We start from the raw sequence: 72,089 nt of genomic DNA on the forward strand, positions 1-72,089 counted from the left end.
GTCGAGACTCAGCTCCTGGCCCCGCCTCTTCACTGATCGCTACTGGATCCTCTCTCTCTCTGCTTCTTGAGCTTTGTCATACCTCTTCTTAAAACTATGTATGGTTCCTGCCTCCACTACTTCACTTGCTAGGCTATTCCACTTGCTGACAACTCTATGACTGAAGAAATACTTCCTAACGTCCCTGTGACTCGTCTGAGTCTTCAGCTTCCAGTTGTGACCCCTTGTCCCTTTGTCCCCTCTCTGGAACATCCTATCTCTGTCCACCTTGTCTATTCCCCGCAGTATCTTGTATGTCGTTATCATGTCTCCCCTGACCCTTCTGTCCTCCAGTGTCGTCAGTCCGATTTCCCTTAACCTTTCCTCGTACGACATTCCCTTGAGCTCTGGGACTAGCCTTGTTGCAAACCTTTGTACTTTCTCTAACTTCTTAACGTGCTTGACCAGGTGTGGGTTCCAGACTGGTGCTGCATACTCCAGTATGGGCCTAACATACACAGTGTACAGTGTCTTGAACGATTCCTTATTAAGGTATCGGAACGCTATTCTCAGGTTTGCCAGGCGCCCGTATGCTGCAGCGGTTATTTGGTTGATGTGTGCCTCCGGTGATGTGCTCGGTGTTATGGTCACCCCAAGGTCTTTCTCCCTGAGTGAGGTCTGTAGTCTTTGTCCACCTAGCCTATACTCTGTCTGCGGTCTTCTTTGCCCCTCCCCAATCTTCATGACTTTGCATTTGGCTGGATTGAATTCGAGAAGCCAGTTGCTGGACCACATGTCCAGCCTGTCCAGGTCTCTTTGCAGTCCTGCCTCATCCTCATCCGATTTAATTCTTCTCATCAACTTCACGTCATCTGCGAACAGGGACACTTCAGAGTCTATTCCTTCCATCATGTCGTTCACATATATCAAAAATAGCACTGGTCCTAGAACTGACCCCTGTGGGACCCCGCTCGTAACAGGCGCCCACTGTGATAACTCTTCACGTACCATGACTCATTGCTGTCTCCCTGTCAGGTATTCCCTTATCCATTGCAGTGCCCTCCCTTTTATGTGCGCCTGATCCTCCAGCTTCTGCACTAATCTCTTGTGGGGAACTGTGTCAAAGGCCTTCCTGCAGTCTAGGAAAACGCAATCTACCCACCCCTCTCTCTCGTGTCTTACTTCTGTTACCTTGTCATAAAACTCCAGGAGGTTTGTGATACAAGATTTGCCTTCCATGAACCCATGCTGGTTTTCATTTATAATCTTGTACCTTTCCAGGTGTTCGACCACTCTCCTCCTGATAATCTTCTCCATGACTTTGCACACAATACATGTCAGAGACACAGGTCTGTAGTTTAGTGCCTCGTTTCTGTGTGTGTGTGTGTGTGTGTGTGTGTGTGTGTGTGTGTGTGTGTGTGTGTGTGTGTGTGTGTCTGTGTGTGTGTGTGTGTGTGTGTGTACATGAAGGAGAACAGGCCCAGAGTTATGTAAACAAACCAGGCGAACATAAGTTTTGTAAACAAAGTGTACACGTCCGGTTTGTGTACAAGTTACATTGTGTACAAGTTGTCTCTACATTGAAACGGTAGAATAAATAAAGAATAACACTCCCATTCTCATGTAACACCATTTTTAGAAGAAATGACGCTCTGAGTGAAGGCAATGGAAGTAAGTCAGACTTTTTTGGGTTATCCTAGGTTCTCTGCAGATATGCTGTTATGTTTGATAATCGATGTAACTATTTGTGTATACCTGAATAAACTTTCTTACATACGAAAGGAATAATTTTCTAGTTACCCCCAGTAACACATTTTCGTATGTTAGACTAGAGAAAGTGTTATTTTTGCCGTCACTTGTACAAGTTATATGGCTACCACATCTCATTTATGTTTATTCTATTGTGGGGTGTATTTATCATTTGTGTTATGCATCGTGTATTATATAATTTTGAAAAAAAAAATATCATGGATGGATTAATGAAAATGTGTATATTAACTTAATATACAACATTTAATGAGACATTATTATTTCTAATATGGCGTCTTTGTGCAAGTCGTCTGCTACCACATCTCATTTATTCTACTGTGGGGTGTATTTATCATTATATGTTACGCATCGTGTTTATTATATAATTGAAAAAATATCATAGATGGATTAACGAAAATATGTATATTAACGTATAATACATTTAATGAGACTCGATAATTATCATTACTAATGTGACGTCTTGAGACATAAGGCACTGTTACTGATTTTAATGTGTACCTGCGCGCTATCACGGTAAGTTTATTTAGGTACAGGTATACACAAGTATAATTATCAGAGCATATATAAAATATGAAATAACTTATAAACATCCTACAATTTAAACTTTGTTCAAAGATAAAGGATGTGGAATCATACTAAATTTTATGAAAAGATATTTATTCACTTTCTAATATATGTGAACAAAAATCAGACTTACAGAAAAGAATCACAGAACATTTGCATACCTTACAAAAATAATAACTTGCTCGAAATATATACCAAAAAGTAAAAATGGTAAAGGGTCATGATGATAATCTGAAATAAAGAGATGAAAATAAAGAAAATTGTCAGCGTGCCTCGTTGTGCTCCGTGTTTTCACGGTCGCTCTTACGTGCTAGAACTTTAATTTGTGCCACCAATCCTATACGATACATCCCTCTAGCGCCTGGAACCAATCTTGGGCGGAAAACATTATATACCGAGTCAAAAAAGGAGTATTAGTGTGCACTACCTAGCAGTTTACTGTCAGAGGGGAATCATAGGCCTAGTGTGCCGTGTGCAAAATAATAATAATAGAACTTTTCTTTGTCAGAGGAAAGAAAGTCTCCCTGATAACATTGTGTATAGTGTATACTACAGTGGCTCCCTAGTATATAGATAAGAAATTCTCAAGTGTCATTTGAAAACAGGTGAATTTGTAAATGAAGTGATAAGCCTATAGAGGCAGGTGCCAAAAGTCGCCAGAAACTTGCCACACAGGTCAGCTGTTTTAATAATCTTCCTGGCCTGCTAGTGTACTCGCATATAATCTAGTGATACCAGTGAATAGCAGAATAGTGTTATAGTAGCAACTAACCAGTATTATAATGGTAGTGGAGTGGAGTGACTTTCATTAGTTTCTTTTTTCTTGAAATACCAGACGTATACTGTGAATTTCATATAGCCTGTAGTTACCAGCTCTGTATAGTCCTTGTGGCTTATTGCTTCTTTTTGATTATAATAATAATGTAGTTACCAGCGGTCGCAATAAACACAACGAGAAGCAAATATTACTACAGAAGAAGCGTCTTTCCTCCAAAATTTCCACCAGCCAACTATAGTAATAATATAATATTATTATTATTATTATAATCAAGTGGAAGCACTAAACCCTGAGGATTATACAGCGCCTGGGGGGGGATGTGGAAGGCATTCAGGCTTAATTCGGGGAACTGGAGCACAGATCCAATTCCCTAAATCAAGAGCCCCTCACCAACATCAAGGAACCTTCCTTGAGGGGTGTGATAATATAGCGTTTATTGTGGTGGAGACTGAAAAAACCTAGACAAGCAAGATACAGTGATCGATAAACAAGGGTTGAGGCTCGACTGTTCGTCACTGTAGGAGCTGCCAGCAATCATCGGTTCTTCAGCACGAAAGTTATACTTTTGTATCAATCAAATCACATATTACTCGGGTAGATAATTTCCAGTAGATCCTTCATGTGTTAGCCCAGTATGTTTTAAGTAAGTGACCCACTGATCAGATCAGACTGGTTCCGAACCCTCAACTGGTCGAACCCTCGATTGGTCCGAACCCTCGAGCGGTTTCAAACGGATTTGTTGGACAATAAAGCAGACTGTAAACGGATGGAGTTGTAGGCGCCCTTGTCAAACACAAACAATAAATATATATCAGGAACGTACACGGTAAGCTGTCCAATATACAAGTACAGTTAGAAATAGAAATACAAATAGCTAGAGCTTCACTTTAAGGAGGTTATTAATAAAGTATTCAAGAGGTTGCTAGTAGAATTACAGTAAATCAACCATTCAAATCATTATGAAGCTCTGTGTAGTCTGCAATCAAACAAGCGGGCTTCCACATGGATAAATTGTCATTTTTTTGTGGAAATTGGTGTCACGCCCCTTGTGCAGATATCCAAGAACTAGCTACAAGCAGTATTAAAACAGGGAAGTGTTTTTGGGTATGCCCAAATGAGATAAATCTGTGGACTAAAATCACATTGGTATTAAAAGAGGATAACATCAAAGCTGCTTTCATAAACAACCTGGAAGCTTTCTACAACAGATGGGAACATAAAAAGTCTGGGCTGGATGGTACTGCCCTTGATACTGGCCATGTAGTCAGAAACTGTAAGGCTGGAGGTGATGTCCTGGTAGTCAGTAAATGTGGGGCTGATAGTGCTGTCCTGGTAGACAGTAATGGTGAAGCTGGAGGTGCTGGCCTGGGAGACAGAAATGGTGAAGCTGGAGATTTTGTCCAGGTAGTCGGGAATTATACGTAGGAAGGAATGCATATAAATGACCTCATGGGAGACAGGAGCCGTAGTGGGGAAACAAGTGTAGTCAAAGATAAGATAAAACCAATATTGCAAACTAGAAATACCACAGGAAATAGCAAAAATGAGGACTCCACTAGCAATAGTGAGGATATATTACCAAAAACAACTGGTGGGAGCTCCATTGTTGGTGCTAGTGAGGATAGGAATAAGACAGGTAAACATGCACCAACAGGGAATACAGTCACAGAAACCCAAGGCAAACGGAAACCAAGCCTGTGCACATACTATGCGCTTGGTATCTGCAGGCATGGGAAATCTGGAAAAACAGATGGGACGTGCAACTATGACCACCCTAGAAAATGCCATGCCCATATGACAACAGGAAAATGCAAACTCCCTTCCTGTAAGCTTTTTCACCCTGAAATGTGTACCTCTTCAGTACAGGAAAGACTGCTATAACTTAAATTGCCAGGCACACAATCTAAAGGGGACAAAAAGATACAAAACATCCAGGCCATGGGAATTATTATTATTATTATAATCAAGGGGGAAGCGCTAAACCCGGAGGATTATACAGCGCCTGGGGGTTGGATGTGGAAGGCATTCAGGCTTAATTCGGGGAACTGGAGCACAGATCCAATTCTCTAAATCAAGAGGCCCTCACCAACATCAAGGAACCTTCCTTGAGGGAGGCCATGGGAAAACCTGGGTAGCCACAGCCACTCAAGAGGGAGAGGTTTTTTAGTGCCAGGAAGGAAAAAAAACTGGCAGGAAATGGCAGAAATCGTACACCAAATCCAAAAATTCCTGGAGTGAAACCACAGTCGATGGCCTCCACTCCAAACCAACAGATACAGATACTAATGCTGGAAAAAAAATCCCCCCCAGTACCAACAATACCACCAGTCCGATGACATTCTTCTTTGCAAATATACAGGGTCTAAAGCCAGCAACAAACGACAAAATATCTTTCATCCGTGGACTGCTTGCAGAGGCAAAGGCAATGTTCGCGGCTTTCACTGAGACCCACATAAAGGATCACTTGGACAACGAAATGTGGATCCCAGGTTACAACCTATACAGATGCGACAGAGTGAACAGGCAAAAGGAGGGGGTTGGCCTGTACATTGCAGAGTCACTTGTTTGCACAGAACTGCTTAATGCCTCAAATGATGTAGTGGAAGTTTTAGCAGTAAAGATCGAGAACCAAAACCTAGTCATTGTGGTAGTCTACAAGCCTCCAGATGCAACATCCCAGCAATTCCAGGAACAGCTGTTAAAAATTGACCACTGTCTGGAAAATCTGCCAGCTCCTGCACCCAACATCTTGCTCCTGGGGGATTTCAACTTAAAGCACCTAAAATGGAGGAATATAGCAAATAATATTGTTGCAGTAATAATACCAGGAGGCAGCTCTGATGAAAACTCACACTCACACGAGCTTTTAAATCTCTGCACAAAATTCAATTTAAACCAGCAAATAATAGAGCCTACTAGACTGGAGAATACACTAGACCTCATCTTCACTAACAATGATGATCTGATACGAAATGTCACCATATCAAAAACAATATACTCAGATCACAACATAATTTGAGGTTCAGACATGTATGCGCAGAGCCCCAGACCGACATAATGAGATTAGTCACGAGGGAGCATTCACCAAATTCAACTTCAATAACAAAAACATAAAGTGGGACCAAGTAAACCAAGTCCTAACCGAGTGGTAACCAGTAATGGGAGGAGAATCAGAATAAGGAAAGTTAAGAGTGAAGATCTGAAGGTAGGAAATCGCTTCTCTGTTCTTCAGGATGAATGTACTTCAGTGGCCAGTGAAGGTAAGGGTACTACTGCCCCTGCTAACAGAGGTAAACGCATTCTTGTGGTTGGTGACTCTCAGGTAAGATATATTGACCGTGCTTTTTGTAATAGGAATAAGAAGATGAGAGATAGAGTGTGCTTCCCTGGAGCTGGTGTTGGGGACATAGTTAACAGGCTGGATAATATCATGGCAGGCAATGGGAACAAGCCCATTATCTGTCTCAGTGCTGGTGGAAATGATATTGGGAAGGGTAGGAGAGAAGAGCTGCTAGATAAGTACAGGTCAGCTATAGACTTCATTAAGTCTAAGGGAGGGGTCCCAATCATATGTAGCATATTGCCTAGAAGGGGAGTAGGAAATGAATGGTTGTCTAGGGCAATTGGTGTAAATTGCTGGCTAGACAGATACTGCAAGGAACTTGCAATCCCATTCATTGACAACTGGAACAACTTTAATGGCAAACATGATATGTATGCAAGGGATGGGGTACATCTCTCTGGGGCTGGGGTGGTAGCACTTGCAAACTCAATTGAGAAGGCCATTGGTGAAATGCCTATGATTTTAAACTGATGGAAGATAGTGGTATGGGTGTGTGTGGGAAACAAGCAGGTTGCAATACTAGGGTTGGAAACAGTAAATGTATAAAAGGCATTCAGCATGAAGTTATAAATAAAGGCAATAGATCAGGTCAGCAAACAAAGGGGGACAGCAGAGGGCAGCAAGGGACTAGCTCCCTTAAGGTTTACTATACTAATAGCAGGAGTGTAAGAAATAAGATAGATGAGCTAAGATTAACTGCAAGTGCAGGAAACATAGATATTATTGCTATAACAGAGACCTGGCTCAATCTGAAAGATAGAGAGATGCCCTCTGAATGTCACATACAAGGCTATAAATTATTCCACACTGACAGGGTCAACAGGAAGGGTGGTGGAGTAGCGATGTATGTCAGAGACAATTTAAATTGTTGTGTTAGACAAGATATAAAATTAGAAGCGTCAGCCACTGAATCTGTTTGGTTACAGCTTCTCGAGGGCCGAGAAAAACTAATTTTGGGTGTGATTTACAGGGCCCCAAATCTTGATAGGGAGTGCAGTAAACTTCTATGGGACGAAATTCGTGAGGCATCTACATACGAAAATGTTGTGCTAATGGGAGATTTCAACTATAGACAAATTGACTGGAGCAGTTTGACAGGAAATTTAGAGTCAGGTGACTTTCTTGATACGATCCAGGATTGTTTTTTAAAACAGTTTGTGACAGAGCCAACTAGGGGAAATAACCTCCTTGACTTGGTTCTTGCCAGTAGGGAAACACTAATTAATAATCTTGAGGTTAATGATGAGCTTGGGGAAAGTGATCACAAATCACTCAGTTTTAATATATCATGGAATTCCCCTAATAATGGCAATCAAGTCTCAGTCTCTGACTTTCGCTTGGCTGATTTCATAGGACTGAAAAATTGCTTAGGTGGGCTGAACTGGAATGACCTGACTAAGGGTCTGGGAGGTGGTGATGGTTGCCGATATGACGCTTTCCAGGGCATAGTTCTAACTGCTCAGTCAAATTATGTTCCAAATAGGGAAATCAAATCAAACAAAAATGATCCTAAATGGATGAACAATAGATTAAAATATCTGATTGGTCAAAAGAGAGGCATATATAGGCAAACCAAAAGAGGAGAGGGGCAATTAAGAAATCAATATATTCAGTTAAAGAGAGAAATAAAAGAGAGAATTAGAAAAGCAAAAAGAGATTATGAGGTTAAAGTTGCAAGAGAATCGAAGACTAACCCAAAAGGATTCGTTCAGGTATACAGAAGTAAGATCAGGGACAAGATAGGCCCACTCAAAAGTTCCTCGGGTCAGCTCACTGACAGTGATAAGGAAATGTGTAGAATTTTTAACACATACTTCCTCTCAGTTTTTACACAGAAGGATACCAGCGATATTCCAGAAATGATAAATTATGTAGAACAGGACGATAATAAACTGTGCATGATTAGGGTCACAAGTGACATGGTCCTTAGGCAAATAGATAAATTAAAACCCAACAAATCCCCAGGCCCTGATGAACTGTATGCAAGGGTTCTAAAGGAATGTAAAGAGGAGCTTAGCAAACCTTTGGCTAATCTTTTCAACATATCACTACAAACTAGCATGGTGCCAGATAAGTGGAAAATAGCAAATGTGATACCTATTTTCAAAGAAGGTCCTTAGCTTCGAACTATAGACCAATAAGCCTAACCTCCATAGTGGGAAAATTTATGGAGTCAATAATTGCCGAGGCAGTTTGTAGCCACCTTGAAAAGCATAAATTAATCAACAAATCTCAGCATGGTTTTACAAAGGGGCATTCCTGCCTTACGAATTTGTTAACTTTTTTTCACTAAGGTATTTGAGGAGGTAGATCATGGTAATGAATATGATATTGTGTATATGGATTTCAGTAAGGCTTTTGACAGGGTCCTACATCAGAGACTATTGAGGAAAATTAAGGCACATGGAATAGGAGGAGAAATTTTTTCCTGGATAGAGGCATGGTTGACAAATAGGCAGCAGAGAGTTTGCATAAATGGGGAGAAATCAGAGTGGGGAAGCGTCACGAGCGGTGTTCCACAGGGGTCAGTGTTGGGCCCCCTGCTGTTCACAATCTACATGAACGACATAGATGAGGGCATAAAGAGCAACATCAGCAAGTTTGCCGATGACACCAAAATAGGCCGTCGAATTCATTCTGACGAGGACATTAAAGCACTCCAGGAAGATTTGAATAGACTGATGCAGTGGTCGGAGAAGTGGCAGATGCAGTTTAATATAGACAGATGCAAAGTTCTAAATGTTGGACAGGACAATAACCATGCCACATATAAACTAAATAATGTAGATCTTAATATTATGGATTGCGAAAAAGATTTAGGAGTTCTGGTTAGCAGTAATCTGAAACCAAGACAACAGTGCATAACTGTTCGCAATAAAGCTAATAGAATCCTTGGCTTCATATCAAGAAGCATAAATAATAGGAGTTCTCAGGTTGTTTTTCAACTCTATACATCCTTGGTTAGGCCTCATTTAGATTATGCTGCACAGTTTTGGTCACCGTATTACAGAATGGATATAAATGCTCTGGAAAATGTACAAAGGATGATGACAAAGTTGATCCCATGTATCAGAAACCTTCCCTATGAGGATAGACTAAGGGCCCTGAATCTGCACTCTCTAGAAAGACGTAGAATTAGGGGGGATATGACTGAGGTGTATAAATGGAAGACAGGAATAAATAAAGGTGATGTAAATAGTGTGTTGAAAATATCTAGCCTAGACAGGACTCGCAGCAATGGTTTTAAGTTGGAAAAATTCAGATTCAGGAAGGATATAGGAAAGTACTGGTTTGGTAATAGAGCTGTGGATGAGTGGAACAAACTCCCAAGTACAGTGATAGAGGCCAGAACGTTGTGTAGCTTTAAAAATAGGTTGGATAAATACATGAGTGGATGTGGGTGGGTATGAGTTGGACCTGATAGCTTGTGCTACCAGATAGGTTGCCGTGTTCCTCCCTTAAGTCAATGTGACCTGACCTGACTGGGTTGGGTGCATTGGCTTAAGCCGGTAGGAGACTTGGACCTGCCTTGCATGGGCCAGTAGGCCTGCTGCAGTGTTCCTTCGTTCTTATGTTCTTATATAAGCTGGGAAGATATACTAAGCAACACAGACCCCAACTTATGCCTAGAACAGATTAACTCGGTGGCACTCGATGTATGCACAAGGCTTATTCCTCTAAGAAAAAGGAGGAGTAGATGTAAAATAGAAAGAGACAGGCGCTCCCTTTACAGGCGACGGAAAAGAATAACAGAGCGGCTAAAAGAGGTCAATATATCTGAAATGCATAGGGAGACACTGGTCAGAGAAATAGCAAGCATCGAACTTAAGCTAAAGGAATCTTATAGGAGTCAGGAATCGCGGGAAGAACTAAAAGCCATAAATGAAATCGAAAGAAACCCAAAGTATTTCTTCTCCTATGCCTGGAGTTTACCTGGAGAGAGTTCCGGGGGTCAGCGCCCCCGCGGCCCGGTCTGTGACAAGGCCTCCTGGTGGATCAGAGCCTGATCAACCAGGCTGTTACTGCTGGCTGCACGCAGACCAACGTACGAGCCACAGCCCAGCTGGTCAGGAACCGACTTTAGTCCCTTGTCCAGTGCCAGCTTGAAGACTGCCAGGGGTCTGTTGGTAATCAAAGTCGAGAACAACGTCCAGCATTGGGCCCCTACTTAAACAAGATGGGTCCTACACAGATGACAGCAAGGAAATGAGTGAGCTACTCAAGTCCCAATATGACTCGGTTTTTAGCAAGCCGCTAACCTGACTGAGAGTCGAAGATCTAAATTATTTTTTTATGAGAGAGCCACAGAATTTGGCTAACACAAGCCTATCTGACATTATCCTGATGCCAAATGAGTTTAAACAGGCGATAAATGACATGCCCATGCACTCTACCCCAGGCCCAGACTCGTGGAACTCCGTGTTCATCAAGAACTGCAAGAACGTGCTTTTAACATCCTATGGAGAGGGAGCATGGACACGGGGGTCGTCCCACAGTTACTAAAAACAACAGATATAGCCCCATTCCACAAAGGGGGCAGTAAAGCAATAGCATAGAACTACAAACCGATAGCACTAACATCCCGTATCATAAAAATCTTTGAAAGGGTCCTAAGAAGCAAGATCACCACCCATCTAGAAACCCATAAATTACACAACCCAGGGCAACATGGGTTTAGAACAGGTCGCTCCTGTCTGTCTCAACTATTGGATCACTACGACAAGGTCCTAGATGCACTAGAAGACAAAAAGAATGCAGATGTAATATATACAGACTTTGCAAAAGCCTTCGACAAGTGTGACCATGGCGTAATAGCGCACAAAATGCGTGCTAAAGGAATAACAGGAAAAGTCGGTCGATGGATCTATAATTTCCTCACTAACAGAACACAGAGAGTAGTAGTCAACAGAGTAAAGTCCGAGGCAGCTACGGTGAAAAGCGCTGTATAGCCCTTGTGGCTTAGCGCTTCTTTTTGATTATAATAATAATAATACGGTGAAAAGCTCTGTTCCACAAGGCACAGTACTCGCTTCCATCTTGTTCCTCATCCTCATATCTGACATAGACAAGGATGTCAACCACAGCACCGTGTCTTCCTTTGCAGATGACACCCGAATCTGCATGACAGTGTCTTCCATTGCAGACACTGCAAGGCTCCAGGCGGACATCAACCAAATCTTTCAGCGTGCTGCAGAAAACAATATGAAGTTCAATGATGAGAAATTTCAATTACTCAGATATGGTAAACACGAGGAAATTAAATCTTCATCAGAGTACAAAACAAATTCTGGCCACAAAATAGAGCGAAACACCAACGTCAAAAACCTGGGAGTGATCATGTCGGAGGATCTCGCCTTCAAGGACCATAATATTGTATCAATTGCATCTGCTAGAAAAATGACAGGATGGATAATGAGAACCTTCAAAACTAGGGATGCCAAGCCCATGATGACACTCTTCAGGTCACTTGTTTTATCTAGGCTGGAATATTGCTGCACACTAACAGCACCTTTCAAGGCAGGTGAAATTGCTGACCTAGAAAATGTACAGAGAACCTTCATGGCGCGCATAACGGAGATAAAACACCTAAATTACTGGGAGCGCTTGAGGTTCCTGAACCTGTATTCCCTGGAATGCAGGCGGGAGAGATACATGATTATATACACCTGGAAAATCCTAGAGGGACTAGTACCGAACTTGCACACGAAAATCACTCACTACGAAAGCAAAAGACTTGGCAGACGATGCAACATCCCCCCAGTGAAAAGCAGGGGTGTCACTAGCACGTTAAGAGACCATACAATAAGTGTCAGGGGCCCGAGACTGTTCAACTGCCTCCCAGCATACATAAGGGGGATTACTAACAGACCCCTGGCAGTCTTCAAGCTGGCACTGGACAAGCACCTAAAGTCGGTTCCTGACCAGCCGGGCTGTGGCTCGTACGTTGGTTTGCGTGCAGCCAGCAGTAACAGCCTGGGTGATCAGGCTCTGATCCACCAGGAGGCCTGGTAACAGACCGGGCCGCGGGGGCGTTGACCCCTGGAACTCTCTCCAGGTAATAAATGAATCAGTTTCCTGTTACCAAGACGGACACTTCTCGCACCCCCTGGAATGATGTCTCGCACCCCTGGTTGGGAACCCCTGCTCTAGAATCTGTATAGATGCCTCTACAGCTGAACCGTGAGAAATATCGATCAGTGAAATTATCAACAATTGTCATGGACCTAGGCTTCAGGATAAGGATTGGTTCTGAGCACTGAGCCCGAGAAGGAAGCAGGACTGGGCATGGTGAGGGAACTCCCTCTTGGCTTAAAGTACAGCATTGTAAACGTCTTGCCCAAGCCAGTCTGCCCATAGGCAAATGGGCACACATTGTATACCCATCTAGAGCACAGAGCTGGTATATTTCCTCAAATACTTGTGCTTGGTTACCATTTGGTCCGATTACAGTATTATTATAATAAAAAAGAAGAGCTAAGCCACAGGGGCTATACAGCGCTGCAGGGTAGGGAAGGAAGCGAGGGTATTGGGCAGCAGAAGGGGGGAGGGATGATCAGTAGGTTACAGAAAACAGCGGGGCAGGGGATAATCCATTTGGTCCGAAAACGCGATTATAAGAAAACTCAACGGTACTGTTGCCACGTCCTTTTAGACCAGACATTGTGGTTCCTTCCACTTGAGCACTGAGCCTGAGAAGGAAGCAGGACTGGGCATGGTGAGGGAACTCCCTCTTGGCTTAAAGTACAGCATTGTAAACATCTTGCCTGAGCCAGTCTGTTCATAGGCAAATGGGCACACATTGTACCCATCTAGAGCCCAGAGCTGTTTTTTTTTTTTTTTCAACAAGTCGGCCGTCTCCCACCGAGGCAGGGTGACCCAAAAAAGAAAATCCCCAAAAAGAAAATACTTTCATCATTCGACACTTTCACCACACTCACACATTATCGCTGTTTTTGCAGAGGTGCTCAGAATACAACAGTTTAGAAGGATATACATATAAAGATACACAACATATCCCTCCAAACTGCCAATATCCCAAACCCCTCCTTTAAAGTGCAGACATTGTACTTCCCATTTCCAGGACTCAAGTCCGACTATATGAAAATAACCGGTTTCCCTGAATCCCTTCACTAAATATTACCCTGCTCACACTCCAACAGATCGTCAGGTCCCAAGTACCATTCGTCTCCATTCACTCCTATCTAACACGCTCACACACGCTTGCTAAAAAGTCCAAGCCCCTCGCCTACAAAACCTCCTTTACCCCCTCTCTCCAACCCTTTCGAGGACGACCCCTACCCCGCCTTCCTTTCCCTATAGATTTATATGCTTTCCATGTCATTCTACTTTGATCCACTCTCTCTAAATGACCAAACCACCTCAACAACCCCTCTTCTGCCCTCTGACTAATACTTTTATTAACTCCACACCTTCTCCTAATTTCCACACTCCGAATTTTCTGCATAATATTTACACCATACATTGCCCTTGGACAGGACATCTGCACTGCCTCCAACCGTCTCCTCGCTGCTGCATTTACCACCCAAGCTTCACACCCATATAAGAGTGTTGGTACTACTATACTTTCATACATTCCCTTCTTTGCCTCCATAGATAAAGTTTTTTGACTCCACATATACCTCAACGCACCACTCACCATTTTTCCCTCCTCAATTCTATGATTAACCTCATCCTTCATAAATCCATCCGCCGACACGTCAACTCCCAAGTACCTGAAAACATTTTCTTCCATACTCCTCCTCCCCAATTTGATATCCAATTTTTCTTTATCTAAATCATTTGATACCCTCATCACCTTACTCTTTTCTATGTTCACTTTCAACTTTCTACCTTCACACACATTCCCAAACTCATCCACTAACCTTTGCAATTTTTCTTTAGAATCTCCCATAAGCACAGTATCATCAGCAAAAAGTAACTGTCAATTCCCATTTTGAATTTGATTCCCCATAATTTAATTCCACCCCTCTTCCGAACACCCTAGCATTTACTTCTTTTACAACCCCATCTATAAATATATTAAACAACCATGGTGACATTGCACATCCCTGTCTAAGACCTACTTTTACCGGGAAGTAGTCTCCCTCTCTTCTACACACCCTAACCTGAGCCTCACTATCCTCATAAAAACTCTTTACAGCATTTAGTAACTTACCACCTATTCCATATACTTGCAACATCTGCCACATTGCTCCTCTATCCACTCTATCATATGCCTTTTCTAAATCCATAAATGCAATAAAAACTTCCCTACCTTTATCCAAATACTGTTCACATATATGCTTCAATGTAAACACTTGATCTACACATCCCCTACCCACTCTGAAACCTCCTTGCTCATCCGCAATCCTACATTCTGTCTTACCTCTAATTCTTTCAATTATAACCCTACCGTACACTTTTCCTGGTATACTCAGTAAACTTATTCCTCTATAATTTTTACAATCTCTTTTGTCCCCTTTCCCTTTATATAAAGGGACTATACATGCTCTCCGCCAATCAGGGCCCGGTGGCTAAAGCTCCTGCTTCACACACGGAGGGCCCGGGTTCGATTCCCGGCAGGTGGAAACATTTCGACACGTTTCCTTACACCTGTTGTCCTGTTCACCTAGCAGCAAATAGGTACCTGGGTGTTAGTCGACTGGTGTGGGTCGCATCCTGGGGGACAAGATTAAGGACCCCAATGGAAATAAGTTAGACAGTCCTCGATGACGCACTGACTTTCTTGGGTTATCTTGGGTGGCTAACCCTCCGGGGTTAAAAATCCGAACGAAATCTTATCTTATCTTACCCTAGGTACCTTCCCCTCTTCCTGGTATATTTCCTAAAATACTTGTGCTTGGTTACCATTTGGTCCGATTATGATTATTATTATTATTATAATCAAAAAGAAGCGCTAAGCCACAAAGACTATACAGAGCTGCAAAGTCACTGTTTTAAACCAAAAACATGGTCAGTTTTTTTTTTTTCTCATTCTGCACTGTGTGATGCAGGATTTTTTTTATACTGCACACACTGACCACAGACCCATTCTTTCATATGTAGGCCTACCAGTTTTCTCACTAGATTTGAGGGCACTAGAATTTAGGCATAATTGCAGAATTATTCCACTTTTACTTTTAGATTAGCGATGAACATGTCTTTCTTACTATCCACCAATCTGATTTCATAGGTTAGGTTAGGTTCATCAGGAAACAGGACAAATGTTTCCTGACACGGGTCTTAGTCAGATGATGACTTGCCTTTGGAGCTTTTGGTCTTCTGACCGAGGCCTTCCACTGGCTTACCGGTCCACCCCATTAAAAATTATGGTCATGTACAAACATTACTGTTTTTCTGATTTCATAGGTTAAATGTTTTGACTTCTGGAGAGACCAGGAGATCTCTGATGGTTTCATTATGTATCTCCAGAATGCTAGCTTCAACCTTGCAAGACCAACCCTGTAAAAAAAAACAAGATAAATAAGGTACAGAGCACAGTTCAAGACAAACATTTTTGAGAAGAGGTAAAATTAAATACGTATCAGTAAAAGCTCAATATGACTCAATAACAGCTTTCAGAGTATTTGAGGAAAGTGGTAAAAGTTGATTACATGTTCACTTACAAACAGTTAAATCTTTCTTTTTTTACATTGGCTGTTTCCCACCAAAGTAAGGTGGCTCAAAGAAGGAAATACATTTACCATCACTATCAATAGCTCTATTGCCAGAAGTGCATGGGCATTACAATTCAAATTATCCTCCAACCTGGACGATTGAAATAAACAAATATTATTCTATAAAGGTAACAGTTGAGGAAAAGTATCTCAGCCAGATGAGAATCAGCATGCACATGCTCACTATACCAGGTAAGGATATTTGGAAAATTACAAATTAGAAAAAAACAAGACTGGAAGGAATGTACCTAGAGCAGTGGTTCTCAAGTTGTTTCAGCCCATGGACCACCAACCCAATTATAAAAATATCGTGGACTATTTCATTTTCTGAGTAATGATATGAAAGTCAAAGCAAAGACAACAGACAATTTGATTTGATATATATTGAATAATCAGTGACAAACACGTAACAATGTGTCCTAGATATGTATCTCATCTACACTTCATGTACTGTATTTTTTTTTTAACAAGTCAGCCATCTCCCACCGAGGCAGAAAGAAAAAGAAAAAGAATCCTCAAAAAGAAAATACTTTCATCATCATTCAACACTTTCACCTCACTCACACGTAATCACTGTTTTTGCAGAGGTGCCATCTTTATATCAACAATGTATTTTAAATCTTGTGTACCATATTGCATAATAAAATATATCTATTGTTAAAAAGAATGAAAAGATGGGGTGGTAGGGAAAATGGAATATTCAAATAGCTTCAGGAAGAAATCCAAATATTCATCCTTCCACTTCTCCAAGGCTATGGGTCCCACAAATCGCACCAGAGGTAGACCCCAAATAATAGAACTTATCTAACATTTTGATCTGAAATATATTTCATACAAACGTAATTTCCTGGAAATAAATGAATACATATCTAACATTTCGCTGTAAAATTTCTTTCTAACGAACAATTTTTAAATAATGAAGCACACAGCCAACAATTTTCTGACATATAATTGTTTCACTTTTCCTTGCAACAAGACTTTTGGATTCTCTTCTCACTGGCAAGCTTTTCAATGTTAGGAGTGGTACTTGATAATGCACAATGAATATAGCTTTCAACTGCAATACAATTCCTCTGTTTGGACTTAATGTGCAACAAATATAAAAATCCACTCACACATGAAAGTTGATGCAAATGACAAAAGAAATCTGACTGCATGTGTTGACAGATTTGGGTAAATAACAATCGTACTGGCCCAAATATTTTTCCATGGTAGACCGCTGGTACACATCTTCAGCTGGCAAATAATTTTCGAGGTCCAAGAACTCCTTGTGCATAGCCTCTGGAACACCATGAACATTGGTTACGAATGGATTCCTGATGAAAAAAAAACCATCCCTTGTCATGTCCACCTCCAGAAAGTATCGCTGAAATTCATCCCGCAGCTTTGGTAAATGCTTGAGAATACATACCTAGCATGGCATACATCCACACATGGAAACTGAACTAAATCCTTACCTTCAACTCTTCCGATTCAGAGTTCTAATTTCTCAAGAAAACCCTTGATTCCTTGGCGAGAGAACAGATTTACTCCTTTCCCTTGCAGCTGAAGATTCAGTTTGTTCAAGATGCCAAAAATATCAACAAGGTATGTTAGTTCTAATTCTGACAGTTCTAGCATATTGTAAAACTTTCTTTCTCTTGAGACTGGAGAAATAGAATCAGTTCTCCTCAGTTCAAAAATTCTGTCGACTACATTCCCTGGTGACAACCACCGTACAGGTGTAGAACAGCAACACCTCAAAGTCAGAACCCATGTTCTGGCATAATTTTCTGAACAGTCTGGTGTTCACTGCTGACTATTCGATGTAATTAGCCACCTTCATCAATCCTTCAAAAATGGTGTTCAGGTGATCAGGTAGTGTTTTAGAAGCCAGTGCCTGACACAAATTGACAGAGAAGCTGCCCAGCCGCCGTGGAGAGTAGACGTCGTCATTCCTGCTCTTCAGTTATCCTGAGTAATTCTCAAGGAGAGCAACTCTGAACACTGTTACTTGAGATTTTTCTTGGGTTATCCTGAGTAGTTCTTCACCAGAGCTGAGAGGAAACTTGCTTGCAGTCGCTTCGAGCCCCATCCCATCAAGAGGGTAAGGCGGTGACTTGCTTGCTTGTTCTCCCCTCTCTTTCCCATCCCCCCATCCTTCCCCTTCCTCCTCTCACCCAAACAACTACACTGGCCCACACACTAACACACTACATACATTGCTATCCTTCTGACCATCCTATCTTCTTTTTCGGCAACTTCGCTTTGGCGAGTTAACACAAGGCATTTTGAGCATCCGGTAGCCCATGTGGTTTTTTAAAATCCGGCAGATCTTTGCCTTGGGCCCTGTGTCCCCCTCACCACTCGAGGGTAGGCTATCTTAGGGGCTGACCTTCATAAGTCAGCTGAAATAGGATGTTAGACTAACACTAAGGAAAAACCCTTTTTGTCAAAGCAACTTATGTGCCAGATGTACCTTCCTGGACATCATGGCGCGAATAAGAGTAAGATTACGTGTGGATGGTAACCTAAAGACGAAGAAAGAAATTCTAGCATGTATCTGCTCGAATTCAACTGTTGCTCCAGTGGATGTTTTTACAACCCCTGCTGGAGTAGTACTTCTCCTCTCTTCTAAAGAAGAGTTACTTCAACTACTTAAGCAGGACGTCCTGGACAAATTGACGACTTCTGGAATCCACCCAACTGCACCTGAAAGCTATCAAGGTCAGCGAACTGTGTTTGTTACCAGAATCAACAGCATCATGAGAGATAGCACAGTGCAGGAAATTGTTGAGGACTTTAATACAGAGAATTCTGAATTTCATGCTGTCCAAGCACATAAATTCTCCAAACCTGGCAACAACCAGGTAACATTAAAGTTAATACTTGTGACACCTGAAGAGGCCAAACTTGTGTGTCAAAATGGCTTCAAATGTTTTGGCACCAGATGTACACCTGACCAAATCTCTCTTGAACGATTTGTCAGTGTTACACAATGTTTTAAATGTTATGCCGTAGGTCATACCACCAAAAAATGCAGTACTCAAGCACAGATTTGCAGCATTTGCTCTGGCCAGCATTCTTATAGAGATTGTAATAATAAAAATGCACCCAAGTGTGTCCTCTGCAATGGAAAATACCATGCTGTTTCTGCTCTCTGTCCTGAGAGGAAAAAGGAAATACAGGAAATTCTAGAAGCTAAGAAACTGTCCACTTCTAAGAAGACCACTCCCCAGGCACCTCCAACAATGTCCCAAACTTCCTTCCCAGCTCTGCCTGGATCTAGTGGGACTCCTCAGGTCTCTACTACTGGTTCCAATGTTTGGAATTCTGCCCCTGTTGGAGTGCCTGAATCTAACCCTCACCTACAACATACACAAACGCAACAACAAGATTCAACCTCACCTCCCATGTCTCAGGTATCCTCAGCCGGGGATATGACGAGAGCGCAACCAATGTATATGATGGCCAAAGACATTGCAGGTGGGGACATGCAACTCTGCTCAAAGGTTTTAAATGATTTGTTAATGGCTAATGGGATCACTCCCATTACTATCCCAGATAATGTTAAGGAGATTATGGCCCAGCCTTCTCATAACAAGAAGTATGTTCCCTACTCTACTTCTACAAATAAGTCTAATTCATCCCTTGTCCAGGGATCACTCACCTCGCATAATCAAGTTGTCAACTCCCCTCAACCCGATGAGTCAATACCTGACCCTAACGATGCCCCAGTGATTGGTGCTTACTCTTCCGCTATTGCAGCTGATCCTGATAAACAAGAACTTTCCCAAGGTAATTCACCTGGCCTACTAAATTTCCCCTTGGAGCCTCCACAGTCTACCATTAACTCTCACGAGCCTCTGCTTCCTGAAACTGGGAATATCACACCTCAGTTGATGATGACTAATGACTAATGATTCTGTTAATATTACCAACTCTAGTGAAGATGGTGACACAAGCAACTACTCAGAACTTCCCTCCTCCCCTTGACGAGTCCAGCAGGGATAGTGAGTATACCAAAAAAAGACATTACTTGCAGGCGTTCAGTCCGCAGTACACGTCCGAAGAGCAAGAAATAATGGGGATTACAATTTTCCAACTTAATATTCAACATTTCTTTAATAACCGTTACTTCCTTGAAATTGAACTTCATAGTTATAATCCCGATGTTATACTCTTGAATGAGACAGCTGCAAGAGTTGATCAACATATTAAATTACGTGGTTACTCTATTTTTTTTTTTTTTTATTATCACACTGGCCGATTCCCACCAAGGCAGGGTGGCCCGAAAAAGAAAAACTTTCACCATCATTCACTCCATCATTGTCTTGCCAGAAGGGTGCTTTACACTACAGTTTTTAAACTGCAACATTAACACCCCTCCTTCAGAGTACAGGCACTGTACTTCCCATCTCCAGGACTCAAGTCCGGCCTGCCGGTTTCCCTGAATCCCTTCATAAATGTTACTTTGCTCACACTCCAACAGCACATCAAGTATTAAAAACCATTTGTCTCCATTCACTCCTATCAAACACGCTCATGCATGCCTCCTGGAAGTCCAAGCCCCTCGCACACAAAACCTCCTTTACCCCCTCCCTCCAACCTTTCCTAGGCCGACCCCTACCCCGCCTTCCTTCCACTACAGACTGATACACTCTTGAAGTCATTCTGTTTCGCTCCATTCTCTCTACATGTCCGAACCACCTCAACAACCCTTCCTCAGCCTTCTGGACAACAGTTTTGGTAATCCCGCACCTCCTCCTAACTTCCAAACTACGAATTCTCTGCATTATATTCACACCACACATTGCCCTCAGACATGACATCTCCACTGCCTCCAGCCTTCTCCTCGCTGCAACATTCATCACCCACGCTTCACACCCATATAAGAGCGTTGGTAAAACTATACTCTCATACATTCCCCTCTTTGCCTCCAAGGACAAAGTTCTTTGTCTCCACAGACTCCTAAGTGCACCACTCACTCTTTTTCCCTCATCAATTCTATGATTCACCTCATCTTTCATAGACCCATCCGCTGACACGTCCACTCCCAAATATCTGAATACGTTCACCTCCTCCATACTCTCTCCCTCCAATCTGATATTCAATCTTTCATCACCTAATCTTTTTGTTATCCTCATAACCTTACTCTTTCCTGTATTCACCTTTAATTTTCTTCTTTTGCACACCCTACCAAATTCATCCACCAATCTCTGCAACTTCTCTTCAGAATCTCCCAAGAGCACAGTGTCATCAGCAAAGAGCAGCTGTGACAACTCCCACTTTGTGTGTGATTCTTTATCTTTTAACTCCACGCCTCTTGCCAAGACCCTCGCATTTACTTCTCTTACAACCCCATCTATAAATATATTAAACAACCACGGTGACATCACACATCCTTGTCTAAGGCCTACTTTTACTGGGAAAAAATTTCCCTCTTTCCTACATACTCTAACTTGAGCCTCACTATCCTCGTAAAAACTCTTCACTGCTTTCAGTAACCTACCTCCTACACCATACACTTGCAACATCTGCCACATTGCCCCCCTATCCACCCTGTCATACGCCTTTTCCAAATCCATAAATGCCACAAAGACCTCTTTAGCCTTATCTAAATACTGTTCACTTATATGTTTCACTGTAAACACCTGGTCCACACACCCCCTACCTTTCCTAAAGCCTCCTTGTTCATCTGCTATCCTATTCTCCGTCTTACTCTTAATTCTTTCAATTATAACTCTACCATACACTTTACCAGGTACACTCAACAGACTTATCCCCCTATAATTTTTGCACTCTCTTTTATCCCCTTTGCCTTTATACAAAGGAACTATGCATGCTCTCTGCCAATCCCTAGGTACCTTACCCTCTTCCATACATTTATTAAATAATTGCACCAACCACTCCAAAACTATATCCCCACCTGCTTTTAACATTTCTATCTTTATCCCATCAATCCCGGCTGCCTTACCCCCTTTCATTTTGCCTACTGCCTCACGAACTTCCCCCACACTCACAACTGGCTCTTCCTCACTCCTACAAGATGTTATTCCTCCTTGCCCTATACACGAAATCACAGCTTCCCTATCTTCATCAACATTTAACAATTCTTCAAAATATTCCCTCCATCTTCCCAATACCTCTAACTCTCCATTTAATAACTCTCCTCTCCTATTTTTAACTGACAAATCCATTTGTTCTCTAGGCTTTCTTAACTTGTTAATCTCACTCCAAAACTTTTTCTTATTTTCAACAAAATTTGTTGATAACATCTCACCCACTCTCTCATTTGCTCTCTTTTTACATTGCTTCACCACTCTCTTAACCTCTCTCTTTTTCTCCATATACTCTTCCCTCCTTGCATCACTTCTACTTTGTAAAAACTTCTCATATGCTAACTTTTTCTCCCTTACTACTCTCTTTACATCATCATTCCACCAATCGCTCCTCTTCCCTCCTGCACCCACTTTCCTGTAACCACAAACTTCTGCTGAACACTCTAACACTACATTTTTAATCCTACCCCATACCTCTTCGACCCCATTGCCTATGCTCTCATTTGCCCATCTATCCTCCAATAGCTGTTTATATCTTACCCTAACTGCCTCCTCTTTTAGTTTATAAACCTTCACCTCTCTCTTCCCTGATGCTTCTATTCTCCTTGTATCCCATCTACCTTTTACTCTCAGTGTAGCTACAACTAGAAAGTGATCTGATATATCTGTGGCCCCTCTATAAACATGTACATCCTGAAGTCTACTCAGCAGTCTTTTATCTACCAATACATAATCCAACAAACTACTGTCATTTCGCCCTACATCATATCTTGTATACTTATTTATCCTCTTTTTCTTAAAATATGTATTACCTATAACTAAACCCCTTTCTACACAAAGTTCAATCAAAGGGCTCCCATTATCATTTACACCTGGCACCCCAAACTTACCTACCACACCCTCTCTAAAAGTTTCTCCTACTTTAGCATTCAGGTCCCCTACCACAATTACTCTCTCACTTGGTTCAAAGGCTCCTATACATTCACTTAACATCTCCCAAAATCTCTCTCTCTCCTCTGCATTCCTCTCTTCTCCACGTGCATACACGCTTATTATGACCCACTTCTCGCATCCAACCTTTACTTTAATCCACATAATTCTTGAATTTACACATTCATATTCTCTTTTCTCCTTCCATAACTGATCATTTAACATTACTGCTACCCCTTCCTTTGCTCTAACTCTCTCAGATACTCCAGATTTAATCCCATTTATTTCCCCCCACTGAAACTCTCCTACCCCCTTCAGCTTTGTTTCGCTTAGAGCCAGGACATCCAACTTCTTTTCATTCATAACATCAGCAATCATCTGTTTCTTGTCATCCGCACTACATCCACGCACATTTAAGCAACCCAGTTTTATAAAGTTTTTCTTCTTCTCTTTTTTTAGTAAATGTATACAGGAGAAGGGGTTACTAGCCCATTGCTCCCGGCATTTTAGTCGCCTCATACGACACGCATGGCTTACGGAGGAAAGATTCTTTTCCACTTCCCCATGGACAATAGAAGAAATAAAAAGGACAAGAGCTATTTAGAAAAAGGGAGAAAAACCTAGATGTATGTATATATATATATGCATGTGCGTGTCTGTGAAGTGTGACCAAAGTGTAAGTAGAAGTAGCAAGATATCCCTGTTATCTAGCGTGTTTATGAGACAGAAAAAGAAACCAGCAATCCTACCATCATGCAAAACAGTTACAGGTTTTTGTTTCACAGTCATCTGGCAGGACGGTAGTACTTCCCTGGGTGGTTGCTGTCTACCAACCTACTACCTACTGTGGTTACTCTACTGTGGAGAAATCGAGAGGACCCTATAGTGGTGTAGCCATCTTAGTTAAATTAGGCTACACATTTAAAAATATTCATATTGATGAAGATAACATTCTTGCAATAGAAATGACAACATCTCATGGCCAACTAGTGATAGGAACTGGATATTTTCCCCCCGAGACAACAATATATAGAGTCAATTCCTCTACATAGGATATTAAGCAGAAATATTCCAACACATCTAGTGGGAGATTTTAATGCTCATCACCCTGCCCTCTAACTGTGGAGCTGGTATTCCACTGGGTGACTTAAAAGGAAAACAACTATTTAATATCATGACAGCCAGAAACTTGTCATTTCAAGGCCCATTCTTTAAATCGTATATTGGACCTCACCCAGGAACACCAGATATAGTCCTGACAAACAGAGACTGTGACCTCTTTCATTGTCGTATCTCTCCTGGTGGAAACGTAGGATCTGACCATATCCCTGTTATAATACAACTACAAACTTCTCCATTTAGAATACCTGTACCTCCTAAACCCAATCTTAACACCCTAGGATTTGACCCCTTCAGGGCATTTCTGGGTGAAGATGAAATTGTGTCGTTGGAAAATCTACCTTTCACTACAATTGATGACGCGATCAGGTCCCTTCACAATCGAATAATTGAAGCTACTAATGCAACTTGCCAATTAGCTTCCACAAAGATCTATCAACAATATAAACCTACTAGGGAAATTAGAGACGCTTTAAGAAATTATCAAGCAGAATGTCGAAGGCATCTTCAAACGTGACAACCACCAGTAGCTACATTGCACAGATTGAGGCAAGAATTAATTAACATGATTAGTCATCACAAACGTGACTTATGGAAATTGCTAGCTCTCCAAGCTAATCAGTATAAACATGAGCCAGCAAAATTTTGGAGTAAGATCTGACAACTGTTAGGGGCAAAGCACAAGGCTCCTAACTACCTAATTCATACCTTCACTGATGAGGATGATGAAGATGTTGAGATTAAACTTGATGATCCACAGGACCAGGCTAATTTGATGGGTGATGTATGGGAGAAAATTCTCTCCCACAATAACAGTCGTCAATTTAACAATAATCACTATCAGTTGGTAAATGAATGGAGAGGAGAACTTAGATGATCTACAACCACTACCTTCTATCGATACATCAACTCTTGAAGATGCCCACCCGCTTACTAGACCTATTACATTACTCGAGATAAATCAGGTTATTGGAAGAATGCGAAATAGAGCCCCTGGTCTCTCTGGAATAACAATGAAACAAATAAAGTTCCTACCCAGAAATTGTAAACAGTCTTTGGTTAATATCTTTAATGCCATATTGGCCTCAGGACATTTTCCAGTTGTTTTTAAGACTGCTAGGATGATCTTTCTTGCTAAGCCCAATAAAGACATCTACCAACCAGGGAACTATAGACCTATATCTTTACTTGAAGTCACTGGAAAAGTTCTTGAGATCATTTCCAACAGACTGAACTACTATATGGAGTTTAATCACCTTTTTACTGAAAAACAATTTGGCTTTAGAACACAGAGGTATCCATCATGCAATAAATATTATTTTCGATACTGTAGCAAGTCTAAAACATCAGGGCAATCTTGCCCTAATTGCCACCAGAGATGCTCATAAAGCTTTTGATAGCTTATGGCATGATGGTCTTATATACAAATTCATTGACCTACCAGACCATAACTGGACTTTTCTCAGATTAATATATAATTTCGTAACTCAAAGAAAAATCATTATCACCTTTCATGGCAGGTCGACAGAGCCTTTTATACCAACAGCGGGTGTCCCACAAGGTTCTTGTCTTAGTCCAATTCTCTTCAGCATTTATGTGAATGACCTTCCTCAACCAGAGTTTAATGATACAATTATAACACAGTTTGCAGATGATGTTATCCATGTCCTTGTTAGCACGATAGGATGTTTTGCATCAACCATTGAAGATAAAGGGGGTATCTACATCAGAGGTGCACCTGTGGCCATTAGAAACCCTAACAAGATCTTGGGATATGAAATAGACAGGCTGCTCCACTCAACATCTCGTGTAACTAAAAAGATCAACATAGCCAAAGCCGGTCTTAGCAGTCTCTTTCGATTCAATCAAGCCCCTCCACTTGTCAAAAAACATCTATATAAAACGATAAGACCTATACTCGAATATCCATGTGTCCCAATGACATTAACAACAAAGACCAACATGCTACGGTTGCAACGGGTCCAGAATAGAGCTCTTCGCTTCATTACGGGTACCAGGAGGAGAGAGTTAAAATGGCAGATTTACACGTACAACAAGATATTACTGCCTTAAATGTACGCCTTGACACCCTGAAAAAGAAAACTGTGCAATGCAAGAACTCTACATGCCAGATAGAGAACATCCTCTACAAGTTGTAAATTTTTTTTTTTTTTTTTTTTTCAACAAGTTGGTCGTCTCCCACCGAGGCAGGGTGACCCAAAAAAGAAAGAAAATCCCCAAAAAGAAAATACTTTCATCATCATTCAACACTTTCACCACACTCACACATTATCACTGCTTTTGCAGAGGTGCTCAGAATACAACAGTTTAGAAGCATATACGTATAAAGATACACAACATATCCCTCCAAACTGCCAATATCCCAAACCCCTCCTTTAAAGTGCAGGCATTGTACTTCCCATTTCCAGGACTCAAGTCCGACTATAAGAAAATAACCGGTTTCCCTGAATCCCTTCACTAAATATTACCCTGCTCACACTCCAACAGATCGTCAGGTCCCAAGTATCATTCGTCTCCATTCACTCCTATCTAACACGCTCATGCACGCTTGCTGGAAGTCCAAGCCCCTCGCCCACAAAACCTCCTTTACCCCCTCTTTCCAACCCTTTCGAGGACAACCTCTACCCCTCTTTCCTTCCCCTATAGATTTATATGCTTCCCATGTCATTCTACTTTGATCCATTCTCTTTAAATGACCAAACCACCTCAACAACCCCTCTTCTGCCCTCTGACTAATGCTTTTATTAACTCCACACCTTCTCCTAATTTCCACACTCCGAATTTTCTGCATAATATTTACACCACACATTGCCCTTAGACAGGACATCTCCACTGCCTCCATCCGTCTCCTCGCTGCTGCATTTGCCACCCAAGCTTCACATCCATATAAGAGTGTTGGTACTACTATACCTTCATACATTCCATTCTTTGCCTCCATAGATAACGTTGTAAATACCACGGATTATATCATCAATACTCCTCACAGGACTCAAAGAATGACTCTCCCACAGAGGGTCCATCGTTTTATCCATAAAGATGATTATCATCGGCCAATGATATTGAGCAACCTCCCTGATGATGATTGGGTAACACCAGAACCCTTCTATGTTTACTGAGAAAATCATCACCCCCAATTAGGGAGACATATAACATTCTACTGTAAAAATTATGCTAAATTTACTATGGCGGGACACCACCTGTAAGAAGCCATTGTCAAGTAATTCTTTATAAACTGGCCAGGAAATTATTGCCTTCATTGTCGCTTAAATATCCGTTGTGCAATCAAAAAAAAAAAAAAAAAAAAAAAAAAAAAAAAAAAAAAAAAAAAAAAAAAAAAAAAAAAGGCAATTGCAACTTGTATAACTACTACCAATTCAGAGTCATGTACTTATATATCTGTTATATCTATGTGACTGATGGGTTAGTATTATACCCCCTTTAAGAATATCTTATTATTTCACATACACCTTTTAAATTACACCAAAGTGGTTGGGCCACTTACCTTTTATATCCTACCTCTCTCCCCCCTCCCACCCTTTTCCAATATTTCTATCCTTACCCATCCTTCTTCCTTACCCATCTTACCAAAGCTCTGGTCATAAGAAAGAAAGCCAGTGCCTCAGTGAATGAAACAGTTAACTCGGGTTACCAATGAAGCATGCTGTTTCACCAACGCTTGAAAGCCTGATTTTGAGCCTAGCATCACAGGTGCACCATCAGTGGTAACACCCACCAAATTTACCCAATCCAGACTATTTACTTCAAAGAAATTGTTAATAATTTCTAACTCGTCTTGGAAGTTTTCCTCAGCCATGTATTGTGCAAATAACAATAGCTGAAAAGACAGTGAGATATCAGTTGACTCATCCTACTGCATGTCAAACAATGGAGATTTCTTTATTTCATCCACAACTTGTTCACTGATGTTTTCTGAGACCTCATTTATCCATCTCACCACTGTGTCATTAGAAATTGATGTATCATTCATTGATATATCATTCATGCATTGAGGTATATGTGGAGACAAAAAATGTTATCTATGGAGGCAAAGAAGGGAATGTATGAAAGTATAGTAGTACCAACACTCTTATATGGGTGTGAAGCTTGGGTTGTAAATGCTGCAGTGAGGAGGCAGTTGGAGGCAGTGGAGATGTCCTGTCTAAAGGCAATGTGTGGTGTAAGTATTATGCAGAAAATTCGGAGTTTGGAAATTAGGAGGTGTGGAGTTAAATGTATTAGTCAGAGGGCTGAAGAGGGGTTGTTGAGGTGGTTTGGTCATTTAAAGAGAATGGATCAAAGTAGAATGACATGGAGAGCGCATAAATTTGTAGGGAAAGGAAGGAAGGCGGGGTAGGGGTCATCCTCGAAAAGTTGGAGGGAGGGGGTTAAGGAGGTTTTGTGGGCGAGAGGCTTGGACTTCCAGCCAGCATGCGTGAGCGTATTAGATAGGAGTGAATGGAGATGAATGGTATTTGGGACCTGACAAGCTGTTGGAGTGTGAGCAGGGTAATATTTAGTGAAGGGATTCAGGGAAACCGGTTATTTTATATACACCTACCATCCAACTTACGACCAAGCTTGGTTCCGACCAACCGGTCGTAAGTCAAAATGGACGTAAGTCGAACCTTTGAAAATTGCCAACATATTAGGTAGGGCATAATGCCACATCTGAATTTTTTTTAATTTTATTTCCTTTTATTTTATCACTAGTATTTTATCACTAGTATTTTATCCTAAGAAGCAAGATTGCCACCCATCTAGAAACCCATCAGTTACACAACCCAGGGCAACATGGGTTTAGAACAGGTCGCTCCTGTCTGTCTCAACTACTGGATCACTACGACAAGGTCCTAGATGCACTAGAAGACAAAAAGAATGCAGATGTAATATATACAGACTTTGCAAAAGCCTTTGACAAGTGTGACCATGGCATAATAACGCACAAAATGCGTGCTAAAGGAATAACAGGAAAAGTCGGTCGATGGATCTATAATTTCCTCACTAACAGAACACAGAGAGTAGTCGTCAACAGAGTAAAGTCCGAGGCAGCTACGGTGAAAAGCTCTGTTCCACAAGGCACAGTACTCGCTCCCATCTTGTTCCTCATCCTCATATCTGACATAGACAAGGATGTCAGCCACAGCACGGTGTCTTCCTTTGCAGATGACACCCGAATCTGCACAACAGTGTCTTCCATTGCAGACACTGCAAGGCTCCAGGCGGACATCAACCAAATCTTTCAGTGGGCTGCAGAAAACAATATGAAGTTCAACGATGAGAAATTTCAATTACTCAGATATGGTAAACACGAGGAAATTAAATCTTCATCAGAGTACAAAACAAATTCTGGCCACAAAATAGAGCGAAACACCAACGTCAAAGACCTGGGAGTGATCATGTAGGAGGATCTAACCTTCAAGGACCATAACATTGTATCAATCGCATCTGCTAGAAAAATGACAGGATGGATAATGAGAACCTTCAAAACTAGGGAGGCCAAGCCCATGATGACACTCTTCAGGTCACTTGTTCTATCTAGGCTGGAATATCGCTGCACACTAACAGCACCTTTCAAGGCAGGTGAAATTGCTGACCTAGAAAATGTACAGAGAACCTTCACAGCGCGCATAACGGAGATAAAACACCTCAATTACTGGGAGCGCTTGAGGTTCCTAAACCTGTATTCCCTGGAATGCAGGCGGGAGAGATACATGATTATATACACCTGGAAAAGCCTAGAGGGACTAGTACCGAACTTGCACACGAAAATCCCTCACTACGAAAGCAAAAGACTTGGCAGACGATGCAACATCCCCCCAATGAAAAGCAGGGGTGTCACTAGCACGTTAAGAGACCATACAATAAGTGTCAGGGGCCCAAGACTGTTCAACTGCCTCCCAGCATACATAAGGGGGATTACCAAAAGGCCCCTGGCAGTCTTCAAGCCGGCACTGGACAAGCACCTAAAGTCAGTTCCTGACCAGCCGGGCTGTGGCTAGTACGTTGGTTTGCGTGCAGCCAGCAGTAACAGCCTGGTTGATCAGGCTCTGATCCACCAGGAGGCCTGGTCACAGACCGGGCCGCAGGGGCGTTGACCCCTGGAACTCTCTCCCGGTAAACTCCAGGTATACAATGTATTTGATCAAGATACACTGTTCTTTTCACTGTACTACACTGGGATGGTTATATTGTTCACACGGCACTAGGCCTACGGTAACTTTCCCCTGCACTCCCACTATTTTTATTTTTTTATTATTATTTAATTTCCTTTTATGTAGTGCTGTACACTGTATCTCAAGGATATACACTGTATTCTTTCAAAGTACACTTTTCACTGCACTATACTGGGATCATTGTTTTATTATTTACACCACAGCTAGGCCTACGCTAATTTTTCCTTGCACTTCTATGGAAAAGTTTATTTCCTGTTTTATGTTCAATTTATGTATGCTGTGATTCCCTGCACCTCAATGCTACCACCACTCGTTTTATCTCTTATGACTATAGTAATTACTCATCCGTTATTAACACTTCACTGGACTTCTGGCAATAGTTCGCTAGTGCCAGTCGCTTGTAAGATATTCCCATATCTGCACTATATATTGTATGCTATACTGGGGAATAATTAAGATTACTCTTATCTACAATTTAGTTCACTGTCACTGCACATATATATCCTTGTCACTCGCTATATTACTTATAGATAGATCAATATTTGTTTACCTCCACTTGTGTCGGCATCTGGCAATAATTCACTAGTGCTGGTCAGGTCTATTCCCCACAGTAACCGTTTCTCCACCTGCACTCTCCATGTGACACTATAATCCATATTTTCCTATTAAATGTTCACTGATATTCCTTTTTTGTTTGTTCAAAGGAGTAATACATTGTACATTCTGGTAATATATTGCCTTACTACCGGAACGCCGTAAGACAAAACGCCGTAAAGCGAGGCCCTACTGTACTAGCTTTACATAAACTAGGGCATACGAAAACCGAGGTTCCACTGTAGTGCAACGCCGACAAATGGTGAAATGTTCCTCTCTGCAACTGGCTTTCACCATCATTTCAATATTTACAAAATGGAAATGCCATATAATACCTGACTATTGGCTAACAAATATTTCTTAAAATAAGCAGCTATTTCCCAACAAAGTGGCATGACCCAAATATTGGTAAAACTATCATACAAATTTTTTTTTTAACACCGGCCATTTCTCACCGAGGTAGGGTGACCCAAAAAGTAAACTCTTTCGCCATCATTCACACTATCACTGTCTTGCCAGAGGTGCACAAATACAACGGTTTACAAAAATTGTCTCAAAATATCTACAATATGATAAAGCATAGCAATTAATCCTTAGCAACCAATCATGAGACTGAAATTTTATATACAAAATAAATCAACAATAAACATGCAAAATGTAGGTAGTAGGTTGGTAAGACAGCAACCACCCAGGGAGGTACCACCGTCCTGCCAAGCGAGTGTAAAACGAAAGCCTTTGTTTTACACGATGGTAGGATTGCTGGTGTCTTTTCTGTCTCAAACATGCAAGATTTCAGGTACGTCTTGCTACTACTTCTTACACTTAGGTCACACTACACATACATGTACTAGAAGCATATATATACACACCCTTCTGGGTTTTCTTCTATTTTCTTTCTAGTTTTTTTATTTCCTCTTATCTCCATGGGGAAGTGGAACAGAATTCTTCCTCTGTAAGCCATGCGTGTTGCAAGAGGCAACTAATGCCGGGAGCAAGGGGCTAGTAACCCCTTCTGTACAAATTACTAAATTTAAAAAGAGAAACTTTCGTTTTTCTTTTTGGGCCACCCTGCCTCGGTGGGATACAGCCAGTTTGTTGAAAAAAAAAATGCAAAAATAAATACAGTGGGCCCCCGAGTTTTGGCAGCATCGAGTTTCGTGAAATCAGACTTTCGGCAAGTTTTTTCGGCAAAATCTAGCCTCGCGGTTCATGATTTGACTCATGATTTGGCGACCATCTGGTACCCGTCCACCCGTCACCGCGCACACAAAGCCAGTTTCCCGCACCATTCACACTCAGTGCCATTATTTACCAGCATGTGACCATCACCCCGTGGGTTTATACAGCACATTTCGTAATAATCCATTGTTTTTTGTGCTTGCAACTGCTAAATAAGTCACCATGGGCCCAAGGAAAGCTAGTGCAAGCCCTTTGGTAAAGAAAGTGAGGAACATGATCCAGAGGTATTTTGAAGGGTTTGAGGCAGACACTGACCCTGCCGACCCTCTGCCTGTTGTGGAAGGTGTTGTGGCATTGGGCAAGTCCATGGGGTTGGAGGCGAGTGACGGGGATATGGAAGAGTTGGTGGAGGACCACAGGGAAGAGCTAACCACTGACAAACTGCAAGAGCTTCAACTGGAACAGCATCAGACCACAGCTGAGGAACTTGCTTCAGAGGAGAAAAAGAGTGAAGGAGGTGCCTTCTTCAGTGATTAAGTGGAATGAGTTGCAAAGTTTTGTTGAAAAGTATCACCCTGACCAAGCTGAAACAAGCCATATCTGCAACATGTTCCCACTTCAGGGAAATCTTAAAGAAACGCCAGAAACAGAGCTCTCTGGACAGATATTGTGTGCGACAGGGGTCCAGTGACTCAAGTTGTTCCCAGTGTCTTTAAAAAACAAAAAAGGGAAGTAACCCCAGATAAGGACTTTATACCTGAAGTCCTAATAGAAGGAGATTCTCCTTTCAAACAATAGTGTACACCTTCCTCCTATCCCCTCCTCCCATCTTCCATCCACCCAGAAGTCTTCAGTAAAGGTAAGTGTAATGTTATTATTTTTTTATATGTATGTACTTTATTTCTCATTGATTTCAGTATGTAAATATTTAATTTGGAAAAAAAAAATTAATATTTTTGGGTGTCGGGAATGGATTAATTTTATTTCCATTATTTCTTATGGGGAAAATGGTTTCGCCATTTGGCGATTTTGACGTTCGGCATGCGCTCTGGAATGGATTAATCACGAAACTCGGGGGTCCACTGTACTAAAGAGTTCTGCCATACAATATTTCTATAACATTTTATTCTACAAAATATTTCTACTCCCAAACTATGTTTGAAAATCAATAAGTACATACCTAAGATCATGTTTTAGTCTGTCGACTTCCTCCTGGTGTGCTTGACAGAGTGTTTGTGTCTTCTGCAGGTTTCATTTTTCCAGTTGTAGATTTTGAATACGGAATTTATAATTGGCAAGCGTAGCAATTAAATTTCCCTCTATTCTTTGAGACTACTAATTTTACCAAGTCCTTGAGATCCAAGGCTGCTCTCTCAAGTTTCCCTGGCAATTAAGTCAAGAAATAAGTATCAAATGTATGAAAGAGGGGAAGGTACCTAGGGATTGGCGGAGAGCATGTATAGTCCCTTTATATAAAGGGAAGGGGGACAAAAGATACTGTAAAAATTATAGAGGAATTAGTTTACTGAGTATACCAGGAAAAGTGTACAGTATGGTCATTACTGAAAGAATTAGAGGCAAGACAGAATGTAGGATTGCAGATGAGCAAGGAGGTTTTAGAGTGAGTAGGGGATGTGTAGATTAGGTGTTTACATTGAAGCATATATGTGAACAGTATTTAGATAAAGGTAGGGAAGTTTTTATTGCATTTATGGATTTAGAAAAGGCATATGATAGAGTGGACAGGGGAGCAATGTGGTAGATGTTGCAAGTATTGTATATGGAATAGGTGGTAAGTTACTAAATGCTGTAAAGAGTTTTTATGAGGACAGTGAGGCTCAGGTTAGGGTATGTAGAAGAGAGGGAGACTACTTCCCGGTAAAAGTAGGTCTTAGACAGGGATGTGTAATGTCACCATGGTTGTGTAATATATTTATAGATGGGGTTGTAAAAGAAGTAAATGCTAGGGTGTTCGGGAGAGGGATGGGATTAAATTACGGGGAATCAAATACAAAATGGGAAGTAACAGTTACTTTTTGCTGATACTGTGCTTATGGGTGATTCTAAAGAAAAATTGCAGAGGTTAGTGGATGAATTTGGGAGTGTGTAAAGGTAGAAAGTTGAAAGTGAACAATTATTTAAAGAAAAATTGGATATCAAATTGGGTAGGAGGAGTATGGAAGAAGTGAACGTTTTCAGATACAGTAGGGCCCCACTTATACGGCAGATTAGGTTCCAGGTTACCGCCGTAAAGCGGAAATCGATGTAAAGTGGAACACCCTTTTTTTCCCCCTATAAATGCATACAAGTACTAGATAAGTTTACACTAACATATTAACTTATCAATACAACTAGGTATCAAGAAACAAAAGTACAATACACACAGTGCACTCATTACTTACCTTAAAATATTTATAGTCTTAATCTAGGGTGAGACAAGTAGTATTTATTGTAAGAAATCAAGTGTGGTATGTATTGTGGAAAATTAAATTTACCTGGATGCAACTCATAAGGTACATACCAGTAAATGGTAACAAAGATAATTATTATTTATCAAAGTTACATAGATACACAACTGTCATACCCACAAGTTGCTCTAGACCTATATTAATTGTAAATGAAATATACATCACCAGGAATTCTGGTAAAAATTAATATAAACATGTGGACTGTATATTAAAATTAATAAATCATTACATATACACATTTATGTAACAGAAGGAGAATTTATAATCATAAGACTCGCCAATTAGTCTGGAGATCATGGTGTGTCACATACAGAACCCACCCCCTGTCCAAATTTATGAAGAAACTGGCCAGAATCTAACACAAATTAGACAACACTTAGCTGGGGTAATATCCTGTTTCCATCTAATTATTGGGTCCTGTCCATTCATCTAATTCTCACATTCTGCAGGACTGCAATTCCAACAATTTCGGCTCCTATTTGAGAGGTTTAAGCCCAATATAACCTCTAGAGCGACGAAAATTATGCACATTACACTAGCGTGCTCGTATCACATTCAAAAACAATGGCGTCTCTTCCCTGCTCGTCAGCGCAGGCGCAGAGCTTCCCTGTCAGTTCACTTTAAAATACACACAACAGAACACTAGTAATGAATTTATCAGGTTTATTTACACAGCATAATTTTTGAGAAATTATTTTCCACATGTATGGTAGTCAGCCGAGCTACCATACCAGGCCACCCCACCTACACTTAATATTCTATTACATTTAAGCATCCCAGAGTGATAAACTGCATATACAGTTTACTCATTACTTAAAATATTTGTAGTCTTAATCTAGGGTGAGATGAGTAGTATTTATTGTAAGAAATCAAGTGTGGTATGTATGGTAGTCAGCCAGGCTACCATACCAGGCCATTCTACCCACACATACACCTACCATCCGACTTATGACCTGCTTGACTTACGACGACTCGACTTACGACCGTGTTTTTTATGCCAAATTTCTGGGAAATAAACAAGTGTTTGTGTTGTACACAGTGTTTATCCTAAACCTTTCAGTATAAAATACAGTACTAACAGCATAAAAAGTCAAGTAAAACATGAAATACCAAAATAAAACAATAAAAAAGTCATTGCAAAAATGTTATGTTGATATTCAGTAGCAAAGTTCGACTTACGACCGGTTTCTCGGAACCGAACTCTGTCGTAAGCCGGATGGTAGGTGTATATTCTATGATATTTAAGCATCCCAGAGCGATAAAATGCATATACAGTTCACTAATTACTTACCTTAAAATATTTGTAGTCTTAATGTAGGGCCAGGAGTGAGTAAACGAGATAAAACGAATAAATGAGAGAGGGAATGAGTACATGAGAGAGGACAGGTGCTGAGTTATGTAAACAAACCAGGCGAACATAAGTTTTGTAAACAATGAAAGTGTACACGTCTGGTTTGTGTACAAGTTACATTGTGTACAAGTTGTCTCTACAATGATACAGTAGAATAAATAAAGAAGAACACTCCCACTCTCATGTAACACCATTTTTAGAAGAAATGACGCTCTGAGTGAATGCGATGAAAATAAGTCACTGACTTTTTTGGGTTATCCGAGGTTCTTTATACATGTGCTGTTATGCATGATAATCTATGTAACTTCAGTGTATTTGTGTATACCTGAATAAACTTGCATACATACGAAAGGAATAATTTTCTACAGATACCCCCAGTAACAAATTTTCTCTTATGTTAGAGAAAATGTTATTCTTGCCGTCACTTGTGGTGGGAGTCGTATAGCGAGTTTTGGTCATAATTTGAAATGACCATATTAGCGGAACGCCATAAAGCGGGGCCCTACTGTACTTGGGAGCTGACGTGTCGGCGGATGGATTTATGAAGGATGAGGTTAATCATAGAACTGATGAGGGAAAAAAGGGTAGTGGTGCGTTGAGGTATATGTGGAGACAAAAAACGATATCTATGGAGGTAAAGAAGGGAATGTATGAAAGTATAGTAGTACCAACACTCTTATATGGGTGTGAAGCTTGGGTTGTGAATGCAGCAGCGAGGAGGAGGTTGGAGGCAGTGGAGATGCCCTGTCTAAGGGTAATGTGTGGTGTAAATATTATGCAGAAAATTCGGAGTGTGGAAATTAGGAGAAGGTGTGGAGTTAATAAAAGTATTAGAGGGCTGAAGAGGGGTTGTTGAGGTGGTTTGGCCATTTAGAGAGAATGGATCGAAGTAGAATGACATGGAGAGCATTTAAATCTGTAGGAGAAGGAAGGCGGAGTAGGGGTTGTCCTCAAAAAGTTTGGAAGGAAGGGGTAAGGGAGGTTTTGGGGGCGAGGGGCTTGGACTTCCAGCAGGCGTGCATGAGCGTGTTTGATAGGAGCGAATGGAGACGAATGGTATTTGGGACCTGATGATCTGTTGGAGTGTGAGCAGGGTAATATTTAGTGAAGGGATTCAGGGAAACCGGTTATTTTTATATAGCCAGACTCGAGTCCTGGAAATTCCAAATACAATGCCTGCACTCTAAAGGAGGGGTTTCGGGATATTAACAGTTTGGAGGGGTATGTTGTGTATCTTTATACGTATATGCTTCTAAACTGTTGTGTTCTGAGGACCTCTGCAAAAACAGCGATTGTGTGTGAGTGAGGTGAAAGTGTTGAATGATACTTTTGAAGAATTTTGAAAGTATACCTACTCTCTGAGCCCGGCCATGGGCCAGGCTCGTCTGATGATTGTATTTTCATTTTGGGGATTTTCTTTCTTTCTGGGTCACCCTGCCTCGGTGGGAGATGGCCGACCTGTGTAAAAAAAAAAAAAATCCACAAATCATATCCACAAATTTTTCTCCAAATGATAGACTAAGTAACAGCAAACTATGCTAAAAACAAAAAAAGATGCTGGGCTTTTAGTCAGAACACTACCCAATATCGAGTTGGATCCACCTCCCAGAGAAGCCTTTTTCCCGTAGACAAACGTCTCAAACACCACCTCTGCATTAAGGTGACCCTACAGCAGGGAGACGGAAAGTAAACAAATCAAAATCTTCAGGTCACACTACCCTGGTGGGAGATGGTTGATATGTTCAAAACCAATAATACTGTACATACTCATACAGTATAAATGTTACTGTTGATTATACTTCCACACACTAGTAATGAATTAGGTAACAAAAGGCACAATACCGTGACTGGAACGATACACAAATAACCCGCACATAGAAGAGGAGCTTACGACGATGTTTCGGTCCGACTTGGACCATTTACAAAGTCACACTAACCAGAAGTGGAGCAGGACGGCTATATATAGGCAGGAGGTGGTGGTGGTAGTAGCAGTGGTAATAGTGGGGAATAAGGAGGAGCCAGTCAAATACAAAGGAAAGCACTGCCAGGGAGCTAGGTGCCCACAGAGGGAGAGCAAGTGCACAGAGGTTGGGGGAAAGGGGAAGTGGTGAAATAAAGGAACAGAAACACGAGACAGAAGAAAGACAACCCAGAGGAGAAAAAGGAAAGAGGAAAGGGGAAGAGGGAGGAGAAAAAGAAAAAATGAGGAATCAGGTTAAGTCATGGGTGTTCTGAAGTTTGGAGCATTTTACAATGTAGTGGGAGAGGAAGGCATCTACAGAGACGAAGCCAGGACTAAGATTCATACAAGGAAAGTTGTGTATTAGAGAGGATTCAACTAGACAGCAACTGTTAGAGTTGGAAGTAAGGGAAGACTGTCTTCCCTACTTCCAACTAACAGTCGCCATCTAGTTGAATCCTCTCTAATACACAACTTTCCTTGTATGAATCTTAGTCCTGGCTTCATCTCTGTAGGTGCCTTCCTCTCCCACTACATTGTAAAATGCTCCAAACTTCAGAACACCCATGACTTAACCTGATTCCTCATTTTTTCTTTTTCTTCTCCCTCTTCCCCTTTCCTCTTTCCTTTTTCTCCTCCGGGTTGTCTTTCTTCTGTCTCGTGTTTCTGTTCCTTTATTTCACCACTTCCCCTTTCCCCCCACCTCTGTGCACTTTCTCTCCCTCTGTGGGCACCTAGCTTCCTTGCAGTGCTCCCCTTTCTTTGTATTTGACTGGCTCCTCCTCCTTATTCACCACCACCACCCTTCAATGGAGGGGCTTGGATGGTTGTTTAATTCATGTATTTGGAGCTACTGTTTCCTTGGATCAAACCTGATTACCTTCTACTCCCATGCACTGCATGACCCCCTACAGGTTTAGCACCTCCCCCTTGATATAATAATAGTAATAATAAAGGCCTATAGGACACAAGTCCGTTCATCAAGGTTAAGTGAGCACTCGTCAATAACCTCTAAATATTTGAAATGATGTACTTACAGATCCGGTACAAACTATGAGAGTGTATATATGTATGTGCACATGCACACACTCACTTGCACAGACAGACACAGACAGAGAGACAGAGACAGAGACAGACAGAGACAGACAGACAGACACAGAGACACAGACACACACACACAATGTATGTAAATCCTTATATTTGGCATATACTACTACTACTACTTACTACTACAAATACAAGTATACAAGCTAGTACCATAAGGAAGTCATTCTATCACGTTCATATAAAGACTATGATGGCCACTATCAGCCTGGCCTATCGTGGAAAGGAGAGCACAAAAAATGGTATGGTCAATTTGGTTCATGAGAGAGTTTTCATCACTGTCGTCAAGTGATCACTGAGTGACACGGCTAGCCACAAACACCAATACACTCAACACTCGTGTGCCACATGCTACCATTTAACCAAAACATTTTAATTTAACAGTGCACCCAGTGCTGCTATGCCATCATGTAAGAATTATGTAGTGAGAACATGTGCAGTGCACTTTACACTATGTAGAAATTACATGGTGGGAACATAAGCAGTGTGTTGATTTGTTATTCTAAAGTTACATAGCGGGAACATATGCAGTGTGCAGCTACATTATTCCGAGTTACATGGAGGGTACAAGCTAAGTGCTGTTAAGTTACTCCATGAACTACATAGTGGAAACAAGTAGTGTGCTGTTAAATTATTTCATGAATTACAAGGAGGAAACAAGTTGTGTGCTGTTAAGCTACTCCAAGAGTTAAATACATGATAAAAATACATAAAGTCCCTTCCCATGAAAGTCACTGTGGGTATGAAGCTAGCCATGTTTCCCAGTAATATTCCATCATACCTACCCACTCAATATTCAATACCACAAAATACATTCATGTTTAGGAGTGGCAACTAAATTATTGACGTTAGCAGTGCTAGCGTTAACACTGCTTACCATGGATACTGAGACAAGGAGAATGTGGTGCGCATACCTTCAAGCTCTTAAAATATCTATGGCACAGAAAATTGGGGTTTCAGTCTATCTTGTGAATTATTTTTTTAACGACAGCTGTCTAAATAATTCTTTCGCTGTCCCTTTTCTTACACCTATTGTAGTCTCCTCTCTCTTACCCTCATTATATATCTTTCAATATCTATACATTCTCATTGATTCTATTCAATTCTCTCGTCCATTCTCACTCTTATTCTCATTCTCTCATTTTCTCGTTCTCTTTCTCCAACCATTTCTCTCTCCTTCCCCCTTATCTCTCCCCTTCCTCTTCCTCCCCCCCCCCACCCATTCACTCTTGCCCATTCTCTCTCCCCCCCCCCCACCCATTCATGAGCTTACACAAAACAACCCAATATAAAGTAACCACACTGACTCCAAAGATTATATTAATGACACATCTACAGTAGCTTACAAGAAATAAGTAAGCATTTGGCAACATAATTTTAGCTTACCCAAACAAATTAGATAACCATTTCCCAAAGAAACAAAAACCAATAACTGATGAGAAACCCCATGTATCAAATTCCTGGCCAAGAATATCCTCATCCACAATGGGAAGACAGCAGTGACCAGGACATGAAGCCACTCATGGCAAAAGTCTTCCTTTAATAAATGTTCTGAACTGTACACAAGTGTTCTTAGAACTCAGTTTGTTGGTATCACCACATCATTTACTAGCCTTGTTGACTGCCAGGTCAACCAGGCTGTTGCTGCTAATGGCTTGCTAGCCTATATAGCTACCATAGTCTGGCTTATGTAACACCTGGCCAAGGTGCCAAGTCACACATCACCCCAAGAATATCAACTTCACAGCTGGGCTCTATGACTTCCATTAATTCTCACTACAGTTGCTTTAGTAACTTGTCTAGGCATCACCATCTTTTGTTTTCTCAGAAGCAAATATAACCTGTTATCATTTTTATCAGGTTGATATACAGTAATGGATTGATGTAATTACCTATTTGTACCTACAGGAGCAGAGCAATGCTCAGGGTGTCCCATCTAATAATTTGTTCATTATGTAATTTTACTTAAATTTTCAATGGTTGAGGGACTTACTACATCCTCTTGTAATTCACTCCATTGATCTACCTCTATTTAAGAAAAATATTCCTATGAGCAGCTATCATTTCCTCTCTTGCTTAAGTAAATGAGTGCAGTCATCTACATAGGCACGAGTTGAGGTACATCAATGAAACAGCACCAATTAAGCAGTTTATAGACTGCACTATTAAGATCCTGAAGCAAGAAGCATTATATACACCTATTCACCTAACATAAGGAGCTAACTGGATTTTGCGAGTTGCATTTTAGAGCTGTCAAAAGTGGCCATTTAAGTCTCTCTCTCTCTCTCTCCAGAAGTTTGAATAACTTGAACTGGTGGAGTCGGCCCCCATTATTTGCTCCATTAGTACAGTTCACTAGGGGTTTTGTCATGTAGCTAAATAAAAAAAAAAATGTTGGAAACATACATAAAATAATTTACAAGGTAAGAGTTAAAGGTGTAATGAGATGAGGTTACCCACACACCACTGCTGTAATACTTACCAGATGACAGAGCAGAAGCTGCTTGAAGGGCTGCCAGAAAAATTGAATGTTGATGCTCCTATCTTTGACTGAGCTAAGCTACTCTTGCTAGAATTCCAATCTCTTAGTCATTCACTGATATATTAGCCATAGAAGCTGATCTGCAAAAAAATTAAAAAATATTAACTATAAAATAATTTACAAAGAATTATGTACAGCAAAGCCAAAGGTTATATAAAAGTTAACTTTGTTAAGTCAGTTATAGGCTATTTGTCATGATTTGCAACAAACTAGTAGGTTACCTACAATGTGTACAGTACCAGTAACAGTGGGTCGAGTAACTCGCCTTGCAGGTGGTCGCATCTCTGGTGACGAGTCTTCAGATTCTGTTCAGAAAGAATTTAAGAAATAAAAAGGGTGATACAGTACTCAGATCATTGAGGCAGCCAGATATTGGACAATGATCCTGGTTATCAACTGGTAAGTAGACAGTACAGTATACCAAGATCTGGATATCTGTCTCAAAGCAAGAATTTGCTTTAAAGCAGTACAGCTAATTGGTTGGAAATACATATCTTGATCTAGACTAAGCTACTTTCATCTATTTAATCTTCAAATCAACATAAAATAACAGTATCCCTTCATATATAGACATACTAATCACATAGACCTCTTAATGGTTCAGGAAACCCTGACCCTGCAGTTGTCCAAGACATCACTTCTTAGACTGGAAATAACTTTTTCAAGTCAACACTGGATGGTCAGCTGAAACCTTAATTTTTCCATGCAGGATCTACTATATGCCTACAAATAATCCTCCCCCACTTCCTCTACTATAGATCAGACCTAAAGAAGCATTCCTTACCTTAAAATAAACTGACCCAATTCCAAATACCTCGTAGAACTGGCAGGAGGGAAAAGAGAGGTAACTTGCCCTGATTTCAACTAGCATTCATGTACCTCATCTATTGGTTCAATGTTTGTGGCAAAACCTAAATCAGGCCAGAGATAAAGCAGTGTTAGGTTTTTAACAATGAGGCGAGCTACCTGCCTGGCTAGCTACTATTTAGAGTAGACTTGTGCCAAGACTTCATTTCGTTTTTTAAAAAATAGGGAAGAATAAATGTTTTGCGTTTGTGTTATTCAAAACTTCTGCCCCATTTCAACACTATTTAACGACTAATCATGTCAAGCAGTATACATCCACTGGTAGAAAGAATTGCCCTGATGGTCCTAAGCCAAGGAAGAAGACCACGATTCTGGACATTTAATTGGATATTTATGGAGATCTGACAAAAATGAAAAAAAAACTTAGTGAAATCATCATAGACAAAGGTCTATCTTCTTCTGCAGCTTGTACTGTCTGTCTGCAATGAGCTAAGTGAAACTTGTGAAGTATATATGTAAAACTGCTAAGAAATTATTCTGTAATGAGACTTGAGGTTTGAAAAAAATTGGAAATTAATTCTCTTGCTTCAAACAAAATAATGGCACTATTGTCTGTGGATTATTATTATTATTATAATCAAGGGGGAAGCGCTAAACCCAGAGGATTATACAGCGCCTGGGGGGGGGATGTGGAAGGCATTTAGGCTTAATTCGGGGAGCTGCCAATTCCCTAAATAAAAAGCCCCTCACCAACATCAAGAAACCTTCCTTGAGGGGTATTGTCTGTGGAGATAAGACAAATTAGACAGTGGCTAAATGAATTAACACAAGAATGTTCAACACACAAAAAAAAATAAAATGGCAAATGAATGAAAAAAAAAAAAAAAAGACAACACTGAGTTGTGATGCAGAGTATAAGATAAGTTACTGAATTACTTCAATGCATAAATTACGAGGCAAGGAACACAATACTGTGAACACAAGATAATTGTGAAGTGTAAACACAAGTTTATACTGCTTATATATTGCATACAAGGAAAAACATTAAGGTACTTACTTTAAGTATATATATAAAAAAGAAAAAATAAAGCACGAAAATTAACACTGAAGAAAAAAAAAATATTGCAAATAGTATATAATGAACACAGTCTAATCAAGAGTCAATGAATGTCACTAAGAAATCACTGTCAAGAAAATTGTCTCAACGCACGCAAATGTGCATGAAAAAAAAAATTCATTAACACTGTAGCGACGTTGTAGAATGAGGTGGACGGTGGAGGATGGTGGTTGACAGCGTTCCCATTCCACACGATGACGCCTCGAAGAATTTCCACTTAAATCGACGATGAACTCTCACAGGAGGCTTTTACGATGGCACAAACTGACGAAGGAACACACCTGGCTCTTGACCCTCTATGTGGTCCGTAAAATATGGTGTTAGAACCCGTGATAAGGGTAAAAAAAAACAGTGGTGGTGGTGGGCGAGTGCTTGAGGCAGCGCGTGGTGACTGGGCTTATGGGATGAGGGGCGTAAGCCACTGGACACCCACACTAGGCACGAAAATATTCGAAGCCGGGCTGGCTTAAAAAAACCCACAAAATACCACAACACCATAGAGATGATAAAGCACTCAGAATGGCTTGGAACTTGAAGCACAGAGCGATGGAGGAGACTGTACCCACGTGGCTTGCTTGAGTACTGGGGTAGGACACCTGGGTTAGTTGCTGACTTGCTTGGCTTAACCCTTCACACAGACTGGCTTGAGAACTTTTAATGATGAGCACAGCAGGAGTGGAAAGCTGGCTTAGCAGGCAAAGCTGGAATGGTGTAGGGCTGGGTTGGACTCCCACAGACTGGCTTGGCTTAATTTGCAAACTCTGGTCAACCCTCGGAAGTAATGCAAATAAACACTAATACACAGAGACTGACCAGTAAAATAGGAAGCAAACAGGCTGGTGGATGCTTGGATGTGGGGCTTGGGATGGAAACACCTGTCTCGGGACGCTTAGACGCCGGTCACGAAATGGTGGCCTGCTCAGTAGAAATTAATCTCCGTGCATCGGCATAATTATCAATTTTACGCCCACACCGCTGTCACCAATTTGTCGTAAGGGGATAGACGGGTGTAGTTAACACACTGGAGTATAAAGGGGTAGTGGGAGAGCTTGTCCAGCCTGCCATCTCTTACCTTCCGTAGACCTACCGGGACTGAGGAGGTTACCGAGGTTCTCACGTACACATGTGCATCACGTGACGTCACACAAACTAGTCCCTAGGTCTAGCAAGGGATCGTGTATGTAAAACATATGGCTGGTGCTAACTATGGTACTCAGATAAGCTATACAACACATGAAGGGGATCAGCAACTATGCTGACAGAACATGCAAAATAATAAGTGAAAAATACATGTACGTATAGTGAAATTCCAAGCACTTTTGTGGTTTCTCACATTATCAAGGAATAGTATTACTTTTACTATTGATTGATAATGTGAGAAATTACAGAAACACCTGGAATTTCACTATTAATTTTCATTGTGATTATTTTATTGTGATATCACCTGTTTACTGTGATTTTATTGCATACTTTAACATGTGTAAATTACCTAGGATAACCCCCCAAAAAGTCAAAGTGATTTCATTTCCTCTGGGATCCTCAAAAGGATTCCTTTCCTTCTTCTGACACTCAGACTATTATATTCACAGGAAAGTGCTAAACCTATCATGGTCATACAGATCCTGGGTAATGGGAGATAATAAGGCCTCACTTGCCATGGATTCAAAACTCACCCATTCCGTGGTTTACTTTATAAACATTTTGCCAACCAGTGGCTTTATTGATACAATACACACACATGAACTTAAGAATAAAGACGAGGTTATCAGTACCTCAGCCTTGAAAAAGTATTCTTATATTCTCATTTCGTGGTGAGTAAATAAGCTTATTTAGGCACAGGTACATTTTTTTTTTTTTTATTATTATCACACCGGCCGATTCCCACCAAGGCAGGGTGGCCCGAAAAAGAAAAACTTTCACCATCATTCACTCCATCACTGTCTTGCCAGAAGGGTGCTTTACACTACAGTTTTTAAACTGCAACATTAACACCCCTCCTTCAGAGTGCAGGCACTGTACTTCCCATCTCCAGGACTCAAGTCCGGCCTGCCGGTTTCCCTGAATCCCTTCATAAATGTTACTTTGCTCACACTCCAACAGCACGTCAAGTATTAAAAACCATTTGTCTCCATTCACTCCTATCAAACACGCTCACGCATGCCTGCTGGAAGTCCAAGCCCCTCGCACACAAAACCTCCTTTACCCCCTCCCTCCAACCCTTCCTAGGCCGACCCCTACCCCGCCTTCCTTCCACTACAGACTGATACACTCTTGAAGTCATTCTGTTTCGCTCCATTCTCTCTACATGTCCGAACCACCTCAACAACCCTTCCTCAGCCCTCTGGACAACAGTTTTGGTAATCCCGCACCTCCTCCTAACTTCCAAACTACGAATTCTCTGCATTATATTCACACCACACATTGCCCTCAGACATGACATCTCCACTGCCTCCAGCCTTCTCCTCGCTGCAACATTCATCACCCACGCTTCACACCCATATAAGAGCGTTGGTAAAACTATACTCTCATACATTCCCCTCTTTGCCTCCAAGGACAAAGTTCTTTGTCTCCACAGACTCCTAAGTGCACCACTCACTCTTTTTCCCTCATCAATTCTATGATTCACCTCATCTTTCATAGACCCATCCGCTGACACGTCCACTCCCAAATATCTGAATACATTCACCTCCTCCATACTCTCTCCCTCCAATCTGATATTCAATCTTTCATCACCTAATCTTTTTGTTATCCTCATAACCTTACTCTTTCCTGTATTCACCTTTAATTTTCTTCTTTTGCACACCCTACCAAATTCATCCACCAATCTCTGCAACTTCTCTTCAGAATCTCCCAAGAGCACAGTGTCATCAGCAAAGAGCAGCTGTGACAACTCCCACTTTGTGTGTGATTCTTTGTCTTTTAACTCCACGCCTCTTGCCAAGACCCTCGCATTTACTTCTCTTACAACCCCATCTATAAATATATTAAACAACCACGGTGACATCACACATCCTTGTCTAAGGCCTACCTTTACTGGGAAAAAATTTCCTTCTTTCCTACATACTCTAACTTGAGCCTCACTATCCTCGTAAAAACTCTTCACTGCTTTCAGTAACCTACCTCCTACACCATACACTTGCAACATCTGCCACATTGCCCCCCTATCCACCCTGTCATATGCCTTTTCCAAATCCATAAATGCCACAAAGACCTCTTTAGCCTTATCTAAATACTGTTCACTTATATGTTTCACTGTAAACACCTGGTCCACACACCCCCTACCTTTCCTAAAGCCTCCTTGTTCATCTGCTATCCTATTCTCCGTCTTACTCTTAATTCTTTCAATTATAACTCTACCATACACTTTACCAGGTACACTCAACAGACTTATCCCCCTATAATTTTTGCACTCTCTTTTATCCCCTTTGCCTTTATACAAAGGAACTATGCATGCTCTCTGCCAATCCCTAGGTACCTTACCCTCTTCCATACATTTATTAAATAATTGCACCAACCACTCCAAAACTATATCCCCACCTGCTTTTAACATTTCTATCTTTATCCCATCAATCCCGGCTGCCTTACCCCCTTTCATTTTGCCTACTGCCTCACGAACTTCCCCCACACTCACAACTGGCTCTTCCTCACTCCTACAAGATGTTATTCCTCCTTGCCCTATACACGAAATCACAGCTTCCCTATCTTCATCAACATTTAACAATTCCTCAAAATATTCCTTCCATCTTCCCAATACCTCTAACTCTCCATTTAATAACTCTCCTCTCCTATTTTTAACTGACAAATCCATTTGTTCTCTAGGCTTTCTTAACTTGTTAATCTCACTCCAAAACTTTTTCTTATTTTCAACAAAATTTGTTGATAACATCTCACCCACTCTCTCATTTGCTCTCTTTTTACATTGCTTCACCACTCTCTTAACTTCTCTCTTTTTCTCCATATACTCTTCCCTCCTTGCATCACTTCTACTTTGTAAAAACTTCTCATATGCTAACTTTTTCTCCCTTACTACTCTCTTTACATCATCATTCCACCAATCGCTCCTCTTCCCTCCTGCACCCACTTTCCTGTAACCACAAACTTCTGCTGAACACTCTAACACTACATTTTTAAACCTACCCCATACCTCTTCGACCCCATTGCCTATGCTCTCATTAGCCCATCTATCCTCCAATAGCTGTTTATATCTTACCCTAACTGCCTCCTCTTTTAGTTTATAAACCTTCACCTCTCTCTTCCCTGATGCTTCTATTCTCCTTGTATCCCATCTACCTTTTACTCTCAGTGTAGCTACAACTAGAAAGTGATCTGATATATCTGTGGCCCCTCTATAAACATGTACATCCTGAAGTCTACTCAACAGTCTTTTATCTACCAATACATAATCCAACAAACTACTGTCATTTCGCCCTACATCATATCGTGTATACTTATTTATCCTCTTTTTCTTAAAATATGTATTACCTATAACTAAACCCCTTTCTATACAAAGTTCAATCAAAGGGCTCCCATTATCATTTACACCTGGCACCCCAAACTTACCTACCACACCCTCTCTAAAAGTTTCTCCTACTTTAGCATTCAAGTCCCCTACCACAATTACTCTCTCACTTGGTTCAAAGGCTCCTATACATTCACTTAACATCTCCCAAAATCTCTCTCTCTCCTCTGCATTCCTCTCTTCTCCAGGTGCATACACGCTTATTATGACCCACTTCTCGCATCCAACCTTGACTTTAATCCACATAATTCTTGAATTTACACATTCATATTCTCTTTTCTCCTTCCATAACTGATCATTTAACATTACTGCTACCCCTTCCTTTGCTCTAACTCTCTCAGATACTCCAGATTTAATCCCATTTATTTCCCCCCACTGAAACTCTCCTACCCCCTTCAGCTTTGTTTCGCTTAGGGCCAGGACATCCAACTTCTTTTCATTCATAACATCAGCAATCATCTGTACATATAGTTACAATTATAACACAGTGTAAATTACCTAGGATAACCCAAAAAAGTCAGTGACTTATTCTTATTGGGGTCCTTACTTATTTCCATTGGTGTTCATAGATTTTGGTTTAAAAAGTTACACAAGCAAACACTAGTACATACTTATTAGAAACCGTTTCAGTCCTGGGACCTCGATCACTTTTGAAACTACATGTATCAAGGTCCCAGGATCAAAATGTTTTCTAATAAACATGTCCTAATGTTTGTTCACGTGTCTTTAGAAAACTATGTTGGTATCAATCAGCAAGGTTTATAATGATCGTTTTGAAAAAATGTAAACCAACGTCTGAGTTGCATCAAGTAGGTAGGTTTACTTTGGTACAGGAACACATAAGTACAATTATCATACACAGTGACACGTATAAATTACTCGCAAGGATAACACAAAATAATCAAAGTGATTTATTTCCATTAGGGTCCTAATATTTTATTATTTAAAGCCTAGCTGTAAGATACAGTAGAGTTCAGTCATAATTATAACCTCGGGGAAGTGCAGCCAAAATTCCTCGCACCATCATTACATTACTACAATTTAGGGGAGAGTCATAAACCCATAGGTCTTCACACGACGCCTGAGAGAATGGGAGGCACTGAGGTTCAGGTCCAATCCCTTGGATCAAGAGCCCCTCGGCACTATCAAGAACCTCTCTTAGAGGGTTTATTTTTTGGTTATTTTCTTAAAAAGAAGCACTTCCCAACAGTTCTTTGAACTGTTGGGAAGTTGCATCCGGTGGCTTATATACAAGTACAATGACGAAGTTTTGGTTCTCGATTTTTATTGTCGGAACTTCAACTACATCATTTGTGGTGTTTAGTATCTCTTTGCAAATGGGCGACTCTTTGACATACAGGCCAACCCCTCCCCCTTGTTGCCTGTTCTTTCTGTTGCATCTGAAAAGGTTGTATCCAGGTATCCATATTTTACAGTCAAAGTAATCTTTTGCGTGGGTCTCTGTGAAGGCTGCAAACAGTGCATTCGACTCCTCTAGAAGTCCACTAATGAAAGGTATTTTGTTTGTGGATGGCTTAAGGCCCTGTATATTAGCAAATATAAATGAGGTTGTGTTGCATGTTTGTTGTTGGCATCAGTAGCTGTGAGCCCGGAGGGGCCATTTGCTGTGCCTCCAGTCCAACAAGGCTCCAAGGTGGTGTACTATTTTGGTTATCTCTTTCCATTTTCACTAAAAAATCACTTGGGGTGTTGTCATAGCTACCATATCTACTATGATGTGTTGTATGGGGTGTGTGCCTCCTGGTCCCTTTTAGATGATATGCAGTGCAATTGGTATCGTAACATTGTTTTTCAAGGACTGAAGACTGACACATCTCCGGGTGGAAGTATTTGCAAGAGGTAGAACGACACTCCCTTAGACAGGAGGTCACGGCATTTTTTGGGATGCTCAAAGTTGCATGCCCCATTCGTTTTCCCTGATATTCCGTGTTTACAGATGCCCCAAATATAGTATTTGCACCATTTTTTTTTTTCAAGAAAACAGCATTTTTCTCAGTTTTATACTGCATTACGAGTGTATATCAGGGTTCGTGAAGTGGTATATAGATTCTTTCTGGGAATTCTAGCTTCAAGGTCAGTGTTATATAGAATGGGTTAAGTAGGTGCAGGCAATTGTTTGCATTGTGGGGAGGAGGAGACGGCTTTTCATGCTGTATATTTTTGTGAAAACTTGGGGGTTGAAAGGACATGGTTAGCGAGGGTCCTAGGTATAGTGGCAGGGGGAGGGGAGAGAAACATTTTGACTTTGAGGGCTTTGCATTTTGATGTGGGAGGGGTTTCCAAGGACATTCAGAGGGCAGTGATGTATGTGGTGGCAGATTTTTTGTATGTCTTGGGGTATGCGGGAGGTGGGGGGTGACTGTAGGGTGCGGGCGCTTGCGGCGAGTGTATCGTACGGTTTGCAGGAATAGGCTACTATATGGGAGGGTGTGGGTAAATAGTTTTCCTTTGGGTTATCGTAATCTGACGGTAGGTGTAATGTTAGGGTTGGGTGTAGGTTAGAGCTGGGATGGGTTATTTTCCCTAAACTGTCACTTTTGCTTTGTTTTGAGACCCGTGGAGAGTGGAATGTGGAAAGAGTGTGTGGTAGTGGAGTATGTGGGTGTGCAGTCGTTAAGCATGAGGGGGGCATAGTGGGGGGGTGAACTGAAGACATACAGTTAAGAGACTGGGGTTTTGACTTTAGACTTCAGGTACGGGCATGAGTATGAAAGGGAGAGTGAGTTTGTGTAGTGTCAGGGGATGGCGGGGGGGGGGCGGGCCTTCTGAAGTGTCTTGGGCCAGGATGGTTTTTTGTTTGATGTAGTACTGCTCTGTTAAGTTGGTATTCCTGTACAAACAAGGATTGGAAATTTTTTACTTCATGTGACAAGATAAGTCATGATTTGTCTAATTTGTGGCCATTTACTGTTATGGTTATGTTTTTTAGGTAATGTGGTTATGTTTTTCATATTGTGTAGAGGTGGAGGGGGAGTGTTTAAGGCATCTGTGTTGCAGCACAGGTTCTTAATTCTGCATATTACAGGTATTGAGTGATATTTATGAGCCGAGCAGCGGGTATTAGTTACATTAGCATTGGTGTAGTATTGTTGTGTGGATTGTATACTGGGAGTTTTTTGTGAATGGACTGCTTGTGGCCATAATTTTTTAGGCTTTTATTCATTTTTGTATTGTGATAAGTTTTAAATAAAATATAAAAAAAAGTACTGCTCTGCATATGTGCTACTATGTGTGTTGAATACAGTCTTAGGAGTTTTGCTCCTGTGTGGGGCTGTATATGTTTTACTACTGTAATAGGCATTTTAGGTGGGGTGTGCCATGGTCTTCCTGTGAGGTTAGGCACTCACTAAGATGATTGCTGTTTATGATGTGGACGATTCTTGCTACTATACTTGACTACAGGAAATCCTTTATAACCATTTTTTTTTTGTTTTTGGCGAATCCCGTTGTTAGAAACCAAACTGTTACATGTTTATATAATGTACTTACTGATTAATTGTATTTTTAGTTTTTGTAAGCCATGAGGCAGTTATAGCCTTTACCTTTGTATTAAGGTTTAGGAACAGATGTACCATTGTAGTTTTTTATGCTTAATGTTCTTACATGATGTACGTTTCATACTTTTGGATAGCATTGTATGTGTGTTAGGGTTAACGTAATTTATTGTGCACTCTTGTGGTTCTAATTTTGTACTTCTCCGATAGGGTGGGGAGGTCTGGCTGGGGTATTGTTTTACTGTGGGCAGTAGCAAAAAAAAATACAGAGCTATGATTGTTATGTAATTACCATTAGTAAAAAACTATTCATGATAATAAAGCATTTGGTTACTGTAGTAATAGGTTGGTTTCACAACTCACTCAGTCATTCCAAATACAGTGGACCCCCGGTTAACGATATTTTTTCACTCCAGAAGTATGTTCAGGTGCCAGTACTGACCGAATTTGTTCCCATAAGAAATATTGTGAAGTAGATTAGTCCATTTCAGACCCCCAAACATACACGTACAAACGCACTTACATAAATACACTTGCATAATTGGTCACATTCAGAGGTAATCGTTATGCGGGGGTCCACTGTATACAGTAATTTACTTTGTTACAGATTCCCACTGATTTAGGGTACTGACAAAGGTGATCTGTTATTTCAGCAAGTTGCAGTGGTTATTGTGAATGAAGTATATTTAGAAATTTTATGACCATTTATGAGTGATTTGTCTATAAATTCCTGTTTTTTATGGCATTCAAGCATATATGATAATGCAAGGAGAGAGACTGGATCCACTTACAAAGTTTACATTTTGTTGGGTCTATTATCAGCTGGTATAAACTACCATAGGCATTTTGTTTAAAGAAACTGTAAACCATTACCATATTTTTTGAAAATCTACCTTACTGGAAGTTTTCTAGACTCACTCGATTTAGTTCTAACTAATCCTATTGACGTCACAATTATATAAACTCACTGATAAACAAGGTGGGAAACTTACCCAATTTGCCAGCACAAATGTACAGATAAGCAGCTCATGTGCTATCACCTGCTATTGCAACATTGTTCAATGAATATTTAGAAACCAGAACTATTTCAACAATGCTTATGACAGCAAGAATTACCCCAATACACAAGGGAGGCAATCCAACTGATGTATATAACTATAAGCCAATATCCAGCTTGCCATTATCTAAAATATTTGAAGAATTAATTCATAAGTGAATCTATTCTTTCTTAGTGTCCCATAATATACTCAAACCCTGCTAGTTTGGTTTCATGCCAAGAAACAGTACAAATGATTAAATTATAAAAATGCTTTATGCAGCTGTTGAAAATAGTGAATATCCTCTAGGCATCTTCATAGACATTCAGAAAGCTTTTGATACAGTGGACCACAACATCCTGCATCTTAAACTAGAACATTATGGCATTAGAGGTCATACTCTTGCATACTTAGTCTTATTTTAGTAGCAGATACCAGTATAATCACTGACATAGGGGTGCCCCAGGGCATCCTTACAGCAATGATCTCCCCTTTGCATCTCATCTACTTGAACCTGTTCTGTTTGCAGATGACACAACTTCTATCATCTCCCACTCAAATCCAACTTCTCTCAACAACTCTGTTATTGAGGAGTTCTTACAGATATCTACCTGGATGACTACCAATACTCTCTCTTAATACTGACAAGACTTTCTACATGTTGTTTGGTTTTGAAACAGAGCTACAAATGTCCCACCAAATATAATGATCAATGGTTCTCCCATTGTAAGACAAACTGAAGGAAAATTCTTAGGTCTGCACTTTGAAGTTCAGTACCCAAATCCAGCACATGAGTATCCTTTCTAAGACACCGTGCTGTGTACCACTCCCTAATCAATCCTTACCTCACCTATGGTATTTGTGCCTGCGTATTTGATACATCTGTTCATTTAAAAAACCAACAGCAGCTCAACAAAAAGCTGCTCTATAAATGATTACCCAATCTGGTGCCAGACAACATGTAATTAAAGCAACAAATACCACTTGCTCTGGTAAATTTACTGTTTTCACCACCTCTGTTCAAACATTCCATAAAATTGAAGATCAATAAATCAACAAAATTATATGTAGTTTTTAAGTAGCATGAAAAACTTATTAGTTGCCCAAAATATACTGCATAATTAGTGGCTTCTTTTGTGCCTACCTTTACCTTTGACTAATTCATGTATAACACTACTGTATTCCTTGTATAGATAAAAGAAATAAAAAAAATATTATTATTACTATTATTATTTACAGCCTCACGAGTCCTTTAGCACTGAATATGATACACTAAACTTTGCTGAATGAGACACCTGTGCAACACTTGGATATCTGTATACTGTGAAACGTTTCACCAACCAGTGGTTTTATTAATCCAATAAAGAGAAACACAAACGATATGAGGAGGGAGTTTGAGGTAATCAGTCCCTCAGCCTAGAAATTGCATTTAGTTCACCAGCCTTAACAAAAGTAAGCAAGGAGAAGGAGCTAATATACTAGAGACATTTACTTGTCAGTTTTCTAAACCATTTATATAATAATACTTGTTTGACACAACATCTTGGAATCACTAGCAGACTTTGCCCACCTGTGATGCCACCTCTAACTGCTTTGCCTCCCCTGTCTCCAGTATACCTGTCTGTGCATATGCTGTACTTTTCAAGGCTGATGGACTGAACACCATCTCTACGCAGAGGGACTTATTACCTCGAAGTCCCTCTTCACCTTTTCCACCATATTTCTCTGTACAGGATTGAAAAGAGCCACTGGTTGGCAAAATGTTACCACAATAAAGATACCCGAGTGTTGCACAAGTGTCTCATCTACTTGTTAGTTTCCAAGTCATTTATATAATACTAAACAGTGTATACAGCCCAAAATACTGTAATTAGTAAGCCTTCCTCAGGCGTCTTACCTTCAGTGAGGTGCAAAAATCGTGAATGTCTGGAAAGATAAGGCACTTCTGGATGCAAGTTTCAGCCATGATGGTGCAGTTGTCAGCTTCCTCAATTATAGCATGAACTTTACCTTCAGTGCTGACTGAGGCCAGACACTATTACACTTACTAGCTTCTTACTATGCTCTTCAAAATATTTTTTCAGAGTTCTTTTGCTTCCTTATGTTGCATCACCAGAACCTCAAGTCTGGTGATGAATTGTTGGCGCTGTTTCTGCCAGTCTGCCACCAGGTCTTCATACATACTCAGCTGGTGGATGGCTTTCTGACAGCTAGTATCAAGATCACACAAGCAGCTCTTCTGCTTCTTTCCCATTCCCTGAAGGAAACTTTGGCTAGGTCTTGATGATGATTTAGTCTTCAGTGATACTATTAGTTCCTCCATACCATAGCTCACTGGGAAATCTGAAATGGCAGTAGCAATGTGCTGGGTTCAGCAGGTGGGGTAGGTCAGCTTACTCATCTTCATCATGTTGGTAATGCAGACTGAGCAGAGCAGATGGCTACATGGCAGGCATTGTGGTCATCAGTGTTCCTGGTTGTAACTCTCCTGATAGACTACACTCTTCAGGACTGTTGGTAGTCTGTGGATCATGGTAAAATGCTAGCTAATTTATAAACACATTTCGTTTTTCTTTCCATAAAAGATTAACTACTTCATATAATAGGTATAAGTACAACTGCTACAGAATGAACTAGTATTTTAATTACAGTAATGATATGGTATATGCATGCTCTTTAATAAAAAACAAATTATAAATTATAAACATCATAACAAATACTGAATACAGTCCAGAGATTAGCAAGAGTCAGCCACCCAACTGTACCTCACTGTTACTATTTTTGATATAAATGAAAGGCTATTGAGGCAAGTCAACTTCTTACCATGGCTGTAGAACATGTTAAGACTGTTCAAGGGTGTACAAAGATTGTCCAGGGGCATGATCAAGATAGTACAGGTAAACATAAATACAGTTATATAAGTTATCATACATAGCAGCACATGTGTAGATTACCTGGGATATCCTAAAAAAAAGTCAGTGACTTATTTCCATTGAGGTCCAGATATCAGCAGGAGCATTAAATTTCTTGTACAGTACTATAAATCTTTCTTTGAGAATTTATAATACTAAAACCAAGTAATTCCCATTATCTGAAAGATTAAAAAATTGCATTAAATAATTTAAATAAGCATATGAATGTGGTCATTTCTAGAAGTGTACCTTAATCCCCAGAACTTTCTTGCTCTTGTAAATTGCCTTCCTCTACCACGATTTGTATATATTTTGTAATAAGATACAAAACATTTATTGACAAATACAGTATAGTAAATTAATGAAAGGTGCACTGACAATTAGTAATATGTGATGCATGTAATATAGACAGGATAGTGTTTTTTCAATTACTTTTCAAATTAAAATTGTATGTTACCTGTAGATTGTTTAGCTTAACCAATAGGACTTGAGTCTGAGCCTTGGTGAAACATATGGACAAATTTCATTGCATCAACTGCTCTTGTTCACCAATTAGTGAACAGATATCTAGAATTAGTCAACTTGTTGGCTGCATCCTGGGGAAGACGTCCTAAGAGCTATAGATGTCTGCTACATCAATTGTCTTAACAACCTGCAAAGATTAATAATTCCAAACAATGTTCTTTTACTGGGTCACAGAATGGCAATTTAAATTTTTTGTACTATTTTTTTTTTTGTCCATGGGGAAGTGGAAAAAAAATCTTTCCTCCGCAAGCCATGCGTGTCGTACGAGGTGACTAAAATGCCGGGAGAAATGGGCTAGTAACCCCTTCTCCTGTAGACATTTACTAAAAAAGAGAAGAAGAAAAACTTTATAAAACTGGGATGCTTGAATGTGCGTGGATGTAGTGCGGATGACAAGAAACAGATGATTGCTGATGTTATGAATGAAAAGAAGTTGGATGTCCTGGCCCTAAGTGAAACAAAGCTGAAGGGGGTAGGGGAGTTTCGGTGGGGGGGAAATAAATGGGATTAAATCTGGAGTATCTGAGAGAGTTAGAGCAAAGGAAGGGGTAGCAGTAATGTTGAAGGATCAGTTATGGAAGGAGAAAAGTGAATATGAATGTGTAAATTCAAGAATTATGCGGATTAAAGTAAAGGTTGGATGCGAAAAGTGGGTCATAATAAGCGTGTATGCACCTGGAGAAGAGAGGAATGCAGAGGAGAGAGAGAGAGATTTTGGGAGATGTTAAGTGAATGTATAGGAGCCTTTGAACCAAGTGAGAGTAATTGTGGTAGGGGACCTGAATGCTAAAGTAGGAGAAACTTTTAGAGAGGGTGTGGTAGGTAAGTTTGGGGTGCCAGGTGTAAATGATAATGGGAGCCCTTTGATTGAACTTTGTATAGAAAGGGGTTTAGTTATAGGTAATACATATTTTAAGAAAAAGAGGATAAATAAGTATACAAGATATGATGTACGGCGAAATGACAGTAGTTTGTTGGATTATGTATTGGTAGATAAAAGACTGTTGAGTAGACTTCAGGATGTACATGTTTATAGAGGGGCCACAGATATATCAGATCACTTTCTAGTTGTAGCTACACTGAGAGTAAAAGGTAGATGGGATACAAGGAGAATAGAAGCATCAGGGAAGAGAGAGGTGAAGGTTTATAAACTAAAAGAGGAGGCAGATAGGGTAAGATATAAACAGCTATTGGAGGATAGATGGGCTAATGAGAGCATAGGCAATGGGGTCAAAGAGGTATGGGGTAGGTTTAAAAAAGTAGTGTTAGTGTTCAGCAGAAGTTTGTGGTTACAGGAAAGTGGGTGTGGGAGGGAAGAGGAGCGACTGGTGGAATGATGATGTAAAGAGAGTAGTAAAGGAGAAAAAATTAGCATATGAGAAGTTTTTACAAAGTAGAAGTGATGCAAGGAGGGAAGAGTATATGGAGAAAAAGAGAGAGGTTAAGTGAGTGGTGAAGCAATGTAAAAAGAGAGCAAATGAGAGAGTGGGTGAGATGTTATCAACAAATTTTGTTGAAAATAAGAAAAAGTTTTGGAGTGAGATTAATAAGTTAAGGAAGCCTAGAGAACAAATGGATTTGTCAATTAAAAATAGGAGAGGAGAGTTATTAAATGGAGCGCTAGAGGTATTGGGAAGATGGACGGAATATTTTGAGGAATTGTTGAATGTTGATGAAGATAGGGAAGCTGTGATTTCGTGTATAGGGCAAGGAGGAATAACATTTTGTAGGAGTGAGGAAGAGCCAGTTGTGAGTGTGGGGGAAGTTCGTGAGGCAGTAGGTAAAATGAAAGGGGGTAAGGCAGCTGGGATTGATGAGATAAAGATAGAAATGTTAAAAGCAGGTGGGGATATAGTTTTGGAGTGGTTGGTGCAATTATTTAATAAATGTATGGAAGAGGGTAAGGTACCTAGGGATTGGCAGAGAGCATGCATAGTTCCTTTGTATAAAGGCAAAGGGGACAAAAGAGAGTGCAAAAATTATAGGGGGATAAGTCTGTTGACTATACCTGGTAAAGTGTATGGTAGAGTTATTATTGAAAGAATTAAGAGTAAGACGGAGAATAGGATAACAGATGAACAAGGAGGCTTTAGGAAAGGTAGGGGGTGTGTGGACCAGGTGTTTACAGTGAAACATATAAGTGAACAGTATGTAGATAAGGCTAAAGAGGTCTTTGTGGCATTTATGGATTTGGAAAAGGCGTATGACAGGGTGGATAGGGGGGCAATGTGGCAGATATTGCAGGTGTATGGTGTAGGAGGTAGGTTACTGAAAGCAGTGAAGAGTTTTTATGAGGATAGTGAGGCTCAAGTTAGAGTATGTAGGAAAGAGGGAAATTATTTCCCAGTAAAAGTAGGCCTTAGACAAGGATGTGTGATGTTACCATGGTTGTTTAATATATTTATAGATGGGGTTGTAAGAGAAGTAAATGCAAGGGTCTTGGCAAGAGGCGTGGAATTAAAAGATAAAGAATCACACATAAAGTGGGAGTTGTCACAGTTGCTCTTTGCTGATAACACTGTGCTCTTGGGAGATTCTGAAGAGAAGTTGCAGAGATTGGTGGATGAATTTGGTAGGGTGTACAAAAGAAGAAAATTAAAAGTGAATACAGGAAAGAGTAAGGTTATGAGGATAACAAAAAGATTAGGTGATGAAAGACTGGATATCAGATTGGAGGGAGAGAGTATGGAGGAGGTGAATGTATTCAGATATTTGGGAGTGGACGTGTCAGCAGATGGGTCTATGAAAGATGAGGTGAATCATAGAATTGATGAGGGGAAAAGGGTGAGTGGTGCACTTAGGAGTCTGTGGAGACAAAGAACTTTGTCCTTGGAGGCAAAGAGGGGAATGTATGAGAGTATAGTTTTACCAACGCTCTTATATGGGTGTGAAGCATGGGTGATGAATGTTGCAGCGAGGAGAAGGCTGGAGGCAGTGGAGATGTCATGTCTGAGGGCAATGTGTGGTGTGAATATAATGCAGAGAATTCGTAGTTTGGAAGTTAGGAGGAGGTGCGGGATTACCAAAACTGTTGTCCAGAGGGCTGAGGAAGGGTTGTTGAGGTGGTTCGGACACGTAGAGAGAATGGAGCGAAACAGAGTGACTTAAAGAGTGTATCAGTCTGTAGTGGAAGGAAGGCGGGGTAGGGGTCGGCCTAGGAAAGGTTGGAGGGAGGGGGTAAAGGAGGTTTTGTGTGCGAAGGGCTTGGACTTCCAGCAGGCATGCGTGAGCGTGTTTGATAGGAGTGAATGGAGACAAATGGTTTTTAATACTTGACGTGCTGTTGGAGTGTGAGCAAAGTAACATTTATGAAGGGGTTCAGGGAAACCGGCAGGCCGGACTTGAGTCCTGGAGATGGGAAGTACAGTGCCTGCACTCTGAAGGAGGGGTGTTAATGTTGCAGTTTAAAAACTGTAGTGTAAAGCACCCTTCTGGCAAGACAGTGATGGAGTGAATGATGGTAAAAGTTTTTCTTTTTCGGGCCACCCTGGCTTGGTGGGAATACCTGGAGAGTTACCTGGAGAGAGTTCCGGGGGTCATCGCCCCCACGGCCCGGTCTGTGACCAGGCCTCCTGGTGGATCAGAGCCTGATCAACCAGGCTGTTGCTGCTGGCTGCACGCAAACCAACGTACGAGCCACAGCCCGGCTGATCAGGAACTGACTTTAGGTGCTTGTCCAGTGCCAGCTTGAAGACTGCCAGGGGTCTGTTGGTAATCCCCCTTATGTGTGCTGGGAGGCAGTTGAACAGTCTCGGGCCCCTGACACTTATTGTATGGTCTCTTAACGTGCTAGTGACACCCCTGCTTTTCATTGGGGGGATGGTGCATCGTCTGCCAAGTCTTTTGCTTTCGTAGTGAGTGATTTTCGTGTGCAAGTTCGGTACTAGTCCCTCTAGGATTTTCCAGGTGTATATAATCATGTATCTCTCCCTCCTGCGTTCCAGGGAATACAGGTTTAGGAACCTCAAGCGCTCCCAATAATTGAGGTGTTTTATCTCCGTTATGCGCGCCATGAAAGTTCTCTGTACATTTTCTAGGTCGGCAATTTCACCTGCCTTGAAAGGTGCTGTTAGTGTGCAGCAATATTCCAGCCTAGATAGAACAAGTGACCTGAAGAGTGTCATCATGGGCTTGGCCTCCCTAGTTTTGAAGGTTCTCATTATCCATCCTGTCATTTTTCTAGCAGATGCGATTGATACAATGTTATGGTCCTTGAAGGTGAGATCCTCCGACATGATCACTCCCAGGTCTTTGACGTTGGTGTTTCGCTCTATTTTGTGGCCAGAATTTGTTTTGTATTCTGATGAAGATTTAATTTCCTCATGTTTACCATATCTGAGTAATTGAAATTTCTCATCGTTGAACTTCATATTGTTTTCTGCAGCCACTGAAAGATTTGGTTGATGTCCGCCTGGAGCTCTGCAGTGTCTGCAATGGAAGACACTGTCATGCAGATTCGGGTGTCATCTGCAAAGGAAGACACGGTGCTGTGGCTGACATCCTTGTCTATGTCGGATATGAGGATGAGGAACAAGATGGGAGCGAGTACTATGCCTTGTGGAACAGAGCTTTTCACCGTAGCTGCCTCGGACTTTACTCTGTTTATGACTACTCTCTGTGTTCTGTTAGTGAGGAAATTATAGATCCATCGACCGACTTTTCCTGTTATTCCTTTAGCACGCATTTTGTGCGCTATTACGCCATGGTCACACTTGTCGAAGGCTTTTGCAAAGTCTGTATATATTACATCTGCATTCTTTTTGTCTTCTAGTGCATTTAGGACCTTGTCGTAGTGATCCAATAGTTGAGACAGACAGGAGCGACCTGTTCTAAACCCATGTTGCCCTGGGTTGTGTAACTGATGGGTTTCTAGATGGGTGGTGATCTTGCTTCTTAGGACCCTTTCAAAGATTTTTATGATATGGGATGTTAGTGCTATTGGTCTGTAGTTCTTTGCTGTTGCTTTACTGCCCCCTTTGTGGAGTGGGGCTATGTCTGTTGTTTTTAGTAACTGTGGGACGACCCCCGTGTCCATGCTCCCTCTCCATAGGATGGAAAAGGCTCGTGATAGGGGCTTCTTGCAGTTCTTGATGAACACAGAGTTCCATGAGTCTGGCCCTGGGGCAGAGTGCATGGGCATGTCATTTATCGCCTGTTCGAAGTCATTTGGAATCAGGATAACATCGGATAGGCTTGTGTTAATCAAATTTTGTGGCTCTCTCATAAAAAATTCATTTTGATCTTCGACTCTCAGTCTGGTTAGCGGCTTGCTAAAAACTGAGTCATATTGGGACTTGAGTAGCTCACTCATTTCCTTGCTGTCATCTGTGTAGGACCCATCTTGTTTAAGTAGGGGCCCAATACTGGACGTTGTTCTCGATTTTGATTTGGCATAGGAGAAGAAATACTTTGGGTTTCTTTCGATTTCATTTATGGCTTTCAGTTCTTCCCGCGATTCCTGACTCCTAAAGGATTCTTTTAGCTTAAGTTCGATGCTTGCTATTTCTCTGACCAGTGTCTCCCTACGCATTTCAGATATATTGACCTCTTTTAGCCGCTCTGTTATTCTTTTCCGTCGCCTGTAAAGGGAGCGCCTGTCTCTTTCTATTTTACATCTACTCCTCCTTTTTCTTAGAGGAATAAGCCTTGTGCATACATCGAGTGCCACCGAGTTAATCTGTTCTAGGCATAAGTTGGGGTCTGTGTTGCTTAGTATATCTTCCCAGCTTATATCGGTTAGGACTTGGTTTACTTGGTCCCACTTTATGTTTTTGTTATTGAAGTTGAATTTGGTGAATGCTCCCTCGTGACTAATCTCATTATGTCGGTCTGGGGCTCCGCGCATACATGACTGAACCTCAATTATGTTGTGATCTGAGTATATTGTTTTTGATATGGTGACATTTCTTATCAGATCATCATTGTTAGTGATGATCAAACTAAATGTAAATTATGTGATCAGGCATATGGTCACTCTCTTGAACACTATGTGCTTAATTGTCCACTTATTGAGGAATACAGAGACAGACAGTATAATAACCTATGTGACATGTCAAGATATCTTATTAATGAAAATAAGATACCAGATATACTAAGCAAATTTCCTAAATTTGCTTGTAACAGATAAGTGAACTATAGATATGTAGATATAAATCCATATGTATTCCTGTTAACCCTTTGGGGCCTAGTTCCTAGGCCTTTTGTGTATCCATATGCTCTCGCACTACCGTCCACAGGATGGATATGGGGTGCACAATAAACTAGCCACTTCGGTGGCAAAATCTAATCTAGTGAAGATGAGGTCTAGTGTATTTATTATTTATTTATTTATTTATTATAAATTTGTGCACACATACAGAGGTACAAAAAAATACAGATAAGAGCAGTATGCCAAAGCCACTTATACTATGCATAGCATTACGGGCTGGCTTAAAATTAACTTAAGATTAATTAAGCAATGATGAAGTCAGTGATAAAACATTAATGTAAACAGATTACTATAAAGCACAAGTGAGTATTACAAAGACAGGTCATATGAAGGATTCTGTTAGGTAGTGTATTTAAAAAATAATAAAGTTAGATTGGGTTTTAGGTTTAACATTTATGTGATATAATTGTGAGAAACATTTAAGATATACAATTTATAAGGTTCAGTTATTCAGTATTTATTTGGTTTTGGGTGAGTAAGTGATCTTTGAGTAGAGACTTGAATTTATAAACAGGTAGTGTTTCTTTTATATTTACAGATAATGAATTCCAGATTTTAGGGCCTTTTATGTGCATTGAGTTTTTGCATAGTGTGAGATGAACACGAGGAACATCAAAGAGTGATCTGTGCCTTGTGTTATGGTCATGTGTTCTGTTGAGGTTGGCAAGGAGATGTTTGAGGGGAGGGTTAATATCAGAGTTAAGTGTTCTATGTATGTAATAGGTGCAGTAATAAGTATGGATGTTTTGTATGGTGAGTAGGTTTAGTGTATTGAATATTGGTGGAGTGTGCTGCCTGTAGTGAGAATTTGTTATCATTCTAACTGCAGCCTTTTGTTGGGTAATTAGTGGTCTGAGATGGTTAACTGTTGTTGAGCCCCATGCACAAATTCCATAGGTGAGATAGGGGTAAATAAGAGAGTGATATAGGGCCAGGAGGGCTGACTGTGGAACATAGTACCGTATCTTCGATAGTATGCCTACAGTCTTGGAAATTTTCTTAGAAATTTGTTGTATATGTGTATGAAATTTGAGTCTATTATCAAGGTGGATTCCTAAGAATTTTCCCTCTGTTAGCTTTGTGATAGGTGATCCGTTTATCATTATGTTAAGAGGGACATCTGTAGCTCTGTTACCAAACTGAATGAAGTAGGTTTTGTCAATGTTTAGTGTAAGTTTGTTAGTCCTCATCCAGGTAGATATTTTCTGTAATTCGGTATTTACAGTATTGGCTAGTGTGACTGGGCTCGGGTGAGAGAAGACGTATGTAGTGTCATCTGCAAATAGTGTGGGTTTGAGTAATTGCGAAGCATTTGGAAGGTCATTTATGTATAGGAGAAAGAGAAGAGGGCCAAGGACACTTCCCTGTGGGACACCAACTGTAATTGGTTGCGCAGAAGAGTTTGCCCCATTTGCGTACACATATTGGCTTCTGTTGCTGAGGTATGACTTGAGGTAATTGAGGGAGTGCCCTCTTATACCATAGTGTGACAATTTTACGTGGAGCAAGTCATGGTCAACTGTATCAAAAGCTTTACGTAAGTCAATGAAGATCCCCAGTGGGACTTCTTTTTTCTCTATTGCAGTGTATATATGTTCTAGCATGTGTATAATAGCATCATTAGTATTTTTATTAGGCCTGAATCCAAATTGGCAGGGGTTGAGTATGTTCTGGGAGATAAGGTAGGAGTAGATTCGTTTATGAATTAGTTTTTCAAAGATTTTTGAGAGAGGGTGTAAGTTGGATATTGGCCTATAGTTATTCAACTCTGTTTGGTCTCCTCCTTTGTGGATCGGGGTGACCCTTGCTATTTTGAGTACTGTAGGGAAGGTGGAGGATTCAATGGATTTGTTAAAGAGTGTTGCAATGATTGGAGATAGCACTTGTGACACTTTTTTATATATAAAGGGTGGTAAGGTACTTAAATCTCCTGCCTTGTTTTTTAGTGCATTGATAATAAGGGAGACTTCGTATGGGTTAGTCGGAGCTAGGAACAGTGTGTTCGGGTAGTTGCCGGTGAGGTAGTTATTTGGTGGGGTATCTGAGCTTGGGATTTTATGGGCAAGGTTTTGTCCTATAGTGGAGAAGAAATCATTGAGTCTGTTTGCTGTTTCTGTTGGTGGGAGTTGGGGTTCATCTGATTTTGCTAATTTTATTTCGCTATTTCGTGATATCTTTTTTGTTCCCAGAATTTCAGATAGTGTTTTCCAGGTCTTTTTTATATCACCTCGTAAGTTGGATAATCTGTTCTCATAATACAATTTTTTTGCCCTTCTTATCAGGCTGGTTAGGATTGACGAGTAACGTTTTGTTTGGTCTCTGGTTATGTGACCCATTCTGTACTGTTTTTCATATTGGTGTTTTGTATTTATGGATTTGAGAATGCTGGGTGTTAGCCAGGGACTGTTCAGTCTCTTTGCTGTCATCTGTTTAGTTTTTTTAGGGCAGTGCTTGTTATAGAGGTATTGGGTCTTTTTTAGAAAATTATTAATACATTCGTCAATATCTGTATAGATTTCTAGCTCAGTGTGCCAATCAATGTTTGCTAATGCTGTTGCGAAGTTATTAATGGCTGCCTCATTGTGAAGTCTGAAGGTGACTTTAGTAGTGTCTTGGGGTAGTTTACCAAGAGTTGTTATGAGGAAAGTAGGGTAGTGGTCTGTGGTATTATCTGTAATTATGCCTGATTTTAAAGGGGATATGGTGTTGGTCCAGATGTGGTCAAGTAGGGAAACACTAGTCTCTGTAACTCTTGTAGGTTTTGTTACTGTTGGTAGTAACATACAGTTACTCATTGTGTTTGTGAATTCAGTAACGTGTGGGTCCTGGTCTTGCAGGAGATTTATATTGAAGTCACCTGAGAGTAGTAAGTGATCTTTGTTCATGCGTGCATCAGTTATCATACTTCCTAGATTTTGACTAAATTGGCTAATGTTTGACTGTGGAACTCTGTAGATGTTTATCAATGTGAGAGGTTTTTGTAGGTATTTGGATTTGAATTTAGCTATTATATATTCCCCATGTTCATCCCTTGTGCAAGTATTAGTGATACATTCTAGTTGGTCTGAGTAGTATATGGCTGTGCCACCCCCTTGTTGGTCTGGCCTACAGTTGTGTATGGCTGTGTAACCAGGAATGGCATAGACATCTGTACTATCAGGCTTTAGCCAGGTTTCAGTTAGTGTAATGATGGACATATTGGCATGTAAGGAATTTAGTAATGCTATGAGGTCATCGTAATGCTTGCTTAATGATCTGATATTGTAGTTAAAGATAGTTATGTTGTTGTTGGCACTGAGAAGTGCCTTTGATTGTTCTGCAGTGTAGTAATTACAGTAACTGTTTGATTCATTTAAGTCATTAAATAAGAGGTTGGTATCAGGATCAATGCTTGTAATCATAAGATTTGTAGTGAATCTATAGTTAGAATTAAGTATAAAACAAAGTAAATAGTCTTAAGCTAAAAAATAGCACCTGAATTATTTAACAAATGTAAAATAATGAGCTAAGGGACTAATACAAATAAAGTGATGATCATATAATAGTGCTTGGGAATATGATAGTAGGTAGTACTATAAAGGTAATTTTTTAAAGTTATAATTATAGTTTAAAATTATAATAAAAAGGGACTAATATAGGTTGTGAATAAATGAGCTTTGGAATATAATGGCAAGATTGTGAGCTTATTCTACTTTAGCACCTGAGAATAGCACCTTGATTATTTTAACAGTTGTGGATATATAAACTAGGATAGTTATATAAAGCTAAAATAAAGGAGAAAATATAAAAGGGACTAAAATTAAGTAATGGTAAGCAAAGTTAAATGGACAGATGGTAGGAATTATAATATAAACTTATAATATAAAAATACAATTTGAAATGGTACTTGCAATTGCACTAGAGTCTGGTATGGGTTGTTGACAAGATCAAGGTTATAACTATAGATTTAAATTGACAAAATAAAATTCACAATTAAAGTACAAAAGAATAATAGTAAAAAATCACAATGGTAATGTCTTGGTTATAATATGATAGTAAGATGGTAGACAGGTACCCAGGTACACAGGTACAAAGGATAATACAAGGTTGGGGTTGAATATAATAGGCTCTATTATTTGCTGGTTTAAATTGAATTTTGTGCAGAAATTTAAAAGCTCGCCTGAGTGTGAGTTTTCATCAGAGCTGCCTCCTGGTGTTATTACTGCAACAATATTATTTGCTATATTCCTCCATTTTAGGTGCCTTAAGTTGAAATCCCCCAGGAGCAAGATGTTGGGTGCAGGAGCTGGAAGATTTTCCAGACAGTGTTCAATTTTTAACAGCTGTTCCTGGAATTGCTGGGATGTTGCATCTGGAGGCTTGTAGACTACCACAATGACTAGGTTTTGGTTCTCGACCTTTACTGCTAAAACTTCCACTACATCATTTGATGCATTTAGCAGTTCTGTGCAAACAAGTGACTGCAATGTACAGGCCAACCCCCCCCCCTTTTTCCTGTTCACTCTGTCACATCTGTATAGGTTGTAACCTGGGATCCATATTTCGTTGTCCAAGTGATCCTTTATGTGGGTCTCAGTGAAAGCCGCGAACATTGCCTTTGCCTCTGCAAGCAGTCCACGGATGAAAGGTATTTTGTTGGTTTATTGCTGGCTTTAGACCCTGTATATTTGCCAAGAAGAATGTTATTGGACTGGCGAGATTGTTGGTACTGGGGGGGGGGGATTTTTTTTCCGGCATTAGTATCTGTATCTGTTGGTTTGGAGTGGAGGCCATCGACTGTGGTTCCACTCCAGGAATGACTGAATTTGGTGTACGATTTCTGCCATTTCCTGCCAATTTTTTTCCTTCCTGGCACTGAAAAACCTCTCCCTCTTGAGTGGCTTTGGCTACCCAGGTTTTCCCATGGCCTGGATATTTTGTATCTTTTTGTCCCCTTTAGATGGTATGCCTGGCAATTTAAGTTATAGCACAGTCTTTCCTGAACTGAAGAGGTACACAGTTCAGGGTGAAAAAGCTTACAGGAAGGGAGTTTGCATTTTCCTGTTGTCATATGGGCATGGCATTTTCTAGGGTGGTCATAGTTGCACGTCCCATCTGTTTTTCCAGATTTCCCATGCCAGCAGATACCGAGTGCATAGTATGTGCACAGGCTTGGTTTCCGTTTGCCATGGGTTTCTGTGACTGTATTCCCTGTTGGTGCATGTTTCCCTGTCTTACTTCTATCCTCCCTAGCACCAACAATGGAGCTCCCACCAGTTGTTTTTGGTAATATATCCTCACTATTGCTAGTGGAGTCCTCTTGTTTGCTATTTCCTGCGGTATTTCTAGTTTGCAATATTGGTTTTATCTTATCTTTGACTACACTTGTTTCCCTACTATGGCTCCTGTCCCCTATGAGGTCATTTATATGTATTCCTTCCTGCGTATAATTCTTGACTACCTGGACAAAATCTCCAGCTTCACCATTACTGTCTCCCAGGACAGCATCTCCAGCTTCACCATTACTGTCTCCCAGGACAGCATCTCCAGCTTCACCATTACTGTCTCCCAGGACAGCATCTCCAGCTTCACCATTACTGTCTCCCAGGACAGCACCTCCAGCTTCACCATTACTGTCTCCCAGGACAGCACCTCCAGCTTCACCATTACTGTCTCCCAGGACAGCACTATCAGCCCCACATTTACTGACTACCAGGACATCATCTCCAGCCTTACAGTTTCTGACTACATGGCCAGTATTAAGGGCAGTACAATTCAGCCCAGACTTTTTATGTTCCTATCTGTTGTAGAAAGCTTTCAGGTTTTCTATGAAAGCAGCTTTGATGTTGACCTCTTTTAATACCCTTGTGATTTTAGTCCACAGATTTATCTCATTTGGGCATACCCAAAAACACTTCCCTGTTTTAATACTGCTTGTAGCTAGTTCTTGGATATCTGCACAAGGGGCGTGACACCAATTTCCACAAAAATGACAATTTATGCATGTGGACGCCCGTTTGTTTGACTGACCACAGACTACACACAGCTTCATAATGATTTAAATGGTTGATTTACTCAATTCTACTAGCAACCTCTTGAATATTCTATTAATAACCTCCTTAAATGAAGCTCTAGCTATTTGTATTTCTGTTTCTAACTGTTTTTGTATATTGGACAGCTTACCGTGCACGTTCCTGGTATATATTTAATGTTTGTGTTTATAAGAGTGCCTACAACCCCATCCGTTTACAGTCTGCTTTATTGTCCAACGAAACCGTTTGAAACCAGTCAAGGGTTCGGACCAGTCAAGGGTTCGGACCAGTCCAGGGTTCGGACCAGTCAAGGGTTCGGACCAGTCGATCTGATCTGATCAGTGGGTCACTTATTTAAACCATACTGGTCGGTGATTTGAGCTAACACATGAAGGATCTACTGGAAATTATCTACCCGAGTAATCTGTGATTTGATTGATACAAAAGTATAACTTGCGTGTTGAAGAGCCGGTGACTGCTGGCAACTCCTACAATGACGAACGGTCGACCTCAACCCTTGTTTATCAATCGCTGTATCTAGCTTTTCTATTTTTTTTCCGTCTCCACCACAATAAATGCTATATTATCACTATAGTTGACTGGTGCAAATTTTGGAGGAAGGACGCTTTTTCTGTAGTAATAATTGCTTCTCGTTGTGTATATTGCGACCGCTGGTAACTACAGGTTATATGAAATTCACAGTATATGTCTGGTATTTCAAGAAAAAAGAAACTAATGAAAGTCACTCCACTCCACTAAGTACCATTATAATACTGGTTAGTTGCTACTACAACACTGTATTCTGCTATTCACTGGTATCACTAGATTATATGCGAGTACACTAGCAAGCCAGGAAGATTATTAAAAACAGCTGACCTGTGGTAAGTTTCTGGCGACTTCTGGCACCTGCCTCTATAGGCTTATCACTTCATTTACAAATTCACCTGTTTTCAAATGTCACTTTAGCCTTTATCATCAGTATACTAGGGAGCCACTGTAGTATACACTATACACTATGTATACTCAATGTTATCAGGGAGACTTTCTTTCCTCTGACACGAAAAGTTCAATTATTATTATTTTTTTCACACGGGACACAGGCCTATGATTCCCCTCTGACAGTAAACTCTGCTATGTAGTGCACACTAATTCTCCTTTTTTGACTCAGTATATAATGTTTTCTGCCCAAGATTGGTTCCAGGCGCTTGAGGGATGTATCGTATAGGATTGATGACACAAATTAAAGTTCTAGCACGTAAGAGCGACCGTGAAAACACCAGAAAACCCAGAGCACAACGAGGCACGCTGACACTGTCGGCCAGTGTGATAATAAATTTTTGTCTTTTTTTTTATATTTTTATTTTTCATGTTTAGCACTAAACCCATACGAGTCATTCAGTACAAGACATGGTGGAGGCTTGATCCTTTATCTACTGAGAGAGAGAGAGAGAGAGAGAGAGAGAGAGAGAGAGAGAGAGAGAGAGAGAGAGAGAGAGAGAGAGAGAAAGACAGACAGACAGAGACAGAGACAGACACAGACACAGACAGACAGATAGACAGGCTGACTGAATGCTGCCGTGAAAATGAAAATGTTTATTTCCTTGCAAAGTAACTGAAGTGATACAAAAAGTAACTGAAGTGATTAATTATATTTATAATAATGAGGTAGTACAAAACAGAACAATATTACAATTAGTAAATTTAGTAATGAGAATGGTTTAATCTTGGCATGATACACTCTATTAAAGTTCCTATATTGGGAGAGTATCTTAGGCAAACTTAGGATAAACTTAAGATTTATTAGGCAATAGTTATATTAGGAGTTTTATGTTTACAGTCATTTGGGCGAGTGTAAGTGTAAATTAGGGGGAATCACAGATAGCAAGAGTAAATCTATTTTGTTTTGGATGTGAGCATGATACAAAAAAAGAGAATAGGTGGTTTTCATATAGTAGTAGTTAGCTGATGATGGGGTGTGTTAGGGAGATAAGATTTTTTTTAACAGTAGTTTTGAAAATGGTGGTTGAGTCTGCAGTTCTAGTTTTCAGGCAGGGAGTTCCAGATTTTAGGCCCTTTTATGTACACTGAATTTTTGTAGAGATTTAGCCGGACAGGGGTAATGTCATAGAGATTTTTGTGTCTGGTATTGTGTGTATGGGTACTGTCACAGCTATCAAGAAAGTGTTTTAGTTCAGGGTTAATATTAGAATTTATGGTTCTGTAAATGTAGGTTGCATAGTAGTAGGTGTGAATGTTCTGCACAGTAAGTTTAGGTCTTTGAAGAGCACTCACCTAACTGTGGTTGTAGGGGTCGAGACTCAGCTCCTGACCCCACCTCTTCACTGAATGCTACTAGGTCCTCTCTCTCCCCCTGCTCCATGAGTTTTATCATACCTCGTCTTAAGCTATGTATGGCTCCTGCCGCCACTACATCATTCGCTAGACTGTTCCACTTCCTGACCACTCTATAGCTGAAGAAATACAGTAGGGCACCGCTTTACGGCATTTAGCTTTACGGCGTTCCGCTAATATGGTCATTTCAAATTATGACCAACTCGCTATACGGCTCCCCCAGCCTGACTTTCTAATACGGTCACCGCGCCCAACCTGGTTTGTTTACATTCTCCATGAGATCCTTAAGTACTGAGTCTCTCCATTATGTCTGGAAACTCCAAAATTTCAAGTGTTTTTAAAAGTTATTTCATATTTTATATATACATGTACTCTGATAATTATACTTATGTATACCTATACCTAAATAAACTTACATACTGTGCTGGCGTGCAGGTACACATTAAAATCAGTGTCTTATGTCTCGAGAGGTCATATTAGTAATGATAGTAATAATCACCGAGTCTCATTAAATGTCGTATATTACGTTAATATACACATTTTCATTAATCCATCTATGATATTTTTTTCAAAATTAAATAATAAACACGATACATAACATATAAAGATGATAAATACACCCCACAATAGAATAAATAAACATAAATATGAGATGTGGTAGCCAGATAACTTGTACAAGTGACGGCAAGAATAACATTTTCTCTAATCTAACATAAGAGAAAATGTGTTTCTGGGGGTAACTGTAGAAAATTATTTCTTTCGTATCTATGTAAGTTTATTCCAGATATACACAAATACACTTACATAGATTATCAAACATAACAGCATATGTGCAGAGAACCTAGGATAACCCAAAAGTCTGACTTACTTCCATTGCCTTCACTCAGAGCGTCATTTCTTCTAAAAATGGTGTTACATGAGAATGGGAGTGTTATTCTTTATTTATTCTACCGTATCAATGTAGAGACATTATTATTATTATTATAATCAAGGGGGAAGCGCTAAACCCGTAGGATTATACAGCGCCTTGGAGGGGGAATGTGGAAGGCATTCAGGCTTAATTCGGGGAACTGGAGCACAGTTCCAATTCCCTAAATCAAAAGCCCCTCGCCAACATCAAGGAACCTTCCCTGAGGGGAATGTAGAGACAACTTGTACACAAACCGGACGTGTACACTTTGTTTACAAAACTTACGTTCGCCTGGTTTGTTTACATAACTCTGGGCCTGTTCTCCCTCATGTACTCATTCTCTCTCTCATTTATTCGTTTTATCTCGTTTACTCACTCCTGACCCTACATTAAGACTACAAATATTTTAAGGTAAGTAATGAGTGAACTGTATATGCATTTTATCGCTCTGGGATGCTTAAATATCATAGAATAGTATGTGTGGGTGGGGTGGTCTGGCTGACTACCATACATGAATTCAAAGTTTATTCTCTATAAGTATTACAATGCTGAGTTTACAGAATTTGGTTATTGTGTGGTTTAC

At 40.5% G+C, this 72,089-nt stretch overlaps 1 long non-coding RNA gene across 4 annotated transcripts; it reads right to left on the bottom strand.

Moving 5' to 3' along the window:
• Window positions 1-12,710: 12,710 nt before the first annotated feature.
• On the bottom strand, window positions 12,711-55,226 carry LOC128699151 (uncharacterized). Of its 4 annotated transcripts, none has more exons than XR_011393506.1 (6): window positions 54,486-55,226; window positions 41,819-41,898; window positions 41,534-41,673; window positions 37,339-37,445; window positions 33,349-33,551; window positions 12,711-15,896 (listed from the first exon to the last, which is right to left on the bottom strand). It is a non-coding gene; the product is annotated as an uncharacterized lncRNA (long non-coding RNA). The 4 variants fall into 4 exon arrangements; XR_011393505.1 differs by lacking the exon at window positions 54,486-55,226 and adding an exon at window positions 44,590-45,377 and having other exon boundaries at window positions 37,343-37,445; XR_011393504.1 differs by lacking the exon at window positions 54,486-55,226 and adding an exon at window positions 44,590-45,377.
• Window positions 55,227-72,089: the final 16,863 nt, after the last annotated feature.

The sequence above is a fragment of the Cherax quadricarinatus genome, chromosome 54 (genome assembly GCF_038502225.1).
Source record: "Cherax quadricarinatus isolate ZL_2023a chromosome 54, ASM3850222v1, whole genome shotgun sequence".
Lineage (NCBI taxonomy): Eukaryota > Metazoa > Arthropoda > Malacostraca > Decapoda > Parastacidae > Cherax > Cherax quadricarinatus.